Genomic DNA, 70,521 nt, shown 5'->3' with positions numbered 1-70,521 from the left:
ATAGGCCTGGGGAGTTGGAGAACAAGCTCCAGTTGTCAGCTCACCTGGTGGAGACAATTCATCATCTGGTGACATGAGGTCACAGAGTGGACTGTGACATCACAGAGTGGACATCAAGCAACTACAGCATCATTGACTGTCTGTGTGACATCAGATAACAGGCTGTGACATAACAGCAGACTATGATATCACAGAGTGACATCAGAGACCAGCTGTGTGGCATTAGAGATCTGGCTGTGACATCTCAGAGCAGGCTGAGACATCACAGAGGGGCTGTGTGACATCCCAGGAGGGCTCAGTGAGGTCACTGGGTTGGTCACTCCGCCCCAGCCCCCCCTCACAGTTTCTCCCAACAAGTCCAATGCTGTTCATGCCCAGCGGGGTCCCTGTCCCCCGGTATCGCCCCGGTCCACCTGGAGCCACAGCCTCCACCCAAGGATGTTCCATAGGATCCACCCCAGAGCCTGACATGGGGACAAGGGGCCAGGGCTGTGTGACCAGGACATCAAGGATTTGGATTATCCAAGTCCCTGTGGCCGGAGTTGAGTTCCCCAGGGCAGGAAAGATGTCTGGCAGCTGGAGCAGGGCTAGGGAAGGGCCTCCAAGGTGGGGCTGGAGCCCTTGGGCTGTGAGCAGAGGCTGAGGGAGCTGGGCTTGTCCAGCCCGGAGCAGGGAAGGCTGAGAGGCTCCTCATCCCAGCCTGGCAGTGCCAGCGAGGAGGGGATGGAGAACACAGAGCCAGGCTCTTCACCGGGGGCCTGGTGGGAGACAAAAGCCAATGGGTGGAAGGGGAAACAGGGAAGATCAGCCAGGACAGGAGAAGATTAAATGAGTCAGTTGGTTTCAGCATTTCCTCAACACCAAAAGCAGCCTGACCTCCCTTCTCCATTCACCACTGACAGCTTTGCAAATCAGGAATTGTTTGAGCTCTTTTGCCCCCACTCCAGGATGAGCATCCTGATGCAAGAACTTAACTGTGTTTATATCTATCAGAGAACCATGTAAGTCTAAAATCAGTTTTAGTATGGAAATCACTTGTGGATGGTGGACTCATCAGATGCTGCTGGGATGTTGCACATAGCTCAGGGAAGAGCGTGATTGTTATTAAATTGTGTCCTGTTCAACCATGGTCTGTTGGCCATTAAGAGAAACTTTCTGTGCCTCTGAGTCTCACCAGTTCCTGACCCCAAAGGACACAAACCTGATAAGTTGTGGTTCCCACTCCAGTCGTGGCACTTGGAGCTCCCTCCATCCCCAGAGCAGAGTTCACTTGTCCCAGAAAGTCCCTGGCAATGCAGGGATGAAGGAAACAGGACAGGCTGTAGGGATCAGGGGCAGGGCACAGACAGGGATTTTGGGGTGGTTGTGAGCCCAGGGCAGGACCTGGCCTTTGGCCTTGGTGAACCTCATCCCACTGTCCTGGGCCCATGGCTCCAGCCTGTCCAGATCCCTCTGCAGAGCTTCCTGCCCTCCAGCACAGCCACACTCCACCCAGCCTGGGCTCACCTGGAACTGACCGAGGGTGCCCTCGATGGCCTTGTCGAGATCAGCAATAAAGAGATTTCACTGACCTGGCCCCAGCCCTGATCCCTGGGGACACCCCTGGATGTGACTCCATTCCTCAGCTGCTCTGAGTGCCAGGGGGTGGATGAGGGAAATGGTGGGGAGGGGGTAGGGAGAAAGTGTGATTGATTGTCAGCCATGAAGGGTCTTTGTCGCTGTTGAGGCAGGACGGGAATTAAGAGGCTCTGACTCAGAAGGCTGTTGAGAGTAAACTCTGGTTAATTCAAAATGCACTGCTCTTTTATACAGAGCTCTGCAAGGACTAAATCCATTGGTTCTGAAGTGAAAACAACCCACCACCATTGGTGCAGTTTGGAGAGTTTTGTGGATGAATGGCTTCGTGAGAAAGGACATGACTACGTGGAGTTAGTGAAGCAGTAGCTGAAAATTGCATGGTGCAGCAATAGCAGATGTAGCAACAATATCTTATGTCCTTGGGTAAGCTGGTTCCCAACAGTAGAATGGTCAGCAAAAAGATAAATGTAAGGGAAAACAAAGCAAGCTTAGAAAGCCCCAAAGGCAGGGTTGACCTGTTTTTGATACACCAATGATGAGCCTAAGTTTTGCAATATGCATGAGCTTCATTATAACAGGTATAACTGTACATGCGTGCTTGGAATAAACTGAGACTTGTTGACATTATAGAATGGACTTGTCTCCTGTCATTTTTTCTACACCACAGCATCACCATGGTCTCCTTGGATACGCAGTATCTCTATGGACCATTGGTTCCATGCAGCCCTGCTGTGTCACAGTGGTTCCTTGGTTCCATGAAGCCCCACTCCATAGCAATGGAATCTTGGTTCTGTGAGGTTCCGTGCGGTCACAATGGTGTCCCTGATTCTGGAGACCCTTGGTTCCACGAGGTTCCATGATGCCACAATGATCTCCTTGGTTCCACACTGTAACAATGGACCCTTGGTTTCATGAGATTCCATGATGTCACAATGATCTCCTTGATCCAGACTGTAACAAGAGACCCTCGGTTCCACAAGGTTCCATGATGTCACAATGGTCTCCATGGTTTCAGACTGTAACAACAGACCCTTGGTTCCACGAGGTTCCACATTGTCACAATGGTCTCCTTGGGTCTGGACTGTAACAATGGACCCCTGTTCCATGAGTTTCCTAATGCCACAATGGTCTCCATGGCTCTGGTGTAAAACAATGAACCCATGCTTCTACAGTGTTCCACGATATCACAATTCTCTTTTGTTCTGGTCTGTAACAATGGACTCTTGGTTCAACAAGGTTCCACAATGTCACAATGCTCTCCTTGGTTCTGGACTGTAACAATGGAACCCTGGTTCCATGAGATTCCATGATGTCACACTGATCTACTTGGGTCCACTAGGTTCTATGGTGTCACAATGGTCTCCGTGGCTCTGGATTCTAACAATGGATCCTTGGTTCCATGAGATTCCATGATGTCACAATGATCTCCTTGGTTCCATGAGGCCCTGCTTTGTCACAATGGACCCATGGTTCCATGAGCTTCCGTAGTGTCACCATGGTCTCCTCGGATCTGCATTGTCACAATGGACAACTGGTTCCATGGGACCCTGCTGTGTCACAATAAACCCTTAGTGCCATCAGGTTTTCTAGGGTCACAATGGTCTCCCTGGTTCAACGACACCTTGCAGTGTCACAATGGCTGCTTGGTTCCCTGAGCTTCCATAGTGTCAGCCATGGTCTCCTTGTTTCTGCAGTGTCAAAATGGACCCTTGGTTCCATGAGCTTCCTAAATGTCACTGGTCTCCTTGGTTCCATGTGGCCCTGCTGTCTCACAATGGTCCCATGAGTCCATGTCCCTTGGTTCCATGAGTTTCTCTACTGTCAGCAATGGTTCCTCTCCTCCAATGCGGGACCATTGTGTCATAATGGACCCTGGGTTCCATGAAGTTCTTCATCATCACAATGGCTCTTTGGATCCATGAGGTTCCTTCGTGTCACCACGGTCTCCGTGGATCCACATTGTCCTAATGGACAATTCCTACCATGCAGTCCCACTGTGTTGCAGTGACCCCTTGTTTCCATGAGGCCCCACTTTGTCACCATGAACCCTTGGTTCCATAGGTTTTTTCCTCTAACAATGGACTCCTTGGTTCTGTGAGTTACCCTGCATTTTACAGAGGTTTCTTTGCTTGCAACAAGGCCCGGCTGTGACTCAATGCACCTTTGGTTCCATGAGGATCTGGAGGATCACAAAGGATCCTTGGATCCACAGCATGTTGAGGAATTTCTCGTGGAACAAGGACGTGCTCTCCTTGATGCTGTTCCTTTACATGAGCTGGACAACCCTGGCCTGCAGATTACAGAGTTACTTTAGTTACTTTAAAGTACTTAGGACATCCTTGGAAAGACAATAGGCCTTGCACAAACACAATAGCCAATGCTGGTCGCTGAGTAGTATATGAAAACTGTCACGTACTATAACCTGATCAGATGCTTGTAGAAAAACAGCCAATCAATAAGTGGCAATAGCAAATAAATATTCATTGGTTAACGTAATATGATTACATTTATTACGTTAGCCAATGAATGTTAATTGGCTATTGTATTATGTAAGGCGATAAAGGCATAAAACATGAAAAAATTAGACAATAAAGGAGGATGACATCAAGCCATATTGGTTTGGGTGTCATTACTAAAACTGGGTCTCTGTGGGACCCTCTTCAGATTGTCAGCAACAAGGGGTCTTGATATTCACACCTACTAAAAATGGATTAGGAAATGCTGGGGATCCATATCAACTGAGGATTGATGATATCAATCTATAAATAAGAAAAGTAAACAGGACAAAACAATTCCCTCTGCACTGTTTTCACTATAGTTGGTTGACTTTGAATACACTTCTGCAATCTGTTTAATTGACCACTGAAGAATTGAAGACTTGAATTATTTCCATGGGCTTGTTTTGTTTGGGTGTTTTAAAGAAATGTAAATGAGCCTTTGTCACTGAATTTCTACACTGAAGAGCTCAAGAAAGAAGAGGCCTCTGGAGTAGTAAAGTTCATCACCAACCTCCAAGGTGCTGAGGATCCATCCCCATCAGAGCAGGAATGAGCAGAAATGGGCACAGCTTTGGGGCTGCCCCAGCTCTGGGATGGGCCCTGGGCCTGGAGCAGGAGCAGCTCTGGAGGGCCCCAGGGCCGGGGCTCTTGTGCTGGCCTGGGCAGATGGGATGGCAGGAGGGGCTGCAGAGCTCTCAGCACCTCAGGCAGAGGGGAGCAGGGCAGCCAGGGAGCTCCTTTGGCCTTGGCCAAGCCCCTTCCCCCATGGTGGGGCTGAGTCCTGGCTGAGCTGCAGCTGCTGCTGTGCCCTTGGCAGGGGCTGAGGCCGTGGGGCAGTGCCCAGAGCAGCCTGGGCTGAGCAGAGCTGTGGGGCCAGAGCCGGCTGGGCTGTGCTGGGGAGAGGCCCTTGGTGCTGCCCAGAGCTCAGGGCAGCTGGCAGAGCTGGCAGGGAGCTGGGCTGGGCTGGGAGAGCCTGGCACAGAAACCATCAGTGTCCATCTCAGCCTGGCTGAGCGGGCAGGGGCCAAGGCCAGCAGAACATGGTCGGCAAGTTCTCTGTGTGGGAGCTGAGCTGGTGAGCCCTTGAGCCCTCCCAAGGTCTGGGGCTGCACCTCCAGCTCCAGAGAGGTGACAGATGGGAGCAGAGACAAATCATTCCTGCTGCATTCTTCATTGTGTTTGCTTATACAGGTGACCTGGATCCATATGTAGATGACCTGTTTCGTGTCTTAAAACACTGGTAAAATAAGAAGAATACTATTTTTTAGCTGAAAATAATATTTCATGCATAACACACAATGATAAAGAAAAGACACATATGATCAGAAGAGCATCTGAGTTTTTCAGAGGACAAGAGGCTCATTGATGTTGCAGCAGTCAAACCTGTTCAAATACTTTCCTCAAGGCTTCCTTTAAATGGGAGGTGACCACCAGAGGCCAAGGCCAGCCAGGGCTGTCTGTCCTGGCAGATTTTGTCTGGGAGAACCCTTGCATATAGGGAATTTTGGAGGAAAAGTGTCAATTTTGGCCATGGTTGCCTGTGCAGAAGGGACGGTTCTTTTCCACAGGAAGAAAAGCACAGATCCCCAGTGTTTGAAGCAAGGTGAGAGCCAGCTCTCAGGAAGACAATGTCAAAAAGACTTGTTTGTAATGGCAGCTTTTGTTTGGGAGCAATCCCTGGATATTGGGAATTTTGAGGGGAGAATCCCATTTTGGCCATGGGTGCTTGAATGTGAAGGGCAGTTCTTTTCCATTGGAAAGAAAGCCCAGAGCCCTTGGCTCCATGAGGCTCTGACGTGCCACAGAGGCCCTTTGGTTTCACAAGGCCTAAAAATGTAGAAATGGTCTCCATGGTTCCATGAGGCCCTGCTGGGTCACAATGGACCTTTGGTTCCATGATGCCCCAGAGTGTCACAATGGCATCCTTTGTCCCGTGGAGTCAGAATGGACCCTTCATCCCATGGACCCCGACAGTGTTCACTGTAGTCCCCTTGATTCCATGAGGCCCTGCCATGCTCTAATGGTCCCTGTGTTCCAGTGTGTCCCAAAGTGTCAGGATAGTCTCCATTGTTCCATGAGGCCACGCAATGTCACTGTGCTCCCCTTGGTTCCACAGAGCCCCACAGTGGAACAATGGACTCTTGGTTCCATGAGGTTCCTCAGTCACAATGGTCTCCCTGGATCTGCAGTGTCACAGTGGCCCCTTGGCTCCATGTGGCCACGCTGTGTCACAATGGCTCATGGTTCCATGAGGCCACACAGTTTAACAAGGGACCCTTGGTTCCACGAGGCCTTGCTGTGTCAGAGTGTCCCCTTGGTTCCCAGAGGTTTCTCAGTGTCACAATGATCTCCTTGGATCTGCACTATCACAATGGACCACTGGTTCAATGTGGCCCCAATGTGCCAAAATGGATTTTGGTTCCATGGGGTTCTGCTGTGTCACCATGGACCCTTTGTTCCATGAGTTTGGGCAGTGTCACAGCTGAGTCCTGGGTTCTGTGAGGCCCCGCTGTCACCAAATCTCGGAAATATCACAATGAGGCTCCTTAACACTAGTTTGCTATTTCAGAGGATATCATTTATTCAGGCCTGAGGTCTAGTGAGGGATAACTCCTGATCTGATGCAGACATGTAATTTTACCAGTGTATTGCTCATATACAGTTCCTAAATGCTAATTATGATTTACCCATTTCCATTAAACCCACCCCAAGTTCCCAGATTCAGTCCTTGTTTTCTCTGTCACTGCACCCTTGAGCCAGATGTCTTCTCTTCCAACTGTCCCTGCTGGGAAAGCAGCCCCTGCATGCCTTGTTCCTGTGCTGGAAGTTCACAGGCAGGGTAAAAATGGAATGAACCCTTTGGGTATCAGCCCAAGGCTTTGTGTGGCCAGGCAGGGGCAGCAGGAGGCAGAGCTGCCAGCAAAGGAAGGGGCCAGCGAGGTGGGGCAGCCGGGGGTGACAACAGCCTGCAGGGACAGAGGCGCAGGGCAGGGACACCGTGGGACAGCCTGGGCTGCAGAGGGCTCAGGGATGTGCAGCAGCTGCAAGGCCCTGACAGAGCCAATCTGTGCAGCCCTTTGGCCGTGGCTGCTGGCCCTGGGCCTGAGGCCACGAGGAGACAAGTGACCCTTGCAGCCCTGGGGCCTCAGTGCCTCCTTGTCCCTGCTCAGCAGCCTGGCAGGGGCCGCCCCATGGTCCTGCCCTTGGCATTGCACATCCCCACAACCCAGTGCCCATCCCGGGAAGAGCCCTGAGCAATGAGGGAGGGACAGGATCTGCCTTGCCAGGGGCTGGGGCTCAGGCCTGGGCCCTTTGCATTCCTGAAACACATCCAGGTTTGCTCAGCATCAGAGACACCTTTGCCTTGCCTGTCCCAGCTGTCATCAGTGCCTCCAGTGTTCTGCTGTGACTGGAACCTGGGGACACTTTCTCAGTCCTGTCCCTCAGTGGGACCCATTAAAACTTCAGGAAACTTTGGAGTTTGATTGTAACTTTGAATTCTTGAGAGATTTCTGCCACTCCCTTTCAGGGACTGATGGCCAGGGACTCAGCAGCCAACCCACAGGAGAAGTCCTGATGCTGTGTCTGTGCTGCTGAGCTGGGCCGGGCTCCTGGCACAGAGGCAGCTCCTGGCCAGGGCAGCGCTGCAGAGAGACAGCTCTGGCCAGGAGCAGCTCCTGGGCACAGCCCAGCAGGGCTGGGGCACTGCCTGCAGCCAGCCCGGGCACAGCACAGAGGCACAGAGAGAGGAGAGGCAGCTTGGGCTGGGAGGGTGACTGAGCTCTCACTAGGGGAGAAATCTTCACAGCGTTTGAATGAATCATTCTCTGCCTCTAGGAAAATTCCACTTCCATTCCTGGAGGCTTCTCCTAAGGCTGGCCCGTGCCCCACTTTCCATGATCTTTTGCAAGGGCTCTCCCAGTTCCTCTGGGGCAGAGGACATGGCCATCAGGCAGACAGGGCAGTGCCTGCAGGCAGCGAGGGCAGGCAGCAGCAGTGCCAAAGAGGTCAAAGGCAGCCTGGGGTGGCAGGACAGGAGAGACCCCATCAGGGGAGAAATCTGCACAGCCCCTGGACACGCTGAGTCTCTGGCTGCAGAGCAATGCAGGTGAGTTCCTGGAAGTGTCTCTGACAATGCCAGCACTGACAGGACCTGTCAGGGTGGCTCTCCTGGATGTCCTGGCGTGGAGCAGAACAAGCTCCAGAGCGGGGCTTCCCTGCTGCTCCCTCAGAGGCACAGGACAGGTCCCTGCACAGGCAGAGCTGCCCCGGGGCCGTGGGGTGGGGATGGGCTCAGTGAGCGCTGGCAGGGAGTGGAGCTGGGCACAGGGAGACGCTGCTGGCAGGAACAGCCCCCTCAGCAGAGACACGGGCAGGGAGGGACAGGGAGCTGCTGCCACAAATGCCGGGCAGGGGGATGTGCCACCTCCCTGCTGTCCCTGTGGCTCAGACACCTTCCCCCAGCAGCTCCTGCCCAGGCTCCTTTCCCATCCCAAGCAGAGACCCTGCCCTCATCCCACACAGGCTCGGCTGTGCAGGGCCCCTGCAGCAGCCAGAGCCCAGGCAGGGAAGGACAAGGCCCTGATTTCCATCAGTCTCTCTGTCCCTCCTCCCCTGGCAGGAGCATTGTGACATTTCACTGCCATGCCCAGATGCCTGTGTTGTCCCCATTGCCATCATTGGGTTTTCTGAGGCAGTACCAGGGTCTGGTGGTGGCAGGTGCCCGTCCAGGCAGGGAGCCTTGGGACCCTGCTGTGGACATGTGTCTGTGGGAGCAGAGTGCCCAGGTGTCCTCAGGGGCCCTTCAGCTGATTCCCTGGTTGTCCTGCAGGGCTGCAGGTACCCTCCAGAAGGGCACAGCTCTCCCGTGGTGTCTCTGGGCTGCGTGGGATCCTCATGGAGGAGACAGCTCAGTGTTAGGGCCAGGGAAATGCTGCTGGGCACCTGCACCTGGGCAGCTGCAGTGATCCCTCTGTGCAGCAGCCTGGCAGGAGACAGCTGAGATCCCAGTGAGGCACCCTGAGGGAAGGTGAGGGCTCTGTCCATGTGCTGTCTGACCCCAGAGCCTCTGCTCTCAGCACTGCCCTGGTTCTCTCTCGGGGAACTCCTCTGCATGCCTCTCCTGTAGCTCGAAGCTGCCAGCAAGGGACAGCTGAGAACAGCCCTGATGGCCAGAGCTGCTCCATTGTCCCTGCACTGAGAGACCACCCCTGTGCCTCCCAGACCCACACAATTTCACCTGCAGTTAATTAGAAATGTCAGGGATTTCAAACAGCCACAACCACTCCTGACTGTGGCAGCTGCAGCTGGGTGAACAAATACAAGGAATTCCCTCAGCTCAGTTCTTCAGATGGGCAAAATGCAAACAGCAGAGCTGAAAAGATTTTTGGTGTTTCCAAGTTCATTTAATTGGAGATCACCCAGCATTCTCAGTTACCTCTCACTGCTCAAGAAGAAGGAATCCTCCTGAGCCCTGCTCTGAATTCCTGTAAAACCAAGAGCCCAGGTGAGGGGAATGTAGAGAAGTGTTCTTAAAAGGAGAGACCCTAAATGTTCCATTGCTATGAGATATGCAATAGATTTTGCTCATGGAAGTGTGGCCTGACTTAGTGCTGTATTTTTCTCCTCAGGAGACAATAATTTCCTGAGGCAGAAAGGTCCAACAGCAGCTCCATCAGCCCCTTCCTCCTGCTGGCACTGGCAGACACGCGGCAGCTGCAGCTCCTGCACTTCTGCCTCTTCCTGGGCATCTCCCTGGCTGCCCTCCTGGGCAACGGCCTCACCATCAGCGCCGGAGCCTGCGGCCACCACCTGCACACGCCCATGTTCTTCTTCCTGCTCAACCTGGCCCTCAGGGACCTGGGCTACATCTGTCCCCAAAGCCATGCACAATTCCCTCTGGGACACCAGGGACATCTCCTACTCAGGGTATGCTGCACAGCTGCTTCTGTTTGTCTTTTTCATTTCAGCAGAGGTTTCCCTTCTCACTTTCATGTGATACAAGAGCTACATGTCCATCTGCAAACCCCTGCACTACGGGACCCTCCTGGGCAGCAGAGCTTGTGCCCACATGGCAGCAGCTGCCTGGGCCAGTGCCATTCTCAATGCTCTGCTGCTCACGGCCAATACATTTTCCATGCCCCTGTGCCAGGGCAATGCCCTGGGCCAGTTCTTCTGTGAAACCCACAGGTCCTCAAACTCTCCTGCTCACACTCTAAACTCAGGGAACTTGAGCTCCTTGCTGTTAGTGCCTTTTTGTCATTTGCCTGTTTTGTGTTCATGGGTTTCTCCTATGTGCAGATCTTCAGGGCTGTGCTGAGGATCCCCTCTGAGCAGGGACGGCACAAAGCCTTTCTCACCTGCCTCCCTCACCTGGCCGTGGTCTCCCTGTTTCTCTGCACTGCAGCCTTTGCCTACCTGAAGCCCCACTCCCTCTCCTTCCCATCCCAGGATCTGGCAGTGTCAGTTCTGTACTCGGTGGTGCCCCCAGCCCTGAACCCTCTCATCTACAGCCTGAGGAACCAGGAGCTCAAGGATGCCCTGAGGAAAATGATGACTGGCTGCTTCTCTGAAGCTACCTATTGCCTGTTTTCTTCTGCCAAACTTTTGGAATGCAACTCATGACATGCCCAACAGGCCTGCCCAGATCCTTGGGTAATGTTCAGTGGGTTTTTAGCTCATAAAAGTATCCTCAATAACATTTTTTTAACCCCCACCATCTAATTCACTGTCTGCCTCTTGAATGTGACCCATAAGCTCTGTTAACCAGGTTTGTGCTATTGCTACATTTGAACAAAATAAAGTACCCTGCAGTGCCTGTTTTATCTGGGATCCCAGTTCTGAGGCCTGCATGAAGTTAGAGGGGAGAAGGGGAAGAGAGCTCCAGCAGAGCAGCACTGCCAGGGAGCAGCAGGGATTGTTCCTTTTGGAGCTGCCCTTCCCACTCCACCCTCTCCTTGCCAGCCCTGCTGTGGCTGTGAGGCCGCAGTGCTCTGGCAGCTTGGTCACTGTCCTGCTGCGTGTCCGTGCTGTGACCACAGGCAGGGACAGGCCGTGGGCACTGCTGGGACACAGCTGGGCTCCAGCACAGCAGCTCCATCAGCCAAGGGAATCTCCTGAGGGCAGGGCAGGAAGGCTTTGCTCTCCTCCAGAGCTGCTGTCAGCAATGTGCTCCAGGAATGCCCTGGCACAGCAAAGCCCAGTGCCTGGGCAGAGGGGGAGTGTGCAGGGGGGGCACACAGCAGTGTCCTGGCACAGCCAGAGCTCCTGGCATGGCCCTGATGGAGCAGCAGAGCAGGGCCTGGGCTGTGTCTTGGTTCTGGGGACAGCCTGGGAAGGTGCCCCACGACAATTGTCCCACACCAGCCCCTGCAACCACCACTGCCAGCACTGGCCTCTCCCCCACCTGCAGGAGATTGTTTGTCCCTGCATGGAGGGACACCAAGTGACCAGGCCAGCAGGCCATGTTTGCTCTGTACTGGGGAGATTTCAGCAGTGCATCCTGTGTGTGTGGGGAGATGAACCTGAGTGAGCACAAACACCATCAGCAGCACTTGGGGGTGGCACAATTCCAGTGGCACAAACAGTACCTTGAGGCCATATTACTCTGAGAGTAACATCCTCGGGGAAACCACCTGAATTCTTTGCTGGGCTGTGGTTAGGACAGCATAGAGACAAACATCCTGGGCAGGGAGGCTCCAGGACAAAATGCTCAGGGCAGCCATGGACTGCACAGAGAGACATTGGATGGAGTGAGGGTCTGTGGGGAGAAAACCCTGCTGCCTCCCTTCTGAACCACCCTGAGGACCTGGATAGGCTGTGCTGTGTTCTGAGCACTGATCTGGGACTGAGGGATGTGGAAAAGGCCTTTGGTGTCAGGCCTGTTGAGAAGGCTGGGCAGTGTCACTGTGGGACCTCTCTCAAACCCCCTGGAAAGGCCAGAGCCATCCCAGAGGGTCCTGGGCCCTTGGGAAGGGCAGCCATGGAACCAGTCTGGGCAGGGAGGGGCACTGGGAGAGTCACGGACTGGTCAGGCTCAGCAGGGAAGGGGATGTGGCAAATCCTCCTGCAGCCATTCCAGGCACTGGCAGGACAAGGCAGGGACTGCAGAACCCACGTGGGAGGGAAGAGAAGGGGATGTTGTGTGCCCAGGCTTCAGCAGGCCTGTGACAGGGTCTGCTGTGGTCGCCTCAGAGCCAGACTGGAGAGAGCTGGGCTGAAGGAGTGGAACATGGGGTGGGTGGGAATGTGGCTGAACAATGAGGTCAAATGTCATCCATGGTACAGAGTCCTCTTGGCAGCCAGGCCCTGGTGACATCCCTCAGTGACCAGCCCTTGACCACCACTGTGGATTATTTCTATTATCTCTACAAGGACATGAAATGCACTTTCAATTCTTTGTGGATGCTGCCAAATGGCAGGGAGTCTGTGACTGAACTCATCTAGTTAATGGTGACTGCTAAACATAACTGGGCAAGATGACTGAGTTGGGTAAATTTGTCTTGCTGTCAGGTACCAAGCAAGACACAAGGAAAGGGAGAAAAATGTATGCATGAGAAGAAAGGCAGTTCAACAGGGAAAAAAACAAAACCGACCAAAAAAACCCTCCAAACCCAACTAAAAAAAAGCACAGCAAGACACACTAACAGAAGAAAAGCAAATCCACAAAAAATTGCCTATCAGCAGAAAATGTTTGACAACTTTGTGGCAGGATAAAATTCTGTATGTGTAGGTGCTGCTTTGAAAGAAAAGTATCTTCAAAAAGAAATTAATCCTCTACCCCCTTTGTCACCAGTTCTCTCAGTTGATTGCTGATCATGGTGTCACATGGAATGGAACATCCTTTGGGTCAGTCCAGCCCAGCTGGCCCATCCCTGTTCCCCCAGGAACATTTGCCCTCCCCAAGCCCAGAGGTTGGAGGGCTTGCAGACACATCTCATGCAGGGTGAGCACTGTGACAAGGACAGGAGAACAGAACAACATTTACTCTTATGAAGGACAGCAGAACAATCCTTTTGTTCCATGTGGTGTCAGTGGCATAGTGGCAGAGGAAACTTTTCCTTTAAACATCCACCTCAGCACCAGCAGTCGGGGTGCCAGGAGGAGCTGTGTTTCCATGACAATCACCTCCAAGGTGGCTTGAACTCTTTCATGGGCAGCCAAGATTTCCTTCTCTGTAGGAGTGTAGTTGGCTTCAGACCCTCTGTAACTTTGGCTCCAGAATCCCAGTGGTCAGCCTCGAGTCTCCCCAGGCACCTTCTGCCAAAGGCTCCAGGACAACCCATGGTTCCCGGCTGCAGAGTAGAGCACATTCTTGACCTCTGGTCCTGTCCTGACTGGGCCAAGGGCTACAGCATGAGCGATCTCCTGCTTGATCTGGGCAAAGGCTTGTAGCTGCGCAGGGGCATAGTGAAAATCATTCTTCTTGTGGGTGACCAGGTAAAGAAGGCTCACAATCTGGTTGTACTCGGGAATGTGCATTCTCCAAAAGCCAATGGTGCATAGGAAAGCTTGTGTTTCCTACTTGCTGCTTGGTAATGACATCGCAGTGATCTTATTGGTGACCTCAGTGGGAATGTGACGCTGTCCGTCTTGCAACTTTGCTCCCAGGAACTGGATCTCTTGGGCAGGTCCCTTGACTTTGCTCTTCTTGATGGCGAAGCTGACTTCCAGCAGAATCTGAATGATGCGCTGTTCTTTCTCAAATACTTCCATTGCTGTGTTCCCCCACACAATGATGCCATCGATGTACTGCAGGTGTTCTGGAGCTTCTCCCTTTTCCAGTGCAGCCTGGATCAGTCCATGGCAGATGGTGGGGCTGTGCTTCCACCCCTGGGGCAGTCGTTTCCAGGTGCACTGCACGCCCCTCCAGGTGAAAGCAAACTGAAGTCTGCATTCTGCTGCCAGAGGAATGGAGAAAAACGCCTTAGCAATGTCAATAGTGGCGTACCACTTTGCTGCCTTGGACTCCAGCTCGTGCTGGAGTTCCAGCATGTCCGGCACAGCAGCGCTCAGTGGTGGAGTCCCTTCATTCAAGGCACAATAATGCAATCAATCTCCGATCTTCCTCATCTCCTCTTTAAACTCCTCTTTGAGTTCATTGATCACAGCAGAGCCATGAGCCTGCATCGGGCCATTGACCATACTCTCACAATTTCTAAACTTGTTGGCAGCAGAACCCACTGTCTCTCGGTTGGTATCAGCAGTAATCGTTGCAATGAAGGTGGTGCTTGACATGGCCCTAGATTTGCCAGACTCCACAGCATTTGCCCTGTGCACCTGACCTTGCCAGGGTCATTATCATGCTGTCCATCCCTCCCAAAGAGTACCTCCAATGCTGCCACTTTTCTCAGCTGTTGGATCCCTTCCTCAAGGGTCTTCCAGCTCATTCTATGGTGGTGCTCCTGCATTCTCTCCTTGTGGACAAACCTCTCTCTGACATTCATTAAAAGCCACTCCCACAGGAAAAGGGAGCCTGGCTCTCTTACAAAAATCTGATTCATACCTGGCTCCTGGGTCAAGGGTCCCAAATTCCTTGCCTCACCACCATCCAGGTGCATGCCTGTTCCCATAAGGTCCCAGACCCGCAGTAACCAGGTTGTATAAGCCTCACGTCCCTGTCGTACAATGTCTTTGTGCAGATTATGGAGACTTTTGTACGTCAGGGACTTGTTGATGATTCATTGGCTCCCCTGTGGGTGGGAAGGGCCCTCCTTTCTTATCCTTGTCTGGGTGCTCTGATTTCATCTCAGACCTCCTTGAGTGTGAATGAGGGCAGTGGGCAGTCAGCAGGGGCTGGCCGGGCGAGCTGCAATGCCTGGGCAGGGAGCTGCAATCCCTGGAGAGGGCAGAACCAGAGACCATCTGGGCTTAACCGAGAGCTTTGGGTGTGCCTAAGAGCAAATGAAGCAGCAGCACGGTGCCCGAAACTCAGACTGTGCCAGAGCCTGGAGCGCTGTCAGGCAGTGCCGGGATCCCAGGTGTGGTTCTGGTCCCCAGAACCAAGGAATGGCAGCCCCAGCCTCAGAGCCAGTCAGAAAGCCAACCAAGTGAGACCAGAGGGAGGGCACCTTCCAGTTTCTCCTGGGTATGGCTGCAAAACAACCCATGCTGCTTCTTCCTCTGCCTGTCTTTGGGGTGTGCTGGTGGCAGAGCCAGCCAGGTTGTGCTCTGCCTTCCAAAGCCTGTTGAGAGTGGGCATGAAAAGCACTGCGTACACAGCGGAGAGTCCTGGAAGGTGCTGGCAAGAGCATCCTGCAGGAACAGGGCTCTGGGCTCTGGCTGGGAACAGCCTGGTTTTGCTGCCGTGACCACAGGCTGGAGTTGAGGCAGGTGAAGAGGCAGTGGGCAGCTTGTGTTTGTAGAGGGCCTGGGGCTGCACGTCTGAGCCTCCACCTGGAAACACACTTGGGGGAATACGGGCTACAGCTGGAGCGCCTGTCCTGAGAGGACTGGAGATCGTTCAGCCTCGCCAGCTTTTCTTAAGAGTGTGTTGGTGTTCCCCAGGAAAGCTACACATTTGGGGAAATGCCTTTGGAGGAAAGGGGCTTGCTTCTCAAGGACAGTGTTTCCCAGGGAGCTCCCAATGATGCAGGTGCAAGGGTCCCCCTTTGGCTCTCTGGGGTCCTTTCAGTCCTTGAGGCATGTTGAGCTTGGCAGAGGGGCAGGGCAAGGGAGAAGGCTCTGAAGAGCAGGTTTGGCATCTGCCTCGACCTGCGGAGACCGACCCAAGCACCTGCAGCAAGGTGTGATCCCCGCTTTGGACAGAGGTGTGAGCAGCAGCATCTCTGTCCAGCTGCAAGCCCCAAAGCTCTCTCTGAGAGCTGTGAATTAACAGGCCTTTACGCACACACTTTTCACATCTTCCCTGTCTGCTGTGTTTCAACTCTTGGCTACATGCATTTGCCCTTCCTTGGTGGAAGCTGCTGTGGCCCAGGGCCAGCACAGAGCTGGGCTGGGTGGGCCAGGCAGCATGGAGAGTCTTGGCTGATCTTGGTGTGTGTCTGGCCGCAGAAAAGGCTTGGAAGGATTTCTTCCTAGGGTGTCCTGCATCTTTGGCTCTCCCTGTACATCTTGGAGAGAACAAGGTAGGCCTTTCTGGCAGCTGGGCATCAGCAGGCCTTAAAATGGCGGCATGTTGTGGAGCGAGCCCAGCTGAGACACCTTGAGAGGAGCCCAGGGCTCCTTGCTCCCCTCTGCTGACACCTGAGCATTTGTCTGTTTTCGGGATGACCCTGGCTGTGTGAGGGGTGCTATGTGGACACGACACAGGCAGTCCTGTCCTGCTGGGTCCTGGCAGTGCCTCACTGCAGTTCTGCATCCACGTCAGGATGCTGGCCAAGAGAGGTCCTGGAAGCTGAGGCAGCAGATTTTAAGCTTCTGCAGCTGCCTACAGGTCAAGGCCAATGGTGTTCCCTCAGGATATAGCAGTCCTGAGGGGTCTGCCTCATTCAAAGAAATTGGCAGGCAAATGCACTGTCCACCAAAAGCTCTTTTATTGACCTGGCGGGAGGGCGGGGGTCTGCACCCCACTCAAATATTCCCCGCCACGTATAAATTTCAGTGGGTTGATGCAGGACCTGTACCAAACGTACCGTCCATCTTTACACTGCTGAGGCGATTCGATAGGCAGGGGGTTGGAAATACATTGGGTCAGATTCCTATCCTTGAAGCTGATGTCCAGGCACTGGCCAGGAGCGGTCTCGATGCCCTAAAGCAGCACAAAGTCTTCCTCATGGCTTCCCTGCACAGGGCTGACTCCACACTTGCCCTTAGTTCTTCTGGTACACTGTCTAAAGCTTTTTGTCAAGTCACTCTCAGGTCAAGTTAGGCCTGCCAGGTTTTTCTTATGCTAACTGGTGCTGAGTACTTATGTATGGCTGTGCTAATTACCTGTTTACTTTTGGGAATTGCTTGGGCTTATTTATGTCAAACAAAGGCTTTGTTTCATTGCCAAAGGTGCTTGAGGCCACCCCTCTCCTTGTGGCATCAGTTGCTTTCCTGTGGAATGTTCTACCTTTCCAAGAGTAAAGAGGGACCTGGAGAAAGAGCTTGTCAGGCTGCTCTCCATCCTTTACCAGCACTCCTGGTTTAGTGGAGAAGTCTGAGCTGAGCCCAGAGGTGCAGATGGAACAGCCATGACAGGAAGGCTCGGTGGGAAGGATGATCCAGGATCCATAGGCCTGGCAGCCTGAGCTTGCTCCAGGGGAAGCCTTGGAGCAGATCCTCCCAAGTGCCATCCCACGGCATGTGCAGGGAACCAGGGCGTCTGCTGGAGGGTGGGAAAGCTCTGCAGAGGGACGGGGACAGCTGGGGGTCCTGGCGGGATGTTAAGGGCTTCTGTGCAGGAGTTTGGGGGGGTTGGTGTTAGTGGGGTGTTGAGGAAGGAGTTGTCTGGGAGGTGAGAGATCTAGGCTGGAATTAGAGTCACTTTGATGGCAGCATCTGTGCTTTTGCACAGCTGTGGTTACAGAGGGCAGAAAGAATATTTGTGACTTTTCCTTTTCATGGTCCTGATTCTCCTGCAGGGAACAAGAGGGGAGAGCTGTACTTTATTGGACAATTAGTTATCTGTAGCAGGGGGAGGATTAGCCCTTTTGCCATCTATTCATTTGTTTGAGCTACTTTTGTACCACTCTGTGGACTTTCATTTCTTGAGAGCTTTTATTCCTTAAGAGGCCTAGGATATTATCATCCCTTCATAGAAAACCATTTGCAAACCAAAGGATGGCCCTTGGTTTTGCCCTTTTTTTGTGTAGTGTTATGTTCGGTAAAGTGACCCTCAGTGGATGAGGTTAAGGCAAATGAGTTGCTGCTTTGAGATGGGAAGCAAAATTCCAAATCTTCACCTCCTCACGCCATCCCAAATAATTTGGGAAGTTTGCACTTGTGTGGAACTACTTGAGTTGAGCAATGGGATGTAAAGCTTTCCTGAATTGAGGATTCTTCCTTGCCAGATTTTCCTGTGCCTTTGCCGCTAAGGTGTTTTTGTGCTGAAGGCAATAACTTCAATGAGAAAATAATTTCAGCATGGAGTAAGAGCTTCTGACAGAGAGCAAGCGCTGTCAACAGTTGCTCCAGGTGCTCCTGCCAACAGCCCCTGCAGGCAGGAGCACAGCCCCCAGTGCACCTGGGCTTTGGCTCCCTCTGGCACAGAAGCCCCCAGGGGCACAGGTCTCTGGGGCAGGACACGGCACCAACCGTGCCAGGGCTCGGGGGTGGCAGGTCTGCTTGTGCAGGGACTCTGCCTCACCTGCTGGTGTCAGCGCTCCCCAGGCCCCAGGGCTCAGAGCAGCATTCCTGCCCTGGCCCACAGTTCCATGTGCGTGCCACACCAGCGGGTTTGGGATGGCCACGGGCTGGGACGTGTCCCAAGGAGGCCGTGCCAGCTTCTGTGGAAGGCCCCGTGCCCTTCCCAGCACGGCTGTGTCGGCAGCCCTGGGGGCTCCTTCTGCTGCCCTGAGCCCGCAGAGCAGGGCAGCGTTTGCTGATGGTTTGAGCCGTTCCTGAAGACCCTGTTGGGCTGTCTTAGACACTTGGGATGAGGGATTCCTTCCAACCTGAGTCACTTTGGGTGGGCCAGGGGCGGCCGTAGCGCAGGGGGCAGTGTGTGCAGGGGCCCTTTGTGACACGCTGCAGCATGGTCACCATGGCATGGAACAGTGTGTCAAAAGGCCCTTTGTGACACGTGGTGACATAGGAGCTGACAGTGACAGGACCATGCCACAGTGCTCCGAGCACGCGACGGGACGGGACAGGACAGAGCAGTGCTGTGAGGAGCCCCCGCACAGCACACTCGTTCGTGTCTGACCCAGAGATTTCTGAGGCGTTATTCCTGCAGCTGACGTCAAGGCCAGACCACAGGACTTGCTGACCCGTGGCCTTCCTAGGCTTCAATTCTGCAGGTGCCCTCAAGGGCAGAGCGTGGGACTTGGTGCCCTGGAGGCATCTCCCATCCCTGCCACCAGCGCCCTCGAGGCCAGAGCACAATCCTTGACAGGAGTCTCCTGTCCTTGTGGCAGGAGCCCGTGAGATCAGAGTGCAGGACTTGCTGTCCTGAAACTTCCTGAGGCTTCTCTCTTGAAGGTGCCGCGCAGGCACAAAAGCAGGACTTGCTGACTCGGAGTTTTCCGAGGCATCTCTCCTGCAAGTAGCCACAGATCCAGTCAGTGACATGGAGCAGAGACCCCCAAGAGTGCCCAAGCTGGCCTGGGTGGAGGAAGAGGAAGAAGGCCCTGGAGGTGCCCCAGTGCACGAGACTGAAGAGATGGTGCCATTCAAGCAGCTGCAGGAGGGTGAGTGGCAGAGCTGGGTTGCTGGGCTGCATGGCTGGTGGCTGCAGCCAGCTTAGCCACATCCCATCCCATCCCATCCCATCCCATCCCATCCCATCCCATCCCATCCCATCCCATCCCACATGCCCATGGATAGGACAGAAGCTGGGCTGGGGCTGGACCACATGGCAGCTCCATGCCTGGGGCATCGCGAGGCTCTCCCTGCCAGGAGAGAACAGGGCTGGGCTGTGTTCTCTGGCCTCTCCTGCAGCCCCTCAGCAGCTCTGGCCACGCTCGCTCTTTACCAGATGCAGCCCTGGACCGGACACAAGAACAGGAACCTGCCCTTGGCCGCTTCCGCAGAACAGCGCAGGTACCTGCGGCCATCCCCACCTGGGCTGGGCCTGCTGGCACTGCTCAGCCCAGCACCGAGTGGTTGCAGCACTCCATGCATTCTCCCTCTCTTCCTGCTCTTCTCCTGCAGACCATCTGTCAATTCATCACGTGCATTAGGCAGGAAGAGACCACAGGTGTGCGCACCGGGATCTTGGCAAGCTTTCACCTCTTCAGTGCCGAGACCAGTGCTGCCATGCTGGATTTGCTGGTGGAGAAGGGTGTCTCCAATGCAAAGCAAGTAAGCAGTCAGGGGCAAGGGTTTGATTGCCCCAGGAATGGTGTGGCACATCTTGCTGGGTCTGCTGGGCTTCCTCAGCCTGTGAGGTCCAGCCCAATGTGGTGGAAAGGGAAGCACTTCTCAGGGGAAGCTGGGCAAGTTGCTGCCCTGGCAGCTCTCCAAGTCTCCCTGTGCCTTCTGTAGGTGCCAGCCATGGTGAGGTACATCCACCAGTGGCTCACGGCCAACAAATCTGCTGAGCACAGGCTGGACAAGGCCCTTCTGGAGCTGACCAAGGAATACCCCTGTGACGTGCTGATCACTCTCTTGCGCTGGGCCCCATCGTGTGACAGGCATGGCATCCCCACCTGCCTTGAGGCCTTAGGCTTCACCGGCCCCCCCACCCCGTAGAGCCTGTCCCTGACAGACAGGTGGAGAGTTCCAGGAGCCTCTGGCCCCTCTGTTTTCCAGTCCTGGCATGTCAACTCCGGAGCCTGCTGCCATGCTCCCTCCCTGCCCCTCAGGGCCTGGGCCCACATGGGCTGGCTGGCTGCTGCCAGCCAGGGCCAGGAGTCAGAGGCAGGGCTGAGGGCCAGTGCAGGCCCCTGCAGCTGCCCAGGCCACGCTGCTGTGGCTGAGACCCCCCTGACACAGAGCTCTGGCCCCACAGAGCTGCCGTGATCATGTGGGGGACCATCATGTCCTCGAGCAGGACCGCGGAGCCGGCACTGCAGATCCTCCTCGATGTGCTGAGCGCCTGGCCAGAGGACAGCGTGTACACCTCCGATGGGGACAGCACAGGGGTCTTTGCCCTGGCTGTGAGTTTCTGGAAGCGGCCTTTGCCAGCCCCCAGGCCACCTCTCCAGCAGCTAGCTCTCTGCCCTGCCCCCAGCTGCATCGCCCTGCCTCAGGCGCTGGGCTGAAACCTGGCTTGGGGGCAAGGTTCTGGGGCACCAGGCCGGCTGCTCCCCATGTGTCTCCCTTGGCCTCTCCCTCGCAGGCTGGGGCCATGCCACATGCATGTCTTGGCACTGATTACTGTCTCTGGCTGTTTTATTTCTTGCAGGCAACCTTGACACTGTGGAGGCTCTTCAATCTGACCTGGTGCCCACCTGTAGTGCTAGAGTATTTCCCCAACCTCTTTCTGCGTCTGCTCTTCCAAGCTTATATCAGCACGCTGAATATGCCAGAAGAGGTGGATACCTTCTGGAAGAGATGCCAGGAGCAACACAGCCTTGCCGCCCACCCCAACAGGTGCTCCATGCCAGCCTTCCCAGTCTCCCCATCCCTGCCATGCTCCCAGGGCAGGAGCCGGGCCTCCCAGCATGACCTGGGCTTTGCTCTGCACACAGCTTTGCACTGCAGACCCTGAAGGCCCTGCTCTGCCAAATGCAGTACGAGGACGTGGTGGTAGCAATGGAACGCAGGTGTGCCTGGGACACACTGCTCTGTGCCAACACCCACCACTATGCAGTGGGTCTGCTGGCCAGGTGAGACCTCATTCTCCCCACCGCCCCTCTCCTTTGTGCCCAGATCACCCCACGCAGTCCCTGTGCTCATGGGCAGCAGGGCCTTGTCCCCAAGGAAGGGATGAGCAGACTGGAATGGGCTGGGAGAGGAGGGTGCCCTGGAGCAGCTGCCTCCCAAAGCACCCGTGCTGGGGAGTGCTCGGGAGAAGACCAGACTTCTGTGAGTCAGCCCTGGGAGAGGTTTGGCCACTCAGCTCAGTAGCAATGGTGCCTTTTTCTCCCCACCAGGGAGATGCGCCGTGTCTCCATCATCTGGTGTTGCAGCATGGCATCCTGCCTCTTTGACTTACTCAGCCAAGACAGTTCAGACTGGGAACTGCCCGCCCTGGCCTTCCTGGTGGAGGTGAGCCCGCTGGCCAGCGCTGCCTCGCTCAGCTGCCTCCCACACCTCTGCCCTCTGGTAGCCGCAGCTGCCTGGGATGGTGCCCTGTGCTGCTGCCTTGGCTCAGCCCTGTGCAGTTCTGAGCTCCTGCCAGCTGGGCACTCCTGTCACTGCTCTGTGCCTTTCAGGTCCTGGACTGCCTGGACTTGAGTGAATGCGCTGAAAACGTCCTGCAGATCATGACAAGGCACCTGCAGAGCAAGTCCAGAGAGATGCATCGTGTGGCGCTCAGAGGCCTCGTAGTGCTCAGCCAGGACCCCTCGATGGTGAGAAGGAGGCAGCAGCTGAAGCTGTGCTGGCAGCGTGGGGCTGGGGAAAGCAGCCCCTTGGGCTTGGCTGGGCTTTGGGAGCTGTGGCAGCTGCTCTCAGCTCTCCAGGGTGGCTGTTCAGCTGCCTGAGTGCTCTGGGACAGGCCTTCAGCCTCTGAGCCCTGCAGCAGCAGCAGCAGCGTGGGGTTGCCCAGCCTTGTTTTCCACACAGAACGGAAGAATGTACAGCCTGACTGAAAGCCTCGGCAACCTCCTGCAGGCCGTGGATGAAGACATTGTTGAGATGACCATCGTTGTTCTCAGCTCTGTGCTTTGCAACAAAGACCTTGCAATAGCCAGCCCCATCGCTCTGCAGCTGGCTGAGGCGCTCTGGCAACTCTTTGACAATGTAAGGCTCTGTGCCCCCAGTCACGGGCACCGGGCGCCGCCTGGAAGCCCGGTGCCTTGTGCCTGTGCACAGGGGGTCCTGAAGCACCTGGTGTGGAGGGGTTTTGCTTCCTTTCCAACAGGACAACAGCCTTGTGAAGCTGCTCTCCGTTCGCCTCTTCCAAGAGGTGATGAACTTGGTGGTGGCCAAGGGAAAAAAGACCCTGAAGAAGCCTGTGAGCCACAGCCTGCTCCCACTCTTCTTCAACTGCCATGATGAGAACTGGCGTGTGGCACAGGTGAGGGCTCCTGGGCGCCGGGGTCCCCATGGCAGGGGGCTCAGCTGTCTCCCCACAGCCTGGCTCCTCCTCATGGGCTCCAGCTCCCTCCTGGCCTTGGCACGGGGATGTGGCTCCTGTGCCCTGGGCTGCGGTGCCATCTCCGTGTCTCTGCCGCTCTGCAGGCCTCTCGGGAAACGCTGCTTTCTGCAGTAAGGTTCCTGAAGAGAAGGGATCTGCAGCAGCTGCTGAAGACGGATCAGATGTGGAGCTTTGCCGAGCGCTTGGTAAGCACAGCCCGGAAGCCCCAGCCCCGGCCTGGAGAAGCCGCCTGCCCACGGTGCCCAGTCTGTACCCTGGCAGCTGCGGCCCCTGCCCAGTGCTGCCCGCAGGGGCACCGGCCGGCGCCCCACACGCCGCTGCCTTCCCTGGGCCGCGCGGGCTCTGCTCCAGGCTCCTCTGGCCCCAAGGCCGGTGCTGAGGGAGCCCCGAGGCAGCCGGGCTCTGCCGCGGGGCGGCACCGCGGCTCGCCGGGCCCTCTGCTCCCTGCAGAGCCCGGCGCCGGCGGCTGCTGGCCGGGCCTCGGCGCTGTGTGGGCAGGGGGAGCGGCGCCGGGCGGAGGGAGCGCCCGGCCGAGGGGCAGGGCCCGCACCAACCCTTCCCTTCGTGCCCCGCCGCTCTCTGCAGCTGGCAGAGGACAGGAGCCGAGCGGCCGAGCACCTGCGCCGGGCCCTGCCCTACGTGCAGAGCCCACAGGAGCCCCTGCGAGAGGCGGCCGTCAGGTTCATGGGTGAGCCACGAGCCCGGCTCCTTCCCCGCCCCGCCGCAGCTCGGCCCCAGCCCCGCCTGCTGCCCCGGCAGCAGCATCCGCGCGCGGCCATCTGGAGCCCCGCCTGGCCTCGGCGCTGCCGCCGCCCTCTGGCAGCCGTGCCCTGGGGCGGCAGGATGCGCCAGGGGCCCGGGCTGAGCCCTGCCGGGCCAGGAGCCCGTGTGGCCTCGGGCCGGGCAGCGCCCGCGGGCGGCAGCTGTGGCTCTGGAGCCAGCTCACGCTCTCTGTTCCCAAGGGATGGCCGGGCGCTGCCTCAGAGGACAGCAGCAAGAGTTCCGCATCCTCTGCAGGGGTGAGTGAGGCCAGCGGGCTCTCAGCGGGGGCTGCCGCTGGCAGCTGCCTTCCCTGGCCCGGCACGCACCAAGGACAGCGTGGGCACAGCACACAGACCTTTCGGGGGCCTGTGGCACATTCGTGGCCAGCACCTTCCAGCTCGCCCTTCTTGTCTCCTGCTTCCTCCAGGCCATGGCAAGAGCTGCCTGGCATGGACGTGGCAGGAGGGTCTCCCCACGTTTCTGCAGACGCAGGCTCTGACGGTGGCTCTGTTCCTCTCTCTCGCAGCCCTTCAGGACCTGGCGGATGACGCCAGCCCTGCCATCTCATGCCTGGCCCTTCAAACCCTGTACATCAATTTAGCTGTACAGGCCATTCCCTCCTCCCGACTCCAGAATGTGCAGGATCAACTCCGCCGGCTCTGGAAGTCACGGCCTTTCCTGTGCCGCCGTGGCTGGCTGTTCTGCTGCAGCGCTGTGGAGAACTGATCCGCCAGGCTGCGTCTGCTGGGGCCACCTGAGCCTGTGAGGAACACCTGCCCTCTGCAAGCACTTCCTTTCACCCCAGGGTAGCATTAATAAATTGTTGTTGTCATACCCGGAGGTCCAGGAGCTTTCTCTTGGTGCCCAGATTTTTCAGGCCAATGGGGAGGAGGGGAAAAAGGGCGCTTGCACTTGGCTAGTTGCCCAACCGTGCAGTGGGCAAGGGAAAGTGGCCAATAGCCCCCTGGCCTTTGGTGCTCCTGTTGAATGTTTTTCTTCCTGCATCAAGTCTTTGGGAGCTATGGGAACAAGTGTGTTCCGTGTCCAGGGAACAGCAGAAAAGAGCAGGATGTGTCTGCTTCCAGCGCTTCTCTTGGCTCTTCCCTCACACTGCTGGCACCATCATCAGAGACACGGAACGGCTTCTCTCATGCCAGCGTTATCCCAATCTTCTGCACTTCCCCAGGTTCCTCCCAGCTTCAGCAGGGAAATTCTCTGCTCGTGCCTGTCCATTCTCTTGCCCAGAAGGCAGCACTCGCTTGTCTTTGGACATGAGCTGCTGGCCACAGCCAGACAGGCAGCAACTGGAGCATTGCGCATCAGATGCTGGGCTGATGTTCTTTCCCAGAAAGCAAGAAAAAACAGAAGGACACAAGGAAACTTGACAGTATCTCTGTAAGAATGTCATTGTCCTCTGGAAGTCAACAGTGGATGGTGTTTTTGTGTTGCAGATTATCACTTCCAAGCAAAAATCATTCTAGGAAGGAGCAACAGCTTTTGACAGATACCAAGTGCGGCTACCAAGTGCTGCTCCAGGTGCTCCTGCCTGCAGCCACCTGCAGAAAGGATCACATAGACACCAAGGCACGTTGGCTTTGGCTGTCCTCTGGCACACAAGTCCCCCGGGGCCACAGGTCTCTGTGGCAGGTGACAGGCACCAGCATTGGCAGAGCTTGGGGCTTTTTCCAGGAACTCAGGGGAAAAATTAGGATGCATCACTTTGGGAGGGAGGACCAGGAAACTCAGGACGTGTTTAAGGATGTTATTAGGTCATGCAGAAAGCAAATTAGAGCGGTGAAAGGTCAATTAGGACTTAACCAGGCCACTTCTGTGAAGGAGAATAAAAATGTTTTTATAACTACATTATGGCAAAAGGTGGGGTAAGGACAACCCCCATTTCTTATTGTGGGGGATATGGTTACCAAGGATGAGGAAAAGGCTGAGGTACTTAACCCCTTTGCCTCAGTTTTTTTGCTTCTCTTTGGATCGCCACTTGCTGCTCTCGGGGGTTTCTCGCTGCTGTGCCCCGCCCCTCCCCGCCCCCCCCAGACCCTCCGGCTAGCTGTCCCCTCTCGGGGCTGGGGTTTTGCCGCGGTCCCGCTGCCCTGGGCTTACCAGGCAGCGTCTGGGTTAGCATGGTCCGAGCGGCAGTGTTGCCTCGGTCACCGCTAGGATTCGAGATAAAGAGACCAAGAGAGACCAATGGTATGCTTGTCCAGAGAGATTGTATTGCCTGAACGGTTGCAGGGACCAAAGGCCTCGGACTATTGCCCAGATACAGTTTTATTCAGCAAAATTAAGAGATAAGGTCTAAACAATAGAGACAGTGTCTAGCTAAGGCACATCAGAACCACCCCAGGGGCCAGGTCCAATGGGAACTGCTCAGGGGTGGGGAGAAGGGGGTTTACAGAGGAATGCTGAAGCGGGACTTTCCCGAGACAGTGGAGCATACATAAATGTATCTTTTCTCTCAGTTTCTCATTTCCAAGGCCTTTCTAAAACAATGGGGCATACATGAATGTATCCTTTTCCTCAGTTTACCATTCCCAAGGCCTTTCTAAAACAATGGGGCATACATGAATGTATCCTTTTCCTCAGTTTACCATTCCCAAGGCCTTTCTAAAACCTTCCTCCACGCTACCATGCCAGCATGATAGCAACAAATTTTCAAGAGTAAGTCAAGTTGTGCTCAGGACAAGTGATCTCCTGAGCTGCTGGATGGGGACAGGGAGCAGAACAACCCCCCTGTAATCCAGGAGGAAGCAGCTGGGGTCCTGCTGAGCCACTCAAATGCTCACAGGTGTCTCTGGGAGCAGATGGGATCCATCCTAGGGGGATGAGGGAGCTGATGGATGAGCTCTCCAAGCTGCTCTCCATCATTTACCATCAGTGCTGGCTCAGCAGGGAGGTCCCAGAGCACTGGAGGTGCCAGTGTGAGCCCATCCCCAAGAAGGGCTGGAAGGAGGAACTCCAGGCCTGTCAGCCTGACCTCGGTGCCTGGCAAGGTTATGGAACAGATCACCCTTAGTGCCATCAGAGGGCACCCACAGGATGGCCGAGGGATGAGAGCCAGCCACGTGGATTTCAATGTTGGCATTAAATGATGCCACGGGCAGAGGGAAGCACAATCAGTATGATTGATAAGTGAGCTTCATTTATTCAAAATCCTGTCATTTTATATAGGGTTTGCTACAAGCAAAGTCAGCAACAGCTCTCATTGGTCAAGTTTACAAAGGTCTTTGTTTTACTTCTCCTATGTGCATTTACAGCTGTAGCTAAGTTCTCCAAGCCAAGTTCTCATTGCTAAGTCATGCCTTCCAAGGACAGAGCATATCTTCAAGGCTATGCCTGTCCTTATTATATCATTGCGACCTTGTTCTATTTCCCAGGCCTAGACAGACCTTGTTCAGTTTTCCAGGCCTATACACAGAGCTGGTTTCCCAAACTCTGTTCCCAGGCCAGACACAGGCTGATTCTGATTCTGGGGTCTTAGACAGAGGTATCAATGAATAACTGTTCCATTGATCCATGACCCCTCTCCTGCAACCATTCTCCAACAATTCCCCTCTTTTTCTCTTGCACCAACATTGCCTGATCAGTGACTGATGAGGCAATTTGGTGCATAGCTCTCTGAAGGCAAGCACAAATATAGCAAGCATATAATCAGCAAAATCACTAAACCAAGCATAATCAGATATTGAATGATAGAGCAAAACCATGGTCCTAGACCTAATGATTTTATCCAGTCATCTAACCCAAAGCCATGTTGTTGTTGTAACTGAGCAGTAAGCCTGTGCAATTCATTAATCTGCTTATGTATCGACTTAGAATGATCAGACAGATTCATGCAGCACATTCCCTCAGAATCTTCACAACCATGTCCCTGAGCCAATAGTAAAAAGTCAATAGCAGCACAATTCTGTAAAGTAGCATGCCAAATAGAATCTACATCCAACAAGAGACAAGATAAAGCAGCAGATGTTGGCAAGCCAACAACCTAGTCTGTTTAACAGTGTAAGTGATCTAGCTGCTTCTGCTCCAGGGACAAATATAGAAGAAGTAACAATTGCTTCTGTGGACCAAAACTTAGCATCATCCCTACAATTGCTCTGAAATGCAATGGTTGTCCTTTTTTGTCTATGTTGTCGGTACATGTCTTGGTTTGACAAGACAGGAATCTGCGAAGGAGGGCTAAAGCCTCCTGTGCAATGGAGAAGGTAAACCCCCTCCTTCCGAATTACTAGGAGTTTTAAATCAAAAGGCTCTCAGGCAAAGATATGGGAATGGGAGTAACAATTCTTTGCTAGGAGAAAACTAGACAACAATTTAAAAAGGCAAATGCAATTGGTACAAACAAAAACAGTGAAAAAAGTCCAGAACCTGAGGATTCGGGGTGCCAGTAGCAGTCCTGCTGGGATGATTGATCCCCTTGCAGTGGTTGATGAACTGCAGCTGCAGTAGTGATCTTTAGAAGGGTATAGGTTTCCTCTGAAGATCTGGTGGCAGTGGGGCCGGTCTTCCTCTGCGCCGGGGTTGCCTCCGAGCTCCGCCGCCGTCGCCTCAGCACGCTCCGGCTGCTTCGCTGCGAGTGCCGCTGAAGAGAGCTGCTTCTCTGGCAATCCCCCAAAGTAAAGAGCTGCTCTGTCCCCAAAAAGGTACCCCCTTATATCCAATAAAAGAGTGCTTGGCTTCCCCCTCTGGGTGGAACATCTCACAATAGCATGGTGTTATGTTACAAGCCCTGCATTGAATCAGTCAATGGCCCACTAACAAACCATTACCTCTTAGGAGCAAAACCGGTTCTTGGAAAAGATAACAAAACCTGCCCAACAGGTTTGCCTTCAACAGATGGCAAATAGAATACAAGCTTATCTTACAACCCAGGACATTATCCACCCCTTATTCTATTTCCATCTGCACACCATGAAATCTTACACCCAGTTCTCTCTTTAGACCAAGTTTCCCTGTGGTACACAGCGGGTCTCCCCATCTTTCTGCATTACACACCAAGGGTAACCAGGTCCTTGAGCAAAGACAATCCCACGAATGGGTTGGTCTTTGCCTGAGGTGGGATTAATCCAAACAGTTTTCCCTAAAATACCTTTCATATGTACTACAGGGACCTTATCTCCATCTACTGCGTGTAAGGGTTCTGACTGGGCAGGGCCAGCTCGACTGACAGACCCTCGGGTGTTGACCATCCAGGTTGCTTTTGCCAGGTTAATTTCCCAGTTTCTAAATGTTTCCCGACCAAGTGCCTTTAGGGTAGTCTTAAGGAGTCCGTTGCACCGTTCAACTTTGCCGGCAGCTGGAGCATGATAGGGAATATGATATATCCATTCGATACCATGTTCTCTGGCCCAGGTGTTGATAAGGCTGTTCTTGAAATGGGTGCCGTTGTCAGACTCAATTCTCTCAGGGGTGCCGTGTCTCCACAGGACTTGCTTTTCCAAGCCTAAGATGGTGTTCCGGGTAGTAGCATGAGGTACAGGGAAAGTCTCCAGCCATCCAGTGGTGGCTTCCACCATGGTCAGCACGTAGCGCTTGCTTTGGCGTGTCTGGGGCAGTATGATATAGTCAATCTGCCAGGCCTCCCCATACTTGTACTTGGACCACCGCCCACCATACCATAGGGGCTTCACTCTCTTGGCCTGTTTGATGGCAGCACACGTCTCACAGTCATGGATAACCTGGGAAACACTGTCCATGGTTAGATCCACCCCTCGGTCTCGTGCCCACTTGTAGGTGGCATCTCTGCCCTGATGACCTGAGGCATCATGAGCCCATCGAGCCAGGAACAACTCCCCCTTATGGTGCCAATCTAAGTCTATCTTTGACACCTCTATTTTTGCTGCCTGATCTACCTGCTCGTTGTTTCGGTGCTCCTCATTAGCCCGACTTTTGGGGACATGGGCATCTACATGACGGACTTTCACCGTCAGCTTTTCCACCCGAGAGGCAATGTCTTTCCATATATCAGCAGCCCAGATTGGCTTTCCTCTACGTTGCCAGTTGGCCTTCCTCCACCTTCCCAGCCAGCCCCACAGAGCATTGGCTACCATCCATGAATCAGTATAAAGGTAGAGCTTTGGCCACTTCTCCCTTTCAGCAATGTCCAGAGCCAGCTGAACGGCCTTCAGTTCAGCGAGTTGGCTTGATCCACCTTCTCCTTCGGTAGCTTGTGCAACTTGGCATGTGGGGCTCCATACGGCTGCTTTCCACTTCCGGTTCATCCCTACAATGCGACAGGAACCGTCAGTGAAAAGAGCGTAGCAGGTCTCCTCTGCTGGTAGTTGGTTGTATGGTGGAGCTTCTTCAGCCCTTGCTACTTGTACCTGCTCCTCATCATCAGTGAGACCAAAGTTTTCACCTTCTGGCCAGTTCGTAATTATCTCCAAAATCCCAGGGCGATTCAGGTTTCCAGTACGGGCACGTTGAGTGATGAGGGCAATCCATTTGCTCCATGTGGCGTCAGTGGCATGGTGGGTAGTAGGAACCTTTCCTTTAAACATCCACCCCAGCACCGGTAGTCGGGGTGCCAGGAGGAGTTGTGCTTCTGTGCCAATTACCTCCGAGGCGGCTTGAACTCCTTCAAAGGCAGCCAAGATTTCCTTCTCTGTGGGAGTGTAGTTGGCTTCAGACCCTCTGTAACTTCGGCTGCAGAATCCCAGTGGTCAGCCTCGAGTCTCCCCAGGCACCTTCTGCCAAAGGCTCCAGGACAACCCATGGTTCCCAGCTGCAGAGTAGAGCACATTCTTGACCTCTGGTCCCGTTCTGACTGGGCCAAGGGCTACAGCATGAGCGATCTCCTGCTTGATCTGGGTGAAGGCTTGTTGCTGCTCAGGGCCCCAGTGGAAATCATTCTTCTTTCGGGTAACCAGATAAAGAGGGCTCACAATCTGGCTATACTCAGGAATGTGCATTCTCCAGAAACCTATGGCACCCAGGAAAGCTTGTGTTTCCTTTTTGCTGGTTGGTGGGGACATAGCTGTGATCTTGTTGATGACCTCAGTGGGAACCTGGCGCCGTCCATCTTGCCATTTCACTCCCAGGAACTGGATCTCTCGGGCAGGTCCCTTGACTTTGCTCTTCTTGATGGCAAAGCCAGCTTCTAGTAGTATCTGGATGATCCTCTCACCTTTCTCAAACACTTCTGCCGCTGTGCTCCCCCACACAATGATGTCATCAATGTATTGCAGGTGTTCTGGAGCCTCACCCTTTTCTAGTGCAGCCTGGATCAGTCCATGGCAGATGGTGGGGCTGTGTTTCCACCCCTGGGGCAGTCGGTTCCAGGTGTACTGCACGCCCCTCCAGGTGAAAGCAAACTGAGGCCTGCATTCTGCTGCCAGAGGAATGGAGAAAAACGCCTTAGCAATGTCAATAGTGGCATACCACTTTGCTGCCTTGGACTCCAGCTCGTACTGGAGTTCCAGCATATCCGGTACAGCAGCGCTCAGTGGTGGAGTCACTTCATTTAAGCCACGATAGTCCACAGTCAATCTCCATTCTTTGTCAGATTTGCGCACAGGCCAGATGGGGCTGTTGAAGGGTGAGTGGGTTTTGCTGACCACCCCTTGGCTCTTCAGCTCCCGAATCATTTTGTGGATGGGGATCCCGGCATCTCGATCCGTCCGATACTGCCGGCGGTGCACTGTCGAGGTCGCAATTGGCACTCGTTGCTCTTCCACCCTTAGGAGTCCTACTGCAGAGGGGTTTTCTGACAGTCCAGGCAAGGCGTTCAATTGCCTAATGTCTTCTGCCTCTACAACGGCTATTCCAAAAGCGCACCTGAGTCCCTTTGGGTCTTTGTAATAGCCGTTCCGGAGGAAGTCTATGCCTAGGATACACGGAGCATCTGGGCCAGTCACTATAGGATGTTTCTTCCACTCCTTCCCAGTCAGGCTCACCTCGGCTTCCACCAGAGTCAATTGTTGTGATCCCCCTGTCACACCAGCAATGGAAACAGGCTCTGCCCCCACATGTCCCGATGGTATCAGAGTACACTGTGCACCAGTATCAACTAAAGCATCATATTTTTGTGGCTCTGATGTGCCAGGCCATCGGATCCACACTGTCCAGAAGATCCGGTTTTCCCGTGCCTCTCCCTGGCTAGAGACAGGGCCACTCTAACACTGGTTATCATTCCTTTCCTAGGCATACATACTAGAGGTCCCTTCAAGGGGGTCTGACAGATTGTACCCACAAGCTTAGTCATGGGAGGTTGAGGCTACCTTCACTTTGGTGGAACTCCCCCGGTTAGAGTTTCCCTCCTTGAGTTGATGGACCCGTGCTGCCAGGACAGAAGTGGGTTTCCCATCCCACCTCCCCATGTCTTCCCCATGGTCACGCAGGAAGAACCACAGATTAGCCCTTGGGGTGTACCCTCTCTCTCTAGCTGGGGATTGTTGGGCGCTGATTCTGGGGCCTGTGACTCTCACGGGTGCTGTATTAACCTTCCTTATCTCCTCCCTCATCTCCTCTTTAAACTCCTTAATCACGGCTGAGATATGAGCCTGCATTGGGCCATTAATCATACTCTCATAATTCCTAAGTTTGTTGGCAACAGAACCTATTGTCTCCCGGTGGGCGTCAGCATTGATTGTTGCAATGAAGGTGGTGTATTGAGATGGCCCAAGATTTGCCAGACTCCACAGCATTTGTCCCGTACACCTGACCTTGTCAGGGTCATTATTGTGTCGTCCATCCCTCCCAAAGAGTACCTCCAATACTGCCACTTCCCTCAGCTGTTGGATCCCTTCCTCAAGGGTCTTCCAGCGCATTCTATGATGGTGCTCTTGCATTCTCTCTCTGTGGACAAACCTCTCCCTGACACTCATTAAGAGCCGCTCCAAGAGAGAAAGGGACCATGGTTCCCTTACAAAAACCTGATTTATACCCGAGTCCTGGGTCAAGGGTCCCAAGTTCCTTGCCTCACCACCGTCCAGCTGCACGCCTGTACCCATAAGATCCCAAACCCGGAGTAGCCAGGTAGCATAAGCCTCACGCCCTCGTCACACAATGTCTTTATGCAGATTACGAAGACTTTCATACATCTGGGACTCGGTGATGATAGCAATCTCTGGGTCCCCTGTGGGTTGTGAGGTTCCTCCATTCCTGTCCCTATCTGCAGGGTGCTCTGCTTTCACCTTAGACTTCCTTGTTTCTACCGGGGCCACTGCTGCTGACCGTGACTGCCTTTGTGGTTCAGCTGGAACCTGGACAGTTGTAACATCTGTGGGTTCCACAGCTGTACTATTAGACTGTCCCTCCTCAAGGCAAAGGGCCGGTTTCTCACCAGCTGGGGAAATGCACTCCTTCAGCATCTCTCGTATCTCCTTAACCAGAACCCTCACTCAATCTGGGCGGTTCATTTCTGAGCTGGGCTGTGGGGCAGGGTCAGGCTCTGGAGCAGCAGCATCTCGAGTCTGTGGTGTAGGTGTGAGGGTAGTTATCCAGGTTAATCTTCCCTTATCTCTGAATGCTAAATATAATAGGACTATCAGCAACACCACCCATTGTATGGTATCATTAGCACTTAGAAAGGATCTTAACCCTTTGAGAACTGGTGGAGCAGACCGAAAAAGATGGTTAAAAGGTTGGGAGAAAGTTTGCCCAGGCGCTATTTCCTCGCAGTAGGTACCGTTATTAAAGTAACCCCAAAAACATACAGTTAGTGTGTGATAGCTATGAATCCATGTACCTGCCTTCCAGAGGAAATTAAAGATCCATGAATTCCTCACCCAATTAACCCAGAAGCCAAACTTGACAATAGACACCGTAGCCTTAGTTATAGGACCCATTTTTAGATAAGGGTCTGCAAATGGGAAAAGTATAGCTACAATCACATGCCACCCAAACCAAGGTAAACTAGACCACATGGTGATGCTGGAGATGTTTCTACACACAACAACAACAAAAAACAAAACCAAATTACTTAAGAACTGTTAATCCTTTTTCCCTCTCAATGCCCTCGGGCCTCACGTTGATGCGCCAAAATCTGTCTTGGTTCGACAAGACAGGAATCTGCGAAGGAGGGCTAAAGCCTCCTGTGCAATGGAGAAGGTAAACCCCCTCCTTCCGAATTACTAGGAGTTTTAAATCAAAAGGCTCTCAGGCAAAGATATGGGAATGGGAGTAACAATTCTTTGCTAGGAGAAAACTAGACAACAATTTAAAAAGGCAAATGCAATCGGTACAAACAAAACCGGTGAAAAAAGTCCAGAACCTGAGGATTCGGGGTGCCAGTAGCAGTCCTGCTGGGATGATTGATCCCCTTGCAGTGGTTGATGAACTGCAGCTGCAGTAGTGATCTTTAGAAGGGTATAGGTTTCCTCTGAAGATCTGGTGGCAGTGGGGCCGGTCTTCCTCTGCGCCGGGGATGCCTCTGAGCTACGCCGCCGTCGCCTCAGCGCGCTCCGGCTGCTTCGCTACGAGTGCCGCCGAAGAGAGCTGCTTCTCTGGCAATCCCCCAAAGTAAAGAGCTGCTCTGTCCCCAAAAAGGTACCCCCTTATATCCAATAAAAGAGCGCTTGGCTTCCCCCTCTGGGTGGAACATCTCACAATAGGATGGTTTTATGTTACCAGCCCTGCATTGAATCAGTCAATGGCCCACTAACAAACCATTACCTCTTAGGAGCAAAACCGGTTCTTGGAAAAGATAACAAAACCTGCCCAACAGGTTTGCCTTCAACAGATGGCAAATAGAATACAAGCTTATCTTACAACCCAGGACAGTACATCTGTAATATTATGGACATATTAGGTATCAGTAGAGAGAGTTGACCAATTGTGCAGGGACCTTCTTTGAGTTTAGAAGGGATACCAGACCAGGCACAATCTCCACAGATGAGAAAGTACCCAGCAGGTAGCTGCAGTGGAGAACTGGAGGAAACTGAAACATGTGCTGAAGTGTAATTACACCAATAGGAAGAATTTCTATATATTGGGAGACTGGCATTTATAGATACTGGTTTGTGAGAACCCCGGCCTTGCTCTGGGATCTCATGTGGTGGTGAAATTCCTCCTCCAACCCGTGCTTCCAAAGAAAAACTCCGCAGGCTTTAGCTGTTTGGTCTCAAGGCAGTTTATTGCTAGTTATCTAACAGATTATGTTCTTGGGCTGTGGCTATTTGATCAGTGGCCTGGGTAGAGGTGCACACACACACTGACATCCTCTCTATCTGCTGTCTTCTTCGTCTCTCTCCCCACCCAGGGCTGCTGCTATCTTTTATATGATATATTACGTATAACATGTTTACAATTATTTCCCAATACCTACTACCTACGTTGCCAAGTGTTTTTCTATTCTAAACCAATCTGTGAGTGCCAACATCACCAAGAACATGGAGGTAAGGAAAAAGAAAGAGGAAGAATAGGATCAGCCCACTTTCCTCCATCTTAGAACTTCTGACCCCCATGTACAAAGTAAAAACCCCCCTGTACATGTGCTAAAACCCCCCTGTACACTACAAAAAATTTCCCCTCTAGTTTGTTAACTACTTTTACTATACTATCTAACCTTTTGTGACTGCTTGTTCCACCTCCAAAGTTGGCAATTCATTCCATGGTTCAAACTCAAAATCACAGCTGTTTTTCAGCTGTCTGCCAGGGTCTAGAATGCCTCTGACCAAGGCCTGGAACCTCTAAAAATGTCTGAGAGACATTTTGTGTTCCCACACCTCTCCAGAGGGAAAGTGACCTTCATGAAACTATTGCCCACCAGACTTGTCCTGGCAATATTCCTATGGGACCAATCCCTGGATATTAGGAAATTTGGAGGTGAAATCCCAGTTATGGCCATGGGTGCTTGGAGGAGAAGGACAGTTCTTTTCCATAGGAAGGAAAGCACAGAGCCCCAGTGATTCATTAGCAGAACAGAAGAGACCCTCAACATGCCCAAGTCAGCTGGATCAGTCAGGTGCCCCCTGGGAGGTCAAGCCAAGCCTGTTCCATGTTCCCTTCATTTTATGGGGACCTGCAGTGTCATAATGCCTCCTGGGTTCCAGAATGTCCCTCAGTGTCACAATGGTCTCCATGGTTATACAAGCCCCACAATGTCACTTCACTTCTCTGTTCCATGAGGCCCACAATGGACCTTTGGACCCTGGGGGTTTGTGGTGTCACAATGGTCTCCTTTGGATCCGTAGTGTCACAATGGACCACTGATGACACGAGGCCCTCCAGTGTCACCCTGGAGTTTTTTGTTCCATGCAGCCCTGCAGTGCCACAAAGGCCTCTTGGTTTCATGAGGCCCCACAGTGTCACAATGGTCCTCTTGGTTCTGTGGGGACGCCAGGGTTACAATGGTCTCACTGGTACCATGAGGCCTCACAGTGTCACAATGCTTTGCTTATTCCAGGGGGCCTCAAAAAATTCCAATGGTCTCCTTAATCCATGAGTCCTCTCAGTGTCACAATGGTCTTCTTGGTCCCATGGTGCCCCACAGTATCACAATGGTCCCTTGGTCTCACAGGGCCCCACGATGTCACAATGGTCCCTTGGTTTCACGAGGCCCCAGAGTGTCACAATGGTCCCTTGGTCTCACAGGCCCCACAGTGTCACAATGGTCCCTGGGTCTCACAGGGCCCCAGTGTCACAATGGTCCCTTGGTCTCACAGGCCCCACAGTGTCATAATGGTCCCTTGGTTCCATGGCTCCTGTGCTGGTGCATTCCCCCCTCCCCTTCTCAGGCCGCCCTGCCAGCTGAGAAATGCTCGCTGGGCCTTGGCCTTGGCCAGCAGCCCCTGGGCTCAGCTCCTCTGGAGCTCATCACAAACACGCTCTGCTCCAGGCACTGCTGCTGCCCAGACAGCTCCTGGCTGCTTCAGGAGCAGCCCTGGGAACTGTTTGTGTTCCCTCGGTGGCACAACATCCCTGTTCTCACCCTGCCAAAGAAAGCTGCTGATGCCAAGTGCGGCCAGGGTGAAACATGGCTGGGACTGCAGCCCCTCTCTTGGGGCCCTACAAACAGCTCCAAAAGGAGCCCTTGGAGCTCTCCTGGGCCAGTGACTCCCTCTGAGTGGGGCCTCTCCGAGCCGGGAACTCTCCCGTTTGCTGCACTCGGGGATCCCCAACAACGAGGGAGCCTGGGCCGATCCCCCCACTCCTCCAGGCTCAACCCTTCCTTGCTGGGGAGATGCCAAAGCATCCCCAGGGAGCATTTCCCTGCCCTCAAGGGAATTTCTCACAGGTGCCTTGCACTGACTCTGTGTCTGTGTTCACACAGGAGTGCCTGTGCTGGGGAAATGTGGCAGAAATGCTGCTCTCTGAGGGGTCTGAGTGCCTTGTATAGCTGAACCAGTTAAATCTGTATGTGAGGTTAATCCACAAGGTCTAAGTGAAATTAAATGCTGCTAGGAGTTGTTCTTTTGCTAGAGTTGTTATATGTAATATAAGTTATAAGCTGAGTTAAATATTTTTAAATGTTATTCTTCTGTCAAATTGCAGTTATGGGTTATAAGTTAGGTTGCATACTGTTAAGTGCTGTTCTCTTTCTAAATTGTGGAGTTTAATGCAGAAGATAAGGTTAAGATATAAGTTAAGTCCTGTGAAGTTTGAGCTCTGTTCAGCTTTTATCTCTTTATTCCTTTTATCCTTGCCCTCCCTGTCCCTGTGTCACACACACACACACACACAAACACACACACACACACACACACACACACACACACTTCTCTGTTCATTCCTGGTTTGATTGCCTGAATTTCGTTTGGTTTTGTTGTTGCTTTGTTTCCATTTTTGTGCCTGAAGTGTCCAGTCAGGAGCAGAGTGACTCTTGCCAAGGAACTTTGTGCTGCTGTCACTTGAATATTAAATCTGGTTTTTGTTGGGGAATTTTTCAGCGCTCTCAAGCCCTCGTTGGTCACAGGGTGAAGGAGCCCTGGCCCAGGCTCTGGCCCTGGGGGACACAGGGACGCTGCCGGGGGGTCCCTGTCCCCCTGTCCCACCCCCATGGCTCCAGCCCCCGTGCCCGTGTCAGGCTCTGGGGTCGATCTCGTGGAACATCCTCTGGGGGAGGCTGCGGCGCCAGGGGCGAGGGGGCCGGGGGGACAGGGGACCCCGCTGTGCACGAGCAGCGTTGGACTTCTCTGGGGGGACCTGTGAGGGGGGCTGGGGCAGAGTGACCTCCCCAGTGACTTCAGAGTGTCCCTGTGATGTCACTGAGTGCCTGTGATGTCACACAGGCCCTCTGATGTCATATTTCCCCTGTGATGTCACACAGCCCCTGTGATGTCTCACAGCCCGCTCTGAGATGTAACAGGCCACCTGTGATTTCACACAGATTCCCTGTCATGTCACAGCCTCCTCTTTGAGGTCCCAGTCTGCTCTGTGATGTCCCAAAATCTGTCCTGTGATGTCACAGCCCAACCTGTGGCGTCACAGACACCCTGTGATGTCACAGCCAGCTCTCTGATGGCACAGCTACTTGTGTGATGTTATGCAGCCTCGCTGCGATGTCACAGCCTGCTCTGTGATTTCACAGTCAGCTCTGTGATGTCACAGCCCACTCTGTATTGTCTCAGCCTTCTCTGTGACATCATACAGCTGCTCTGTGATGTCACAGAGCCCTTATCTACGATGGCAGAGTCTTCTCTGTGGCCTCACAGCCAGTCTGTGATGTCACACAGCCAGCCTGTAATGGCACAGCCGACTTTGTGACATCACAACCTCCTCTGTGATGTCACAGCATGCTCTATGATGTCACAGCCTGCTCTGTGATGGCAGAACTCACTTATCAAGTCACACAGCACCTCTGTGTGCTCACAGACCCACCCTGTGATGTCACAACACCTTCTGTGATGTAACACAGCCACCCTATAATGTCACAGCACACACTCTGACCTCACAGCCTGCTCTGGGATGTCATAAAGGCATCCTGTGATGTCCCATCCCGCTTTCTGATGTCACATAATAGACCAGTGATATCACTCTTGACTATATGATGTCACAACCTGGTCTGTGATGTCACACAATCACAGAATCACAGAATTAGTGGCTTGGAAGAGACCTTTAAGGTCATAAGTCCAACCCACACACTAACACCACCTTAGCAAAACTATGGCACTGAGTGCAACATACAGTCTTTTTTTTAAACACATCTCATGATGATGACTCCACCACCTCCCTGGACAGACTATTCCAGTACTTTATCACCCCTTCCATAAAAAACTTTTTCCTAATATCCAACCTAAATTTCCCTTGGTGTAGCGTAGGACTGTGTCCTCTGGTTCAGTCACTTGCTGTGAGGAGAAAGAGACCGACACCCACCTGACTGCAACCACCTTTCAGGGAGTGTAGACAGTGATAAGGTCACCTCTGAGTCTCCTCTTCTCCAGGCTAAACAACCCCAGCTCCCTCAGTTGTTCCTCACAGGACTTGTGTTCCAGACCCCTCACCAGCCTTGTTGCCCTTCTCTGGACATGCTCCAACCCCTCCATGTCCTTCCCAAACTGGGCGTCCCAGAACTGGACACAGCACTTGAGGAACAGTGCCAGGACAGGGGAGGAATGCCAAGTACACCAGTGCCAAGTACAGGGGAAGAATGACCTCCCTGCTCCTGCTGGCCACACCATTCCTGATCCAGGCCAGGGGCCATTGGCCTTCTTGGCCACCTGGGCACACTGCTGGCTCATGTCCAGCCTGCTGTCGACCAGTGCCCCCAGGTCCCTTTCTGCCTGAGCACTGTCCAGCCACACCATCCCCAGCCTACAGCAGTGCAGGGGTTGTTGTGGCCAAAGTGCAGGACTTGGCACATGGATTGATTAAACTTCATCTTGTTGGACTTTGCCCATCCATCCAACCATTCCAGGCCTCCCTGCAGAGCCCTCCTACCCTCCAGCAGATCCACACTCACATCCACCTTGGTGTCATCTGCAAAGATGTCCTTGGTTCCAAGGGGCCCCTGAGTGTCACAATGTCCCTTTGGTTACACCAGGCCCTACACTGTCACACTGGTCTCCTTGGTTCCATGGGGCCTCAAAATGTGACAATGGACTCCTTGGTTCCATGGGGCTTCACAGTGTCACAATGTTCTCATTGGTGCTGCAGTTTCACAGGGGCCCCTTGGTTCCATGGGGCCCCAGGGTGCCACAAAGGCCCCATGGTCACATGAGGTCCCACACTGTCACAATGCTCTCTGTGCTTCCACAAGTTCCCTCAGTGTCACAATGGACTCCTTGTTTCCACGAGGCCACACAGTGTCACCATGGCCTCTGTGGTTCCACCAGGACCCAGTGTCACGGGGACTCCCTGGTCCCATTGGGCCCCAGAGCACCACAATGGAGCCCTGGTTCTATGGGGCTGCACAGTGTCACCTTGGTCCTCTTAGTTCCACGAGGCCCTGCAGTGTCACAATGGCCCCAGAGTGCCCCAGTCATCACAGAATGACAGAATCAAATAGGCTGGAAAAGACCTTTGGAATCATCAAGTCTAACCAATGCCCTAATACCGCCTTGTCACCCAGACATGCCACTGAGTGCCACTGGAGAGGGACAGTGACTCTGCCACCTCCCTCCCTGGCCTGCCCATTCCAATGCCCACTCACCCTTTCTGTGAAGAACTTCTTCCTCTTGCCCAGCCTAAACCTCCCCTGGTGCAGCTGGAGGCTGTGTCTTCTTGTCCTGCCCTCCAGCAGATCCACACTCACACCCAGCTTGGTGTCACCTGCAAATTTGGGGATGGTGGGCTTGATCCCCTCACCCAGACCATCAGTGAAGATGTTAAACAGGACTGGGCCCAACACAGATCCCTGGGGGACAGCACCAGGGACTGGACACCAGCTGGGTGCAGCACCATCCCCACCCCTCTCTGGGCCCAGCTTCCAGCCAGCTCTTCCATCTCCCAGCCAGGAGGGAACCTGCCCAAGCCATGGGCGGCAGCTTTTCCAGGGAATGCTGTCAGAGACAGTGTCCAAGGCTTTGCTGAAGTCCAGATGGACACATCCACAGCCTTTCCCACATCCACAGCCTTTCCCACATCCACAGGTGGGTCACCTGGTCATAAAAGGAGATCAGGTTGTTCAGGCAGGACTTGCCCCTCTTAAATCCACGCTGGCTGGCTCTGACCCCTCGGCCATCCTGTGGGTGCCCTGTGGTGGCTCTCAAGGTGATCTGTTCCATAACCTTCCCAGACACCGAGGTCAGGCTGACAGGCCTGGAGCTCCCCACATCCTCCTTCCAGCCCTTCTTGGGGATGGGCTCACACTGGCACCTCCAGTGCTCTGGGACCTCCCTGCTGAGCCAGCACTGATGGTAAATGATGGGGAGCAGCTTGGGGAGCTCATCCACCAGCTCCCTCATCCCCCTAGGATGGATCCCATCTGCCGCGCTCCCGCCCCGGTTCCCTTTTCTCTCAGCCCCGGCTAGCTCTTCTCTGGGGCGAGAGTGGGCGATTGAGGCACCCTCCGCCGCTCCCAGCTGGGGTTTGGAGAGTGCCTTTGTGGGTCCCGAGCAGCGCTAGCAAGCCTCGCGGTGGTAAATGAAGAGCGGATCCTGCTGGGGGCTAAGTCCGAGTTTATTGTAGCCCAACGGGGCTAAATATCCTAGAACAGTGCCAGCCAACAGGAACAAGCACAAGGTGCTTGCACTGGCTTATAAACTGTAAGGGAGGGGTATCCAACGACCAATGGGGATAGGGATAGGGGGTGGCTCCGGGATGGGGGGATATGGTGGGGTCCAATGGGGGAAGGATATGGGGGGAGTCCCAGGTCCTCGCCCAATCACCCGGTGTCCTGAGTAGAAGCTTCTGGATGGATGGGAAGGGGCACCGAGTGATAGACAAGGCACCTGGGGGGGGTAAAATGCCTCTTTCAGGGTGATGGATAGATACTGGGAAGGCGGGAAGGGAGGACAAGGCGGGAAAACTGGGGATAAACCAAGTTGCACACGGGGGTACAAAGGAATAAACCAATACATAATACAGGGATAATAAAACATATACATAACGCAACTCCACACCCATCTGATCCCATACACCTGTGAGCATTTGAGTGGCTCAGCAGGTCACCAGCTGCTTCCTCCTGGATTACAGGGGGCTGTTCTGCTTCCTGTGCCCATCTACCAGCTCAGGAGAGCTCTTGTCCTGAAAACAGCCTATCCTAATATTGAAAATTAAAAGAAACAAGATGTTAAGGAGCTTGGCCTATTCCTTATCTTTAGCTACTATATTTTCCACTGCATCCAATAAAGAGTGGAGGTTCTCATTATCCCATAAATTGCAACTGAGTTATTTGTAGAAAAGTTTTCTAATATTTTTCACAGAAGTGGCCAGGTTAATCTATTATTGAGATTTCACCTCTTTCCTCTTTTTTCCTGCATGACCTAACAACATCCTTAAACGCTTGCTGAGTTGCCTGACTTTCTGTCCAAAGTTAATGCACCCTCTTCTTTCCCCTGAGTTCCCACAAAAGCTCCATGGGCAGTCAGGGCAGTCATTTTCCTCACCAGCTCATCTTTTGCCACACTGGGACAGGCTGCTCCTTCCCCCTTAAGATTACTTTCTCAAAATGTGCCCTTTGTTCCTGAACCCCTTTGTTTTTAAGGGCTTTTTCCCTTAAAAATATCGGTACCTGATTTGGTACTCCTCAAGTTAGCATCCTAAATAGGCCAAAGACTGCCCTTCCTAATTCCAGTGTGGAAGTTTTGTTGCTTTCCCTCCTTCTTTCACAGATCATTGAAAACTTGATTATTTCATGGTCCCTGTGCTCCAGGCAGCCTCTGAGCCCCACATCTGCCACCAGCCCTTCTCTGTTTGTGAGCAGCAGGAGACAGAGCTTTCCTTGGGAGTGGAGTGTTACAAAAATTGGGTAAAACAGAAAACTCCTTAACACCAGTGCAGCATTAAGAAGCAGCATTCTTTATTCAGCTGGGTGCACGGGGGATAGCTCCTCCCAAAGCCGAGCTTGCTGAGTACAGGAAAGTTTCTGTTCATGTTCTGTATTTTGCACACATATTCATTGATTGTCCTGGACTAAACACACATCTGATAATCATTTTTCCAGAATCATTAACATATTTCCTCTCCCCATTACCCATGCTGTCTTCTGTCCTGGGGATCTTCCCTGGTGGTCCCTGGTGGTCGTGGACCCCAATGTTCCCGTGGGCCTGGCTGAGCTGGCAGGACACTGAGGCTGGTGAACTTCCAGTTCCCCTTCTCCCACAGTTGGCATTGTGTGGTTTCCATAGGCCTGGGGTGTTGGAGAACAAGCTCCAGTTGTCAGCTCACCTGGTGGAGACAATTCATCATCTGGTGACATGAGGTCACAGAGTGGACTGTGACATCACAGAGTGGACATCAAGCAACTACAGCATCATTGACTGTCTGTGTGACATCAGATAACAGGCTGTGACATAACAGCAGACCATGATATCACAGAGTGACATCAGAGACCAGTTGTGTGACATTAGAGATCTGGCTGTGACATCTCAGAGCAGGCTGAGACATCACAGAGGGGCTGTGTGACATCCCAGGAGGGCTCTGTGAGGTCACTGGGTTGGTCACTCCGCCCCAGCCTTCCCTCACAGTTTCTCCCAACAAGTCCAATGCTGTTCATGCCCAGCGGAGTCCCTGTCCCCCGGTATCCCCCCGGTCCCCCTGGAGCCACAGCCTCCACCCAAGGATGTTCCACAGGATCCACCCCAGAGCCTGACATGGGGACAAGGGCCCAGGGCTGTTTGACCAGGACATCAAGGATGTGGATTATCCAAGTCCCTGTGGCCTGAGTTGAGTTCCCCAGGGCAGGAAAGATGTCTGGCAGCTGGAGCAGGGCTAGGGAAGGGCCTCCAAGGTGGGGCTGGAGCCCTTGGGCTGTGAGCAGAGGCTGAGGGAGCTGGGCTTGTCCAGCCCGGAGCAGGGAAGGCTGAGGGGCTCCTCATCCCAGCCTGGCAGTGCCAGCAAGGAGGAGATGGAGAACACAGAGCCAGGCTCTTCACCGGGGGCCTGGTGGGAGACAAAAGCCAATGGGTGGAAGGGGAAACAGGGAAGATCAGCCAGGACAGGAGAAGATTAAATGAGTCAGTTGGTTTCAGCATTTCCTCAACACCAAAAGCAGCCTGACCTCCCTTCTCCATCCACCACTGACAGCTTTGCAAATCAGGAATTGTTTGAGCTCTTTTGCCCCCACTCCAGGATGAGCATCCTGATGCAAGAACTTAACTGTGTTTATATCTATCAGAGAACCATGTAAGTCTAAAATCAGTTTTAGTATGGAAATCACTTGTGGATGGTGGACTCATCAGATGCTGCTGGGATGTTGCACATAGCTCAGGGAAGAGCGTGATTGTTATTAAATTGTGTCCTGTTCTACCATGGTCTGTTGGCCATGAAGAGAAACTTTCTGTGCCTCTGAGTCTCACCAGTTCCTGACCCCAAAGGACACAAACCTGATGAGTTGTGGTTCCCACTCCAGTCGTGGCACTTGGAGCTCCCTCCATCCCCAGAGCAGAGCTCCCTTGTCCCAGAAAGTCCCTGGCAATGCAGGGATGAAGGAAACAGGACAGGCTGTAGGGATCAGGGGCAGGGCACAGACAGGGATTTTGGGTGGTTGTGACCCCAGGGCAGGACCTGGCCCTTGGCCTTGGTGAACCTCAACCCATTGTCCTGGGCCCATGGCTCCAGCCTGTCCAGATCCCTCTGCAGAGCTTCCTGCCCTCCAGCACAGCCACACTCCACCCAGCCTGGGCTCACCTGGAACTGCCTGAGGGTGCCCTCGATGGCCTCATCCAGATCAGCAATAAAGAGATTTCACTGACCTGGCCCCAGCCCTGATCCCTGGGGACACCCCTGGTTGTGACTCCATTCCTCAGCTGCTCTGAGTGCCAGGGAGTGGATGAGGGAAATGGTGGGGAGGGAGTAGGGACAAAGTGTGATTGATTGTCAGCCATGAAGGGTCTTTGTCGCTGTTGAGGCAGGACGGGAATTAAGAGGCTCTGACTCAGAAGGCTGTTGAGAGTAAACTCCGGTTAATTCAAAATGCACTGCTCTTTTATACAGAGCTCTGCAAGGACCAAATCCATTGGTTCTGAAGTGAAAACAACCCACCACCATTAGTGAAGTGTGGAGAGTTTTGTGGATGAATGGCTTCGTGAGAAAGGACATAACTACGTGCAGTTAGTGAAGCAGTAGCTGAAAACTGCATAGCGCAGCAATAGCAGATGTAGCAACAATATCTTATGTCCTTGGGTAAGCTGGTTCCCAACAGTAGAATGGTCAGCAAAAGGATAAGTGTAAGGGAAAACAAAGCAAGCTTAGGAAGCCTCAAAGGTGGGGTTGACCTGTTTTTGATACACCAATGATGAGCCTAAGTTTTGCAATATGCATGAGCTTCATTATAATGGGTATAACTGTACATGCGTGCTTGGAATAAACTGAGACTTGTTGACATTATAGAATGGACTTGTCTCCCGTCATTTTTTCCACACCACAGCATCACCATGGTCTCCTTGGATACGCAATATCTCTATGGACCATTGGTTCCATGCAGCCCTGCTGTGTCACAGTGGTTCCTTGGTTCCATGAAGCCCCACTGCATAGCAATGGAATCTTGGTTCTGTGAAATTCTGTGCGGTCACAATGGTGTCCCTGATTCTGGAGACCCTTGGTTCCACAAGGTTCCATGATGTCACAATGGTCTCCTTGGTTCTGGACTGTAACAATGGAACCCTGGTTCCATGAGATTCCATGATGTCACAATGATCTCCTTGGTTCCAGACTGTAACAATGGAACCCTTGGTTCCACGAGGTTCCATGATGCCACAATGATCTCCTTGGTTCCACACTGTAACAACAGACCCTTGGTTTCATGAGATTCCATGATGTCACAATGATCTCCTTGATCCAGACTGTAACAAGAGACCCTCGGTTCCACAAGGTTCCATGATGTCACAATGGTCTCCATGGTTTCAGACTGTAACAACAGACCCTTGGTTCCACGAGGTTCCACATTGTCACAATGGTCTCCTTGGGTCTGGACTGTAATGATGGACCCTTGGTTCCATGAGTTTCCTAATGCCACAATGGTCTCCATGGCTCTGGAGTATAACAATGAACCCTTGCTTCTACAGTGTTCCACAATATCACAATTCTCTTTTGTTCTGGTCTGTAACAATGGACCCTTGGTTCCACGAGGTTCCACAATGTCACAATGCTCTCCTTGGTTCTGGACCATAACAATGGAACCCTGGTTCCATGAGATTCCATGATGTCACAATGATCTACTTGGGTCCACTAGGTTCTATGGTGTCACAATGGTCTCCGTGGCTCTGGATTCTAACAATGGATCCTTGGTTCCATGAGATTCCATGATGTCACAATGATCTCCTAGGTTCCATGAGGCCCTGCTTTGTCACAATGGACCCATGGTTCCATGAGCTTCCGTAGTGTCACCATGGTCTCCTCGGATCTGCATTGTCACAATGGACAACTGGTTCCATGGGACCCTGCTGTGTCACAATAAACCCTTAGTGCCATCAGGTTTTCTAGGGTCACAATGGTCTCCCTGGTTCAACGACACCTTGCAGTGTCACAATGGCTGCTTGGTTCCCTGAGCTTCCATAGTGTCAGCCATGGTCTCCTTGTTTCTGCAGTGTCACAATGGACCCTTGGTTCCATGAGCTTCCTAAATGTCACTGGTCTCCTTGGTTCCATGTGGCCCTGCTGTGTCCCATGAGTCCATGTCCCTTGGTTCCATGAGTTTCTCTACTGTCAGCAATGGTTCCTCTCCTCCAATGCGGGCCCACTGTGTCACAATGGACCCTGGGTTCCATGAAGTTCTTCATCATCACAATGGCTCTTTGGATCCATGAGGTTCCTTCGTGTCACCACGGTCTCCATGGATCCACATTGTCCTAATGGACAATTCCTACCATGCTGTCCCACTGTGTTGCAGTGACCCCTTGTTTCCATGAGGCCCCACTTTGTCACCATGGACCCTTGGTTCCAGAGGTTTTATCCTCTAACAATGGACTCCTTGGTTCTGTGAGTTACCCTGCATTTTACAGAGGTTTCTTTGCTTGCAAAAAGGCCTGGCTGTGCCTCAATGCACCCTTGGTTCCATGAGGATCTGGAGGATCACAAAGGATCCTTGGATCCACAGCGTGTTGAGGAATTTCTCGTGGAACAAGGACGTGCTCTCCTTGATGCTGTTCCTTTGCAGGAGCTGGACAACCCTGGCCTGCAGATTACAGAGTTACTTTAGTTACTTTAAAGTACTTAGGACATCCTTGGAAAGACAATAGGCCTTGTACAAACACAATAGCCAATGCTGGGTGCTGAGTATTATATGAAAAGTGTCACGTACTATAACCTGATCAGATGCTTGTAGAATAACAGCCAATCAATAAGTGGCAATAGCAAATAAATATTCATTGGTTAACGTAATATGATTACATTTATTACGTTAGCCAATGAATGTTAATTTGCTATTGTATTATGTAAGGCGATAAAGGCATAAAACATGAAAAAATTAGACAATAAAGGAGGATGACATCAAGCCATATTGGTTTGGGTGTCATTACTAAAACTGGGTCTCTGTGGGACCCCCTTCAGATTGTCAGCAACAAGGGATCTTGATTTTCACACCTACTAAAAATGGATTAGGAAATGCTGGGGATCCATATCAACTGAGGATTGATGATATCAATCTATAAATAAGAAAAGTAAACAGGACAAAACAATTCCCTCTGCACTGTTTTCAATATAGTTGGTTGACTTTGAATACACTTGTGCAATCTGTTTAATTGACCACTGAAGAATTGAAGACTTGAATTATTTCCATGGGCTTGTCTTGTTTGGGTGTTTGGAAGAAATGTAAATGAGCCTTTGCCACTGAATTTCTATACTGAAGAGCTCAAGAAAGAAGAGGCCTCTGGAGTAGTAAAGTTCATCACCAACCTCCAAGGTGCTGAGGATCCATCCCCATCAGAGCAGCAATGAGCAGAAATGGGCACAGCTTTGGGGCTGCCCCAGCTCTGCGATGGGCCCTGGGCCTGGAGCAGGAGCAGCTCTGGAGGGCCCCAGGGCCGGGGCTCTTGTGCTGGCCTGGGCAGATGGGATGGCAGGAGGGGCTGCAGAGCTCTCAGCACCTCAGGCAGAGGGGAGCAGGGCAGCCAGGGAGCTCCTTTGGCCTTGGCCAGGCCCCTTCCCCCATGGTGGGGCTGAGTCCTGGCTGAGCTGCAGCTGCTGCTGTGCCCTTGGCAGGGGCTGAGGCCGTGGGGCAGTGCTCAGAGCAGCCTGGCCTGAGCAGAGCTGTGGGGCCAGAGCCGGCTGGGCTGTGCTGGGGAGAGGCCCTTGGTGCTGCCCAGAGCTCAGGGCAGCTGGCAGAGCTGGCAGGGAGCTGGGCTGGGCTGGGAGAGCCTGGCACGGAAACCATCAGTGTCCATCGCAGCCTGGCTGAGCGGGCAGGGGCCAAGGCCAGCAGAACATGGTCGGCAAGTTCTCTGTGTGGGAGCTGAGCTGGTGAGCCCTTGAGCCCTCCCAAGCGCTGGGGCTGCACCTCCAGCTCCAGAGAGGTGACAGATGGGAGCAGAGACAAATCATTCCTGCAGCATTCTTCATTGTGTTTGCTTGTACAGGTGACCTGGATTCATATGTAGACGAGGTGTTTTGTGTCAGATAACACTGGTAGACTGATAAGAATACTATTTTTTAGCTGAAAGTTATATTTCACACATAATGAACTATGAGAAAAAAAATACACGTAGGACCAGAAGAGCATTTGAGTTTTTCAGAGGACAAGAGGCTCATTGATGTTGCAGCAGTCAAACCTGTTCAAATACTTTCCTCAAGGCTTCCTTGAAACGGGAGGTGACCACCAGAGGCCAAGGCCAGCCAGAGCTGTCTGTCCTGGCAGATTTTGTCTGGGAGAACCCTTGCAAATCAGGAATTTTGGAGGAAAAGTGTCAATTTTGGCCATGGTTGCCTGTGCAGAAGGGATGGTACTTTTCCACAGGAAGAAAAGCACAGATCCCCAGTGTTTGAAGCAAGGTGAGAGCCAGCTCTCAGGAAGACAAGGTCAAAAACACTTGTTTGTAATGGCAGCTTTTGTTTGGGAGCAATCCCTGGATATTGGGAATTTTGAGGGGAGAATCCCATTTTAGCCATGGGTGCTTGAATGTGAAGGGCAGTTCTTTTCCATTGGAAAGAAAGCCCAGAGCCCTTGGCTCCATGAGGCTCTGACGTGCCACAGAGGCCCTTTGGTTTCACAAGGCCTAAAAATGTAGAAATGGTCTCCATGGTTCCATGAGGCCCTGCAGTGTCACAACAGACCATTGGTTTCACTGAGCCCCACAGTGTCACTATGGTCCCTTTGGCTCCAAGAGGCCCTGAAGTGCCACAATGGCCCTTTGGTTTCACAGGCCTCAAAGTGTCAAAATGGCCTCCATGGTTCCATGAGGCCCTGCTGCGTCACAAGGGACCTTTGGTTCCATGATGCCCCAGAGTGTCACAATGGCATCCTTTGTCCCATGGAGTCAGAATGGACCCTTCATCCCATGGACACCCACAGTGTTCACTGTAGTCCCCTTGATTCCATGAGGCCCTGCCGTGCTCTAATGGTCCCTGTGTTCCAGTGTGTCCCAAAGTGTCAGGATAGTCTCCATTGTTCCATGAGGCCTCGCAATGTCACTGTGCTCCCCTTGGTTCCACAGAGCCCCACAGTGGAACAATGGTCTCTTGGTTCCATGAGGTTCCTCAGTCACAATGGTCTCCCTGGATCTGCAGTGTCACAGTGGCCCCTTGGCTCCATGTGGCCACGCTGTGTCACAATGGCTCATGGTTCCATGAGGCCACACAGTTTAACAAGGGACCCTTGGTTCCACGAGGCCTTTCTGTGTCAGAGTGTCCCCTTGGTTCCCAGAGGTTTCTCAGTGTCACAATGATCTCCTTGGATCTGCACTATCACAATGGACCATTGGTTCAATGTGGCCCCAATGTGCCAAAATGGATTTTGGTTCCATGGGGTTCTGCTGTGTCACTATGGACTCTTTGTTCCATGAGTTTGGGCAGTGTCACAGCTGAGTCCTGGGTTCTGTGAGGCCCTGCTGTCACCAAATCTCGGAAATATCAGAATGAGGCTCCTTAACACTAATTTGCTTTTCAGAGGGCATAATTTATTCAGGCCTGAGGCCTAGTGAGGGATAACTCCTGATCTGATGCAGACATGTAATTTTACCAGTGTGTTGCTTCCATACAGTTCCTAAATGCCAATTACGATTTACCCATTTCCATTAAACCCACCCCAAGTTCCCAGATTCAGTCCTTGTTTTCTCTGTCACTGTACCCTTGAGCCAGATGTCTTCTTCTTCTCTTCCAGCCATCCCTGCTGGGAAAGCAGCCCCTGCATGCCTTGTTCCTGTGGTGGAAGTTCACAGGCAGGGTAAAAATGGAATGAACCCTTTGGGTATCAGCCCAAGGCTTTGTGTGGCCAGGCAGGGGCAGCAGGAGGCAGAGCTGCCAGCAAAGGAAGGGGCCAGCGAGGTGGGGCAGCCGGGGGTGACAACAGCCTGCAGGGACAGAGGCGCAGGGCAGGGACACCGTGGGACAGCCTGGGCTGCAGAGGGCTCAGGGATGTGCAGCAGCTGCAAGGCCCTGACAGAGCCAATCTGTGCAGCCCTTTGGCCGTGGCTGCTGGCCCTGGGCCTGAGCCACGAGGGGACAAGTGACCCTTGCAGCCCTGGGGCCTCAGTGCCTCCTTGTCCCTGCTCAGCAGCCTGGCAGGGGCCGCCCCATGGTCCTGCCCTTGGCATTGCACATCCCCACATGCCAGTGCCCATCCCGGGAAGAGCCCTGAGCAATGAGGGAGGGACAGGATCTGCCTTGCCAAGGGCTGAGGCTCAGGCCTGGGCCCTTTGCATTCCTGAAACACATCCAGCTTTGCTCAGCACCAGAGACACCTTTCCCTTGCCTGTCCCAGCTGTCATCACTGCCTCCAGGGTTCTGCTCTGACTGGAACCTGGGGACACTTTCTCAGTCCTGTCCCTCAGTGAGACCCATTAAAACTTCAAGAAACTTTGAAGTTTTAAATTTGAGTTCTTGAGAAGTTTTTTGAAGACACATTCAGGGACTGAGTCTGATGTAAACAACACCAAAGCCCTGAGAGGGTCATTAAAATTTTTCTATTCCAGTTGTGGAGAAAGATTTCAAAGTGCTTGTAAGAAATACACATTCCTATTTTAAAGGGTGTATTTTATTACATTTCTCTTTAGATCAGAGGTGATTGCAGCATTCTGTGTTTGATATTGAGCCAGAGTCTCCCCTCAGGAGCTCTGGCCTGCTCAGAGAAGCTGTGCCCTGAGCTCTGGCCCAGCGTGGACAACCTTGCTCCACGTTGCCCCAGCCCATCCTGTCTGTCCTCACTCACCTGGGACCTGCTGTGCTCGCAGAGCTGGCTGCACCCAGCCTAAGAGGGGCTTTCCCTTTTTCTATGTTTGAAGCAATCTAAAACTCCTGAGTTTCCCCATGAAAACAGACACCCTCCTCAGGTGTGTGCCAGCCCAAGGTGCCACCAAAACCATCCAGACCCGCCCTGGGCCAGCTGTGAGGGTGGATCATCAGCCCCAGCTGCACTGGGCACTGCAAGGAGCTGTGGCCATGGGCACTGCACTGACCCCACTGCTGGGTTTGGCTACCACGGCAGTCCTGAGAAATTAAACTGTTCTTGGAAACACTGGGGAGGACTGGGAATACTGGGGAACACTGGGAATGCTGTGGGAGACACTGGGACATACTGGGAGTGATACTGTGGGGATCTGGGACAGCCTGGGAACATGAGGAATGCTGAGGGGGAATCTGGGTGGACTGGGATGGACTGCGGGGGTACACTGGGACACACTGGGACATACTGGGTGTGAAACTGGGAGTGAAACTGGGGGATACTGGGACAAACAGGGAACATTGTGGGGAAGACTGGGCAACACTGGGGCATATTGTGGATGACATGGGAGGAACTGGGAGGGCCTGGGAATGAACTCAGGCATATTGGGAGGGACTGGGCTGTGCTGGGAGGGACTGGAGGGGCACTGGTGCTGTACTGGGCTGTACTGGGGATGAACTGGGCTGTACTGGGAGGGACTGGAGGGGCACTGGGACTGTACTGGGCTGTACTGGGAGGGACTGGAGGGGTTCAAGGGGCTGTTCCCGTCCCCTCCCATTGGCCGAGGCTCCCGCCCATCACAGCATCCAACCAATCAGCGCCAGGGATCGTGGCTTTGGGGGCGGTGCCTACAGTTAGCGCCATCTTTCCTTTTGCCTACATCTCCCATCATGCCCAGCAAGCCAATAGAGCCTCATTGGGGTCGGGACTACAACGCCCGTCATGCCCCGCGCTCCACAGAACCCCGGTACCGCCCCCATTTGTCCTGTAAGTGCCCCCCAGACCCTCCGGGATCACCAAGTGCCCCTCAGCGCCCATTCGGGACCCCCCAAAAGCGTCCTAGGATCCCCTGAGTGCTCCCAGCCCCACAGATGCCCGGTACAGCCACTTCTGGGAATTCCTCTCCTCTCATCCCCCGCGGCCCCAGAGCCCCTCAGAACACAGTTCCGCGCCTAAAATTCCTGCTGCGCCCTGCGCTCTAAGGAACCCGGTTAAATCTCCCCAAGCTCCCCCCGAGTGCTCCAGAGCCCCCGAGGACCTCACGTCGTGGCTCGGACGCAAAAGTGTCCCCCGAATGCATTCCCAACCGTGACTTCATCTCCTGTCAGGCCCTGTCAGACATGGTGAGGCTGGGAGTGAGGAGCAGCTTGTCCAAACAGGGTCAGCCCTCAAGGAGCTCATTCTTCTCCATGCCCAGCCCTCCTAAGGAGCCATTGAGCATCAAGATCACCTGGGAAATGATTCTATCAACTATTCTCTGAACAGAAAAAGAAAAGAATATTCATGTGATTAAAAAATAAAAATCAGGAGGTGGACTTTGAAGTTTCCGTCCTGAACAGAACAGCAAACTGCACAATCCCTGGAGACTTGAAGACAATGGAAGGAAGACAAAGAGCTCCTGAGGGCTTTCTGTATTTTAAGGATCCCCAGGGTGGATGTGGGGCTGGGTCCAGGAGCCTCAGGCACTGAGAGAAGGATGAAGAAGCTGCTGAAGGAGTCAGAAGCAAAACTCCAAGTCCTTTGGAGCATCCCTGGGCCCCAGTGAGGGCAGGGACTGCCAAAGGCTCCCCAGGCACTGGAGAGAGCAGATCCTGGAGGCCAGGACTGCAGGGAGCCCAAGGCTCAGAGCAGGGAACTGCAATGCTGAGCAAGGCCTGGGCTGGCTGGGGGAAGCAGAAAGGCCAAGCCCTGAGCCCAGCCTGGCACAGCAGGGCCCGTCCCTGACGGGTGGCTCGGGGCTGTTTGTGGGGCAGGGGGATGTGAGGGGCAGCAAGGACAAATGCCATAAACCTGCAGCCCCTGCCAGCCTCCTCAGGGAGGGCGAGGGAGAATGTGAAAAATGCCAATCACTTGGTTTTTAAAATTTTAAAAGTTTAATACTAATAAAATGGTTATAAAAATAATAATAATACAATTACAGTAATAAAGTTTAGAGTTAGGACAATTACAAGACAATAAAAAGCAAAGAATTATGGATGTCCAGGTGCTCTCAGACACTAAATCGCAAAAAGCACGCCTTGTGAACAAAGGAATAATGTTACAAGCAACAGCCTGTTGCATATTCATATATCTCATCCATGATGCATAAATTCCTTGCAAATTAAGAACATTTCTGCTTTTTGTCAACTTCTTCTCCTTAATCCTGTTGGTTCCACAAAGATGGAGAGAAGGCAGAAGAGTGTTTGTCTTTTCTGATAAGGAGGCTGTGACTTTTTATGGGCCCCCTTCGCTGACATCTCTGTGTGAGGAGTTTCTTGATTATCTCATCTTCCTGCTTGAGCTTTTAACAAATCCTATATCACAGTTTCTATTTTAACATTATGTTGTAACCTAAAGCTACATTTAACTCACTATGTAAGAAATTAATACAGCATAACTTTCTAACATGACACATATAATATTCATTGTAACATTTGCGAAAAGCCAATCATAAAATATGCATTTTTCACAGAGAAGCAAAGTGCAGCCCCTCACAGGGAAGTTCCTTCTGTGGGGCTCCCGAGGCGCTGCCCGAGCCCAGGGACAAAGGCCTGGGTGCCTCTGGCCCTGCCAGCCCTGCCCAGCCCTGCCCATCTGTCCTGGGGCTGTGTCCCCTGTGCGCGCTGCTCCTGTGCCCTGGCCGGCTGCACTCGCCCATCTCGCTGTGCCCCAGCATTTCTCACCCAGCGTTTCTGTGCCCTCCCTGGGCTGCCTGCACCCAGCGCTGCCGGCTCCTGGCACACAGAGCCAGCCCATGGCCCAGCCCCATGCTGGGACACCACCAGCACCAAAATTCTACCCTGGCAGGGACTTTTCTTCCTCCTCAGCTCCAGGCTGAACCTTCCAAGCTGTGCTTTGGGCAGGTTTCCTTCTCTTCCCACTGCCAAGGAAAGCTCTGTCTCCTGCTGGTCACAGACAGAGAAGGGCTGGTGGGAGATGTGGTGGTCAGAGACTGTTTGGGGCACAGGGGCCATGAAATTACTGAGTTTTTAAATAGTCTGTGAAAGGAGGGCCATCAATAAATCTTCTACCCTGGAGTTACAGAGAGCAGACTTTGGCCTATTCAGGATTGATTTGGGGAGTACCAAATCAGGTACTGATGTTTTAAAAGGAAACAGCCCTTAAAAACCAAGGATTCCAGGAAGGATGGACACAGTTCAAGAAAGAAATGTTGAAGGAGCAGCAACAGCCTGTCCCTCTGTGCCAAAAAGTGAGCTAGCAAGGAAAAAAATGGCCTGGCAGGTCATGGAGCTTTTTCCAGGAACTCAGGGGAAAAATTAGGGTGCATCACCTTGGGAGGGAGGACCAGGAAACTCAGGACATGCTTAAGAATATTATTAGGTCATGCAGAAAGCAAAATAGAGAAGTAAAAGCTCAATTACAACTTAACCAGGCCACTTATGTGAAGGAGAATAAAAATGTTTTTATAAATACATTAATGGCAAAAGGAGCGGTAAAGACAACCTCCATTTGGTGGGTCAAAAAAAGGTTCCATGAGGCCTCTGGGTGCCACAATGAATTCCTTGGTGCTGCAGTGTCACGATGGAGCCATGGTGACACAAGATCCTGCAGTGTCACCAGGGACCCTTGGCTCCATGGGCACCACAGTGTGACAATTGTTCCCTCAATTCCCAGAGTCCTTGCAGTGGAGCAATGGCCCCTTGATTCCATTGTCCCCAGGCTCTCCTGCTGGGAAAAGCAACTGAGTGATGAAGCATTTGCTGCATCTGAACACTGAGATCCATCTTGCCCCCTCTTTTCCTTATTGCCATTGTTCCAACTGCACATTTCTCAGAGGATAACCAGGGATTTTGGGACAAAACCACATTTTTTTGATTGGGAATGTCCCTGGGGATCCCCATTACACCAGGGTGAGTTTGCTCTAGAGCAGCTTCTCTCTCTCCTGGCAACCTTTTTCCTCCTCCCCAACCTCCTCCTCCTCTGCCTCCTCCTCCTTCTTGTTACCTTCATCCCCACTGTTCAGAGCATAATTCCAAGAGAAAAGCCAGTGATTTTGGGGCAGAAAACTGCTTTTCTGAGGGGGAACCTCCACAGTGGTTCTGGTCCTGTCAGGGCACCCTTCCTCCCTGTCCTCCTCCTCCTGCCCCGCACTGAGGGCACACCTGAGCTTTGCCCAGAAGAGGGGCCGCGCAGGGAGCTCGGAGGGCCAGCGCAGGTGTGTGCGCCGCAGCAGCACACGGCGTATGCGGTGGAAGGCCGAGAGCTCGGCCTCGGGGATGTCCTCGAGGAAGATGAGGACAAGGACATCGCGCAGCTCATCAAAGAGGCGATAGCTGGCCATCTGGATCTCCAGTGAGCACCACTCGCTGCGCAGGTACCCGTGGCTCACCACGCACACCGTGTGCCGGCTGTTGTACACAGCGTCCACGATGTTGTCCACTATGGCGCGGCCGGGGCGAAAGTCACGGTGGTGCAGGCAGAGCCGCAGGGCTCCGCGCTCCAGCTCAGGCACCAACTCCTCCAGCACCCACCGCTCATCCCCAGAGTTGTAGGACACAAAGGTGTCGTAGGTGTAGCGCCGCTGCTCCCGCCGCCAGTGCCCACGTGCCCACGCGTGCAGCAGGAAGAGCTGGTAGCGCAACCGCCAGTACCCACGGTGGTACAGCAGTGGCAGCACTAGCAGCAGCAGCACGGCTGGTGCTGTCCCTGCAAACAGGTACCGCCCCATGTCCAGGTAGCACACGCGTGTGTCAAAGGAGTGCAGGTACGTGGAGGCCCCACCTGTCTCACCGCAGGTGTAGTTATACAGGTAGACCACCTGCACGGGCCCACCTTCCAGCCAGGCAGGCAGCCAGGCATTGGCACAGCTGCAACTCAGCGGGCACTTGCGCAGGTCCAGATAGCACAGGGCGGGGAGGCGGGTGGCCAGAGTCACATCCAATGTACGCAGCTCGTTCTTGGCCAGGTGCAGCTCCTGCAGTCGTGTTAGGTTGCCGAAGACCTCGGGGCCAAGGCTGCGCAGTCCTGCACTCTCCAGGTTCAGGCTGCGCAGCTGGCTCAGGTTCTTGAAGATGCCGGCAGGCAGGTGGCCCATCCCGCTGTTGCTGTCAGCCAGCGTCAGGTTCCGCAGCTGTGCCAGGTCATCGAAGGCATCGTCAGGGATGGCCGAGAGTGAGTTCTGTGCCAGAGAGAGTGAGCGCAAGGCACCGAGGCCCTGGAAGAAACGTTGTGGGACTACACGCATCCCATATGGCTGCTGTGCCTGCAGATTCAGGTCATAGAGGTTATGCAGGTAGCGGAAAGGCGGCAGCTGCCGCGGATGTCGGCTCAGGTAGTGCAGCGCGTTGGCACGCAGGTCCAGCACACCCAGCGTCAGCTGCACCGGCTGGAACGTGGCCGCTCTCACCTCCAGCAGCCGGTTGCGGTCCAGGTAAAGTCGGCAAAGCCGCGGGAGGCCCTGGAATGCCTTGGCTGCCAAGTGCTGCAGGTTGTTCCCACCCAGGTCAAGCGTCTGCAGCTGGTCAAGCCCCTTGAAGGCGCCAGGGAAGAGCACGGCCACGCGGTTGTTGCGCAGGTTGAGGTCTCCCAGCTGGTGCAGGTCAGCAAAGGAGCCGGGCAGGAGGTCAGTGAGCAGGTTGTTGTCAAGGCGTAGGTGCCGCAGGTCGTGGAGTCCACGCAGCGCTGCGCGGTCCAGCCGTGCCAGCCCATTCACATCCAGCCGCAGCTGCCGCAGCGCCGGTGCATTGTCAAAAGCACCCGCACCAGCCACCAGGATGCGGTTGAAGCGCAGGGACACGTTGTGCAGCTGCCGCAGAACTGGGGACCCGTTGCACGATGGCAGCCGCTGCAGCAAGTTGTGCTCAGCCACCAGCTCGCTCAGCTCTGCGCGCTGTGCCTGGTTCAGCAGCCGCCCTACGCAGCCCAGGTGCCGCAGCCGGTTGCCAGATAAATCCAGGGCACCCAGCACCGGACACTCGGCCAGAGCCCCATCGGGCATTGCTGTGAGCCCCATGCGCTGCAGCTGCAGCCTCTGCAGCTGCTGTCCTCTCAGCTGCTGGCACAGGCATTCCAGGCCGCTCGTGCCTACCTGTAGCCCTGACACGTCCACCTGGTGCGGGGAGATTCCAGGCACACGCAGCAGCTGCACTACGTCCAGCGGGTTCCCAGCCAGGTGCAGGTATGTCAGGTTGCTCAGGCACAGGTGAGCGAGTGGTGCAGGGTCTGAAATGTTGTTGTAGGACAGGTCAAGCTCACGCAGCCCTGAGGGCATCACCCCAGGGGTGGCCCCTGAAAGAGCTCCCAGGGAGTTGTTGCAGAGGTGCAGGACCCTCAGCGTGGGTGGCAGCCCCGGGCCCAGTGTCGACAGCATGTTTACACACAGGTCGAGCAGGTCTAGGTGCGTCAGATTCCCCACAGCCATGGCCACGGGCTCCAGTGCTTGGAGCCGGCCATCCCGCAGCCAGAGCGTGGTGAGTGCGGCCAGTGGCTGGAAAGCTCCAGGGGCCACTTTCTGTAGCGGATTGTGGTCCAACCGCAGCGTGCTCAGGTTGCCCAGCCCAGAGAACATACCTGTGGCCAGCACTGACACCTTGTTGTGGGCCAGGTCTAGGTGCACCAGTGCTGACAGCCCCCAGAAAGCCCCTGGGGCCAGGCGTTCCAGCTGGTTGTGGGTCAGATCAAGGGTGTAGAGCTGCGGCAGGTGGGCAAAGGCACCAGGGGGCACCTGGCGCAAGATATTGACAGAGAGGTTGAGGGATGTGGCAGTGGAGGGGAGGTCGCCCACTGCAGCCCCCACGGTGCTCAGGAAGCGCTGGATGCAGCGGAACAGACCAGGGTCCTGCGGTGCCTGGATGCAGTTGCGGAAGCCATAGGGAGAGACCCCTGCAGGCACCACCACCAGTGTCACCAGTGTCACCAGCAGCGGGGTGCACATCCTGACTCACCCTGCAGAGATCCTGGATGCAGTGGGGGAGAGAGGAGGAGGAAGCATGTCCTTGGTACCACAGAGACCACGCTCAAGGCCCACACTTGGGGCTCAGGGATCCCCACCACCCTAGGGATCCCCTTGTGAACCAGAGACCCCACCAGCATCCCAAAGACCCAACTCAGGGCCCAGGGACCCCCGATCCACACCCCAGAGACCCAAACAGAACACCGGGACTCCCACTCTGTGTCCAAGGACTCCTCATCCCCACCCCAGGGAATCACATACATACTCCAGGGACTCCCGTCAGGGCCCAGAGGACCCCCCCAACCCCCATCCACAGCCAAGGCAGACACACTCCAGGGACCCCCACCAGAGCCCAGGGACCTCCCCTAGGGCCAAAGAACCTCCACACACCCCAAGGACCCCTTGCCCCCCACCCCCCACGGATTTTGGGCACCCCCCTGCTCCCTGTCAAGTTCCCACCGTGCCACTGCCTCTGCTTTGGGTGATTTTGGGGTTAGAAACGGGAAGTTTGGGGTATCGCTTTTTGTCACAACTGCCCCACCCACCTCCCAGTGACGTAGGTGGGGGAGGCCCCTGCCCAGACGGATTTAGGGGTCCCCGAGGGGCTGGCAGGGCTACGAGTCCACACAGCTCGATCACCCCGCCTCGGTGCAGACTCCCGGAGTCTGGGGGGCCCCTGGGACACCCAAGCCTCTTCGCCCCGGCCGCGCCGTCCCCCTGCTGCCACGTGCTGCTCTTGGTTCCTCTTCCCCTTCCTCAGACTGAACCAGCTGGTTTTGGTTCCTTTGGGGAAAATACTGGGCTGTACTGGGTTCTACTTTCTTATACTGGGCTATACTGTACTATATTGGTCTACAGTGGGCTGTGCCAGTTGTACTGAGTTATCCTGGACTCTACAGACTGCTAGTGGGCAGTACTGGGCTATACTGGGCTGTACTGGGCGGTACTGGTCTATACTGGTCTGTACTGGTCTGTACTGGTCTATACTGGTCTGTACTGGTCTGTACTGGTCTGTACTGGTCCGTACTGGTCTGTACTGGTCTGTACTGGTCTGCACTGGTGTGTACTGGTCTGTACTGGTCTGTACTGGTCCGTACTGGTCCGTACTGGTCCGTACTGCTCTGTACTGCTCTGTACTGCTCTGTACTGGTCTGTACTGGTCCATACTGTCCGTACTGGTCCGTACTGGTCCGCACTGGTCTGTACTGGTCTATACTGGTCTGTACGGGTCTATACTGGTCTATACTGGTCTGCACTGGTCTGTACTGGTCTGCACTGGTCTGTACTGGTCCGTACTGGTCCGCACTGGTCTGTACTGGTCTATACTGGTCTGTACTGGTCTATACTGGTCTATACTGGTCTGCACTGGTCTGTACTGGTTTGTACTGGTCTGTACTGGTCCGTACTGGTCCGCACTGGTCTGTACTGCTCTCTACTGGTCTGTACTGGTCTATACTGGTCTATACTGGTCTATACTGGTCTGCACTGGTCTGTACCGGTCTGTACTGGACCGTACTGGTCCGTACTGGTCTGTACTGCTCTATACTGGTCCGTACTGGTCTGTACTGGTCTGTACTGGTCTGTACTGGTCTGTACTGGTCTGTACTGGTCTGTACTGGTCCGTACTGGTCTGTACTGCTCTATACTGGTCCGTACTGGTCTGTACTGGACTGTACTGGTCCGTACTGGTCTGTACTGGTCTGTACTGGTCTGTACTGGTCTGTACTGGGACAGACTCGCCGCCCCGCTGCGGCGCAGGGGGCGTGGCCTGATCTAGGGGCGTGGCCTGCCCAATGACGTCACCCGGGCGGGGCCTGCAGGGGCGGGGCCCGCGCAGCAGCGGGGCTGGGCGGGGCCTGCGGGAGGGGCGGGGCCGAGGCTGAGGGCGGGGCCCTGTCGGGAACGGGGGCGCCGGGAGAGTGGGGGTCCGTCAGAACGGGGGGCGCATTTCGGCCGGGGGGTTACGGGCGGGCTCGGGGGATTGGGGGGCTGCAGGGACCGGGGTGCACGGGGCAATGATGGGGGGCGGGCGGGCGGGGCTGCAGGGACTGCGCTGTGCCGGGGCTGCAGCTTCCGCCCCGACCCGAGCGCTGGTGGTGCGGAGTCCTCAGCGAACGCGGGGCAAGCACCCCACATCTGAGCCCAGGAAGGCCTCGGCCCCCCGGGCCATGGGCTGGAGCTGGAGTATGAGATGGTGCCGAGCACCGGGGATTCCTGCCGGGCGTGGCACCTCTCGGCTGATGAGTTCGGTGCGGCCGCGGCTGGGGAAAGGCCGTGCAAGGGGGACTGGTGTGCATCGAGATCGGGGGGTATATTGGGGGTTATGGGGGTCTGTGGAGGCTTATTGGGCTCTGGAGGGGATGAGGGATTGGTGTACATCAGGGTCTGGGGCTACATGGGGAGTTATGGTGGTCTGGGGGGCTGCAGGGATTGGGGCACTTTGAGATGGCGATGTATATGAGGGTCTGGAGGACTGTTTGGGGTTTGAGGGGGTTGGAAGGATTGGGGTGCATCAGTATGGGGGATATATTTGAGGTTATTGAGGTGTGAGGAAGCTGAAGGGCTTGGGGTACATGGGGAATTGTGGTGGGGCTGCAATGCAGGGGTCATCTGTGGATACCCTGGTGGGTATTGGGGGCTTCATGGAGTGAAGCCCTTCTCACCCTGCCCCCCACCTTCCCCAGGTGTTCTGGAGACAGACATCACCCTCGTCCCCATCATCATCCTCACGTTACTCATCAGCGAGCAGATGGGGGTGATCTGAGCTTCAAGGGGGCCTGGGGGAGGCAGTGCTCTGAGAGATCCTGTGCTCACCCCTCCAGTCCCCCCAGACCTGTCTAGGGTGGCAGCCGCTCCACACCACCTGAAGAGGTTCATGGTGGCTGCCAGCATGGAGCATGAAGGGGGAGCCTGTGGGGCTATGGGCAGGTTTGTGGGGTCCAGCAGCAGCTGCAGGGACTGGAGAGCATCGGGATCTGGGGAAGTTACATTGGGATTTGGGGGATCTTCAGAGACTGGGAGATTCAAGGTCCAAGTGGCATATTGATATTTGATGGGGCTGGGGGTTCTGGGTGGGTTTGGGGGCCTTTCCCAGCAAAGTATAGGGGGTATGGGGGAGCACAGGGGCACTTTGAAGTCATGGGAGTTAATGAGGGGCTTGGGGGAGTACAGGAGGTGTAGGGGTGCACAGACCCTCATGTCGGGGATATGATGAAGGGAGGTGCCCAGCCCTCCCCATACCCCCATGCTGGCTGCTCCCTCCACCCCATCAGCTTCCTCATCTTCCTCCTTGTGCTCATCCTGCTGGGCAAGTGCTTTTCCATCACAGGTACCACGGAGGGTATGGGGAGGTGACTGGGGAGCACGGGGGCAGCTGTGGGTCACTATGGGGCAGTCAGGGGTCCCTATAGAACATTTGCAGGGGGTCTGTGGGGTAGTTTGGGGGTCTCTATGGGGCACCCAGAGGGTTGGTGCTTTCAGAGACCTCATTAGACTGGGGAACTCCATCCAGCTCTCCATGAACGTCACCCTGTACAGTATCACCCATATCACCCTGCTCGCCTACAAGGCCCAGGTGACACCCCTACACCCACCTGTATTTTTGCTGTATATAGAGGGTTTGTGGGTATTTGGGGGGTATTTTGGGATGCAGGGGCAGTTCTTTGCCCACAAGGAGGTACATTTTGGGGGGCAGTTCTTTGACCACCATGAGGTGCTTTATAATTGAGGTTCAGGTGAGACGCATGTGCCCAGCTGTATTTGGGGAATATGGGAGGCATTTGAAGGGATATGGGGTATTTGGATGGTGTTTGCTTTGTGGAGTTTGTCTTTGGGGGGAGAGGCAGTTTTTTGACCCTGGTCAGGTGATGTACCCCTACAAGTCACCTGTGGGGCACAGGCTCATTGTGCTGCAGTTCAGGGCCTTCAGCTGGTTGTGCAGTGCCATTTCCATCACTGTCACCATTGTCCTTGAGCACCGCTACTTCTACCTGCCCTTCCTGGGGGCTTATGCCCTCTGGTGCCTCCTGGGGTACCTGGAGGACACCTGAGGTCTCTCACACAAGGGTCTCTCAAGGGGGTCTCATGAGGGTCTCACAGGGGTGTCACAAGGGTAAGTCTCATAGAAGTCTCAAAGTGTTCTTGCAGTCAGAAAACTCTTTAAGGAAAAATGCCACTCAGTTTCCACTTGGCAAGTCCTCAGGTAGAATTGAAGGGCTGATGTTACTTCAGACCCTCTGGAAGGGACCTCCAGGTCATATTTACAAGAGGTGAGCAACAAGTACCATGATCAGAGCTGGAGGGGCCCTGGCTCCAGCCAGGTGTGGGAAAAGGACAATGGGGTCTGTTGGATTGTGTGGATCCATGACAAGGCACAGCAGAGCCACAGGAGCACAAGGCCTTAGTTGACATGGGTGGATAATGTACCCTGATGCCATCATGCAGGGGCAGAATCCATCTCTGTTTCTGGGATGACAGGGGGTCCCAACAGGGACTATACTGGGGGCTGAAGTGCTCCTGACTGGGCATGAGTGGCAGAAAAATGCAGTTGTTACTGGCATAGAGGCTCCATGTATCCTTGGCATACGTCACCTCAGGAGAGGTATTTCAAAAACCCAAAAGGACACCGCCGGGCTTTGGGAGAGCTGCTGTGGATAAAGAACTTTAGACAGCTGAACCTCTTGTTTGGTCTTTCAGAGGACCCTTCTGCTGTGGGACTGCTGAGGGTTGAAGAACAGCAGGTACTGATGGCCAGCCCAGCAGTGTCCCATCGGCAACATGGCACCAAGTGGAACTTCAGGAGGCTGTCCATGAGCTGATCCGGGCGCTGGAGAGCTGGGCGTGCTCAGCAAGACTCGCTCACCCCTCAACAGCCCCACATGGCCCCTGCCTGAGTCCCGTGGAGAGTGGACACTGGCAGCAGACTGTCATGGCCTGAATGAAGTCCCACCATCACTGAGTGCTGCCATGCTGGACGTGTTGGAACTTCAGCGTGAGCTGGAGACCAAGGCAGCAAAGTGGTGCCACAGCAGAGAAAGCTTTTGAGAAAGAGGATAAGATAATTCAGATCCTCCTGAAGGCTGGTTTTGCCATAAAACAGAGTAAAGTCAAGTGACCTGCCCAAGAAATTCAGTTTTTAGAAGTAAAATAGCAAGATGGACATTGTCAGATTCCAGCAGATGTGGTCAACAGAATAGCAGCCATATCCCCACTGACCCACAGGAAGGAAACACAGGTTTTCCTGGCACTGTGGTATTTTGGAAAATGCATATTCCAGGTTACAGTCAGATTGTAAACCCTCTCTATCATATGACAGACAAGGAAGAAGATTGATTTCAAGTGGGGTCCTTCACAGCAACAAGCTTTTGAACAAATTAAAGAGGAGATTCTTCCTTACAGTAGCCGTTGGAGCAGTCAGGAGAGGACAAGGTGTGGAAAAAATGCTCCACACTGCAGCCAGGGAGAATGGTCCACCCTGGAGCCTCCAGCAGAAGGGACCTGGGGAAGTTGGAGGACCACCCTATGGTTCTTGAGTCTGGGATACAAAGGATCTGAGGCCAGCTATACCCATACAGCACTCTGCAGCTTATGAGGAGGTTCCATCTGTTTCAGAAGGGACTGGCACTGAAGCACAGCTCCCACTGGCACCCGACTGCCAGTGCTGGGACGGGATGTTCAAAGGGAATGATATCTTGGAAGTCATTACAAACTGGCCCTGTGGCAAAATTTTCAGATTATCATCAGAAGGGGAAGAGGTGAAGGTGGCACATGCTAGGGAGGCCCTGACTACCAGGAAATGAAAAGTGTCACTCTCTCTTTCCTGATGGTTCCTGCCATATTGTAGGGATGCATCAAAAATGGAAAGCTGCTGTGTGGAGTCCTACTCCATTAACCCCTTTTCCTCCTAAGAGATAAAAAAAAGGGAAAACAATACAAAAAGGTGACTGTCACTAGGCTATACTCGCCACCTTGGTGTGTCAGAAAAAACTCTTCAGAGGAGGTTTCGCTGATTAGACTGGTCCTCAAAGCTTCGAGGGTTGTCGGCACCCCCAGAGAAATCCCCCAGAAAATTGGGGTTTTTCTCTCTGATAGTGATTTAGAATCCAGAGGAGATCCAATGGAGACACTTCCAAAAGGCTCAGTAAAGCCTCAAGGTCAGGGCCCAGTTGTGCATCAATTGAAAATGTGGGTGTTAGAGTAGTGGTTGCTGCTGCCTATAATCTGTCTCCTGCGAAAAAGCAAGTTGAGATAACCTTCAGTCAATGCAGTCAGACCCTCACTTAGCACCCACCACAGCTGGCTCAGCGACAGAGGCAAGAAAGGCTCTTTTTGCTCTTTTTGCAGGGTTTTATTCTAGTGGAGGATATCACATGTCGCTGAAGGGAGCTCAGCGAGATGAAAGAGGGGGACCACGTGGAAGAGACAGCTTGAGAAGGGGAAGGGGTGGGGGACGGAGCTAAGGGCTGGGCAGAGGGGTTTGGTCTCCAGGGAAAGGGGGGTGGCCACCAGGGCTACCGATCCAGTGAGGGGACAGGGAAAGGAGAAACCAGGGGAAGTTGCACAGGGGAAGTTGACACAGAGGCCCAAATGCGAGACTGCTTTTCCCCCCAGGAGGACTGGCTCTGTGGTGAGCAGTTACTGCTGTTGCCAAGGCTGAGGACTTGGGAGCGAGGTGGGAGAGTTCATGGGATGCTACATGCTACATGGCAACTTATGGAAGCCACTGAAGGACAAGGTGGCTCCAGGCACGTTACAGAGCTTAAAGCCTAAAGCCGTCTAGCTAGCTTTGGACATGGCTGAATGAGAGAAATGGCCAACTCTGCCTCGGCACTGACTCATGGATGGTGGCAAGTGCTCTGTGGGGTGGTTGGAACAATGGAAAAAGGACAATTGGCAGCACAGGGGAAACCCATTGGAGCTGCTGGGCTGGGGCAGGACATCACTGCCCAGGGGACAAGCTGGTTGTGAAAGTCCTTCCTGTGGGTGCTCACGTACCCAGGAGTCGGGCACTGATGAGCATCACAGCAATGGACAGAGGGATGGGCCTGCCAGGATTAAAGTGTCCCAGGTGGGTCTGGACTGGCCACACAAGGCTGAGTTATTTCTGGCTCAGTGGGCCCACGATGCCTCAGGTAGCCAGTGTTTCAGGGGCAGATGAGAGGCTGTCCGGGCGAAGTAAAGACCTTCCTGTCCTGGAACATTTTGTGTGGGAGCAATCCGTGGATGGACCCAAATTTTGAGCTTAGCGCCAAATTTAGGAGGTTGGGCTCAGAAAGTGAATGAAAGCACATTTCCTTGGGAGGAGAAACACCTAGTCTTACTGTTAGTGCTGCAGATGATTGTTGGCCCAGGAAAGGAAAAGGCAAACAAGACCTATCTCTCCAGACACCTATTCTGCTGGAGAAATCCTTGGACATATTCATTAGTAGAGGTGGTTTCCAAATTCCTTATATGTGCTCCTGAAAGGGAATGACAATATTTTTCCTTGGAAAATAAAGCACTAGTCACAGTGTTTTAGGATGAAAACGTTTTGCTGGCCTTCACCTCCACCTGGCAGATGATCATCTGCAGCACCGTCAGTCTGACAAGGTGTTTCCCTTCACAAGAATAGGTGCTGTCATTCACATTGAAGAACCTAGCTGCAGCATTTGGAGCTGAGTTCCAGTATTGAATACATCTAGGGCTCTAGACATTGCTCTCACAGCAAACAGACTAGGGCAGGAAACTCTTGCTGGCATTTTCCTCCCCTCTCCAGTTTATAATCTGAGGCTAGCTGCTTTCCTTCCCATGTAAAAGCACTGTCATTCCATTTCAGGAGTCAAAACTTTTGTAAACCACCTCCAATATCGAGTATGTCCAAGGATTGCTGCCAAACAAAGACTCCAGGACAGAAAGGTTTTGCTGACTTGTCTCTCTACTAGGCAGATGATCATCTGTGGCACCAACATTAGGACTGGGAGTTTCATTTTCTAGGAAAGGTACTGTCATTCACTTGGAGGGCCTGGGTTCTGGCATTTGGATTCAAGCTCCAATATTGAATGTCTAAGGATTGCTGCCACACAAAGCATGTGAGAACAGAAAGCTGTTGCTGGCTTTTACCTTTACTTTGCAGTCATGTGAACACCACCAGCAGGACTATGTGTTTGCCTTCCCAAAGAAAGGTACTGTCATTCATGTCCAGGAGCACAGTTACAGCATTTGGAGCCACATGCCGATACTAAATACTTCCAGTGGATGTCTAACACAAGACGATCCAGAGCAGAAAGGTCTTTGTGGCCTTTACCTCCCCTGAGAAGCATATCTGCGCTAGAAACAGTGGGTTAGGTCCTTTCCTTCCCATGGAAAATCACTTTATTCCTCTTCAGAAGTCCACCATCTTACTTTGGATACAACTTTCCAACATGACATACATCCAAGGATTGCTCTCACACAATATGTGCCAGGTCAGAAAATTATTACTGAATTCTACCTCCCTGGGCAGCATGTAATCTGCACGTTGAACCCTGGGCCTAGGGGCTTTCCTTCCCCTGTAAAAGTGCTTCAATCATCTTTAAGGAGCTCATCCACTGAAATCTGGATACCACCTCCAGCACTGAAAACATCCAAGGATTGCTCCCACACAAAATATGGACAGACAGTGTGTTAGCATTCAGGAACACACATAATCACGGGATATGATTATCTGCAGGTGCTTTTATTGAGAGCTCTGGCAATCAGGGGTACAGACCCAAATCTGACTCCAACATGGCTTTTGAGCTGAATGTATTTTATATTCTATCGTTATATAACCTACATATTAATTATTAAACTTATATTGTTCCACTGTATACATTTAAATGAGTTTCTTGTGATCTTTCTGAGGCCCCTGGCCACAGTTTCTCATGATTATTCTTACGATTAAACAGTAATTATATTTAATTACTAAACAATCATCACATCTAACAGTCATATCATTTATCATGTACTAGCTACACAGGTGCGGTTCTAGCAAGGTATAAGGCCTTCATGTACCTAGAGTATTTATTTTTTTTTTCAGGGCCCACTAAGCTTAATTTTCCTTTTAACCCTAAATCCCCATGATTTTAAAACCCTTTAACTATCAAAATCAGTGAAAGCTTTCTTATCCGGCAGCTTTTGTATGAGAGTCATCTCTGGGCACATATAATATGGGAGGTGGTATCCACATTTGAATAATCGCTTCTGGATGAGAATGAGAGTTCTTTTCTGTAGGAAGGAAAGCACGTGGCCCCAGTGTTTGTGGTGCTGATGAGAGGCTGCACAGGGGAGCCAGGCAACGCCAGCCAAGACCTCTCTATCGTGGCACCTTTTTGGTGGGATCCATCCTTGGACATAATAATGGAAGTGTTACCTAATTTGGGTAATGGGTAAAATCCCTGGTCATACTCAATTAATTGCACTTACAACTGACAAGCATGTGTGGTGTAGAATGCATGTACTAAGTTACCTTACTTCCTAGCTTAAATAAAGAAGTAATTCTACCCTGTGCGTTGAACGTGTTAATTTAAACTTGTTAAATTTGTTTCCTGCTGGCAGGGATTGCTCCTGCAATAAGGATAAGCTGTCCTTCGATGGTTAACTTGATCTTCAGTGGGGGTGTGCTGGAATTGTTACCGATACCATTCCTGGTTAGAAACAGTATGTGTCTCCTGGACAGGTTACCCCTTAGTGGCTCAAGTTGTTTAATCACTCAGAATAATGACAAAAGTCCTTTTCCCAACTCAGAATCCCTCTGTTCCATCTCTTTAAATGCAGTTGAGTTGAATGCTGAATATTTCTTTGGTCTTTGTCCTGGTTTGTAAGATAAGCTTGTATTCTATCTGCCATCTGTTGGAGGTTGGGCAGGTTTGTTATCTCTTCCAAGAAGGATGGTTTGCTCCGAAGAGGTAATGGTTTGTTAATGGGCCATTGACTGACTCACTGCAGGGCTGGTAACGTAACATCATCCCATTGTGAGATGCTCCACCCAGAGGGGGAAGCCAAGCACTCTTTTATTGTATAAAGGGGTACCTTTTGGGGAGACAGAGCAGCTCTCTTTTTGCGGGATTTCCCAGAGAAGCAGCTCCTTCGGCAGGACTCCTGAGAGAAGCGGCCGGAGCGCAGTGAGGCGGCGGCGGCGGAGCTCAGAGGCATCCCCGGCGCACAGGAAGACCGGCCCCACTGCCACCAGATCTTCAGAGAAAACTATACCCTTCTAAAGATCACCACTTCAGCTGCAATTCATCAGCCACTGCAAGGGGAGCAGCTATCATTTCAACCAGACTGCTACCAACACCCCGAATCCTCAGGTTGTGGACTTTTTCACTAGTTTTATTTGTACCAATTGCATTTGCCTTTTTTTTTAAATTGTTATCTAGTTTTCTCCTAGTAAAGAATTGTTACTCTCATTCCCACATCTTTGCCTGAGAGCCTTTTAATTTAAAAATCCTGGTAATTTGGAGGGAGGGGGTTTACCTTCTCCATTGCACAGGAGGCTTTTGCCCTCCTTCACAGACTCCTGTCTTGTCAAACCAAGACAGTCTTTCATGGTGCTAGGCCTTGATATCCTTCAGGAGGAATCTCAACCTCTATTTTATGAATTGCTTGTCCACTGCTGTTGCTGCTTCCAGTGTTTTCAGCGGGGTCTTCTGCAATGGCAATGTCAACAGCAAACACTGGCTAAACACTGGCAAGTGCTATGAGACTGGAGTGTGTTAAAATGATCACTGTGCACTGTCTCAGACAGGAGAGATAGAAGTGGGACTGAGTGATAGTTCCTTTCTTCTCTTAACCTGTCACCACCCCATCAATGCCCAGGCACTTGGGTGCCATAATGTAGTTATAAAAACATTTTTATTCTCCTTCACAGAAGTGGCCTGGTTAAGTCCTAATTGACCTTTCACCGCTCTAATTTGCTTTCTGCATGACCTAATAACATCCTTAAACACGTCCTGAGTTTCCTGGTCCTCCCTCCCAAAGTGATGCATCCTAATTTTTCCCCTGAGTTCCTGGAAAAAGCCCCAAGCTCTGCCAATGCTGGTGCCTGTCACCTGCCACAGAGACCTGTGGCCCCGGGGGACTTGTGTGCCAGAGGACAGCCAAAGCCAACGTACTTTGGTGTCTATGTGATCCTTTCTGCAGGTGGCTGCAGGCAGGAGCACCTGGAGCAGCACTTGGTAGCCGCACTTGGTATCTGTCAAAAGCTGTTGCTCCTTCCTAGAATGATTTTTGCTTGGAAGTGATAATCTGCAACACAAAAACACCATCCACTGTTGACTTCCAGAGGACAATGACATTCTTACAGAGATACTGTCAAGTTTCCTTGTGTCCTTCTGTTTTTTCTTGCTTTCTGGGAAAGAACATCAGCCCAGCATCTGATGCCCAATGCTCCGGTTGCTGCCTGTCTGGCTGTGGCCGGCAGCTCATGTCCAAAGACAAGCGGGTGCTGCCTTCTGGGCAAGGGAATGGACAGGCACGAGCAGAGAATTCCCCTGCTGAAGCTGGGAGGAACCTGGGGAAGTGCAGAAGATTGGGATAATGCTGGCATGAGAGAAGCCATTCCGTGTCTCTGATGATGGTGCCAGCAGTGTGAAGGAAGAGCCAAGAGAACCGCTGGAAGCAGACACATCCTGCTGCTTTCTGCTGTTCCCTGGACACGGAACACATTTGTTCCCATAGCTCCCGAAGGCTTGATGCAGGAAGAAAAACATTCAACAGGAGCACCAAAGGCCAGGGGGCTTTCGGCCACTTTCCCTTGCCCACTGCATGCTTGGGCAACTAGCCGAGTGCAAGCGCCCTTTTTCCCTTCCTCCCCATTGGCCTGAAGAATCTGGGCACTAAGAGAAAGCTCCTGGACCTCCGGGTATGACAACAACCATTTATTAATGCTACTCTGGGGTGAAAGGAAGTGCTTGCAGAGGGCAGCTGTTCCTCACAGGCTCAGGTGGCCCCAGCAGACGCAGCCTGGCGGATCAGTTCTCCACAGCGCTGCAGCAGGACAGCCAGCCACGGCGGCACGGGAAAGGCCGTGACTTCCAGAGCCGGCGGAGTTGATCCTGCACATTCTGGAGTCGGGAGGAGGGAATGGCCTGTACAGCTAAATTGATGTACAGGGTTTGAAGGGCCAGGCATGAGATGGCAGGGCTGACGTCATCCGCCAGGTCCTGAAGGGCTGCGAGAGAGAGGAACAGAGCCACCGTCAGAGCCTGCCTCTGCAGAAACATGGGGAGACCCTCCTGCCACGTCCATGCCAGGCAGCTCTTGCCATGGCCTGGAGGAAGCAGGAGACAAGAAGGGCGAGCTGGAAGGTGCTGGCCACGAATGTGCCACAGGCCCCCGAAAGGTCTGTGTGCTGTGCCCACGCTGCCCTTGGTGCGTGCTGGGCCAGGGAAGGCAGCTGCCA

General features: G+C 53.3%; 1 protein-coding gene and 1 pseudogene across 1 annotated transcript; one reads left to right on the top strand and one right to left on the bottom strand.

Moving 5' to 3' along the window:
• The first annotated feature begins 8,017 nt into the window (after positions 1–8,017).
• On the top strand, positions 8,018–10,700 carry LOC144247986 (olfactory receptor 14J1-like; annotated as a pseudogene).
• Positions 10,701–41,787: 31,087 nt separating this feature from the next.
• LOC144247985 (uncharacterized) lies at positions 41,788–58,106 on the bottom strand. The gene is made up of 3 exons (XM_077789790.1): positions 55,178–58,106; positions 42,677–42,832; positions 41,788–41,819 (listed from the first exon to the last, which is right to left on the bottom strand). The coding sequence occupies exons 1-3, from the start codon at positions 58,104–58,106 to the stop codon at positions 41,788–41,790; spliced, it is 3,117 nt and encodes a 1,038-aa protein (XP_077645916.1).
• Between the last annotated feature and the right edge of the window lie 12,415 nt (positions 58,107–70,521).

The sequence above is a fragment of the Lonchura striata genome, chromosome 37 (assembly GCF_046129695.1).
Source record: "Lonchura striata isolate bLonStr1 chromosome 37, bLonStr1.mat, whole genome shotgun sequence".
Lineage (NCBI taxonomy): Eukaryota > Metazoa > Chordata > Aves > Passeriformes > Estrildidae > Lonchura > Lonchura striata.
This window is presented reverse-complemented; position numbering and strand designations above follow the sequence as displayed.

Bases quoted from the DNA above. Each gene is read 5' to 3' on its own strand.
- LOC144247985 (XM_077789790.1), bottom strand. From the start codon at position 58,106: ATGTGCACCCCGCTGCTGGTGACACTGGTGACACTGGTGGTGGTGCCT. The intron at 42,833-55,177 runs GTAACAAGAAGG...CCAACACCCCAG, and splicing joins TCTGAACAGTGGGGATGAAG to GCCTATGGAAACCACACAAT. The intron at 41,820-42,676 runs GTAATGGGGAGA...TATTGGATGCAG, and splicing joins CAGGACAGAAGACAGCATGG to TGGAAAATATAGTAGCTAAA.